At 58.9% G+C, this 62,470-nt stretch overlaps 8 protein-coding genes across 18 annotated transcripts; 2 read left to right on the top strand and 6 right to left on the bottom strand.

Moving 5' to 3' along the window:
- Positions 1 to 3,676: 3,676 nt before the first annotated feature.
- Positions 3,677 to 7,500, bottom strand: ALYREF (Aly/REF export factor). The gene is made up of 6 exons (XM_063081070.1): positions 7,200 to 7,500; positions 6,591 to 6,722; positions 4,980 to 5,127; positions 4,371 to 4,434; positions 4,102 to 4,279; positions 3,677 to 3,991 (listed from the first exon to the last, which is right to left on the bottom strand). Exons 1-6 carry the CDS (start codon positions 7,431 to 7,433, stop codon positions 3,977 to 3,979), a joined length of 771 nt encoding a protein of 256 aa, XP_062937140.1. The 5' UTR covers positions 7,434 to 7,500; the 3' UTR covers positions 3,677 to 3,976.
- A 62-nt stretch (positions 7,501 to 7,562) lies between these two features.
- Positions 7,563 to 12,289, top strand: ANAPC11 (anaphase promoting complex subunit 11). Its single transcript, XM_063081186.1, has 3 exons — positions 7,563 to 7,703; positions 8,485 to 8,611; positions 11,841 to 12,289. The coding sequence occupies exons 2-3, from the start codon at positions 8,503 to 8,505 to the stop codon at positions 11,984 to 11,986; spliced, it is 255 nt and encodes an 84-aa protein (XP_062937256.1). The 5' UTR covers positions 7,563 to 7,703; positions 8,485 to 8,502; the 3' UTR covers positions 11,987 to 12,289.
- A 2,724-nt stretch (positions 12,290 to 15,013) lies between these two features.
- On the top strand, positions 15,014 to 15,462 carry NPB (neuropeptide B). Its single transcript, XM_063080285.1, has 2 exons — positions 15,014 to 15,256; positions 15,334 to 15,462. Exons 1-2 carry the CDS (start codon positions 15,014 to 15,016, stop codon positions 15,460 to 15,462), a joined length of 372 nt encoding a protein of 123 aa, XP_062936355.1.
- A 1,805-nt stretch (positions 15,463 to 17,267) lies between these two features.
- PCYT2 (phosphate cytidylyltransferase 2, ethanolamine) lies at positions 17,268 to 24,668 on the bottom strand. Of its 4 annotated transcripts, XM_063080523.1 has the most exons (14): positions 24,534 to 24,668; positions 22,700 to 22,788; positions 21,963 to 22,124; positions 21,647 to 21,713; positions 20,813 to 20,897; positions 20,555 to 20,599; positions 20,196 to 20,249; positions 19,648 to 19,786; positions 19,390 to 19,472; positions 19,011 to 19,088; positions 18,578 to 18,643; positions 18,353 to 18,418; positions 18,087 to 18,175; positions 17,268 to 17,967 (listed from the first exon to the last, which is right to left on the bottom strand). In XM_063080523.1, the coding sequence occupies exons 1-14, from the start codon at positions 24,620 to 24,622 to the stop codon at positions 17,865 to 17,867; spliced, it is 1,215 nt and encodes a 404-aa protein (XP_062936593.1). In that variant the 5' UTR covers positions 24,623 to 24,668; the 3' UTR covers positions 17,268 to 17,864. The 4 variants fall into 4 exon arrangements, with proteins under 4 accessions (XP_062936593.1, XP_062936590.1, XP_062936592.1 ...); XM_063080520.1 differs by lacking the exon at positions 20,196 to 20,249; XM_063080522.1 differs by lacking the exons at positions 20,196 to 20,249; positions 24,534 to 24,668 and adding an exon at positions 23,399 to 23,817 and having other exon boundaries at positions 21,992 to 22,124.
- Positions 24,669 to 25,124: 456 nt separating this feature from the next.
- On the bottom strand, positions 25,125 to 30,797 carry SIRT7 (sirtuin 7). Its single transcript, XM_063080962.1, has 10 exons — positions 30,684 to 30,797; positions 30,451 to 30,588; positions 30,275 to 30,379; positions 28,769 to 28,839; positions 28,597 to 28,669; positions 27,864 to 27,962; positions 27,555 to 27,791; positions 27,326 to 27,406; positions 27,033 to 27,139; positions 25,125 to 25,818 (listed from the first exon to the last, which is right to left on the bottom strand). Exons 1-10 carry the CDS (start codon positions 30,774 to 30,776, stop codon positions 25,620 to 25,622), a joined length of 1,203 nt encoding a protein of 400 aa, XP_062937032.1. The 5' UTR covers positions 30,777 to 30,797; the 3' UTR covers positions 25,125 to 25,619.
- A 111-nt stretch (positions 30,798 to 30,908) lies between these two features.
- On the bottom strand, positions 30,909 to 40,167 carry MAFG (MAF bZIP transcription factor G). 8 transcript variants are annotated; one of them, XM_063080625.1, is made up of 3 exons: positions 39,987 to 40,167; positions 35,917 to 35,981; positions 30,909 to 35,823 (listed from the first exon to the last, which is right to left on the bottom strand). In XM_063080625.1, exons 2-3 carry the CDS (start codon positions 35,950 to 35,952, stop codon positions 35,371 to 35,373), a joined length of 489 nt encoding a protein of 162 aa, XP_062936695.1. In that variant the 5' UTR covers positions 35,953 to 35,981; positions 39,987 to 40,167; the 3' UTR covers positions 30,909 to 35,370. The 8 variants fall into 8 exon arrangements, with proteins under 8 accessions (XP_062936695.1, XP_062936692.1, XP_062936690.1 ...); XM_063080622.1 differs by adding an exon at positions 36,146 to 36,226 and having other exon boundaries at positions 30,909 to 35,981; XM_063080620.1 differs by adding an exon at positions 36,146 to 36,229 and having other exon boundaries at positions 30,909 to 35,981.
- A 5,164-nt stretch (positions 40,168 to 45,331) lies between these two features.
- Positions 45,332 to 49,693, bottom strand: PYCR1 (pyrroline-5-carboxylate reductase 1). Its single transcript, XM_063080873.1, has 8 exons — positions 49,662 to 49,693; positions 49,279 to 49,401; positions 48,983 to 49,053; positions 48,093 to 48,272; positions 47,687 to 47,908; positions 47,370 to 47,462; positions 47,067 to 47,230; positions 45,332 to 46,108 (listed from the first exon to the last, which is right to left on the bottom strand). The coding sequence occupies exons 2-8, from the start codon at positions 49,343 to 49,345 to the stop codon at positions 45,946 to 45,948; spliced, it is 960 nt and encodes a 319-aa protein (XP_062936943.1). The 5' UTR covers positions 49,346 to 49,401; positions 49,662 to 49,693; the 3' UTR covers positions 45,332 to 45,945.
- A 1,055-nt stretch (positions 49,694 to 50,748) lies between these two features.
- On the bottom strand, positions 50,749 to 54,858 carry MYADML2 (myeloid associated differentiation marker like 2). Its single transcript, XM_063081213.1, has one exon. The coding sequence runs from the start codon at positions 54,698 to 54,700 to the stop codon at positions 53,777 to 53,779; it is 924 nt and encodes a 307-aa protein (XP_062937283.1). The 5' UTR covers positions 54,701 to 54,858; the 3' UTR covers positions 50,749 to 53,776.
- Between the last annotated feature and the right edge of the window lie 7,612 nt (positions 54,859 to 62,470).

Genomic DNA, 62,470 nt, shown 5'->3' on the forward strand with positions numbered 1-62,470 from the left:
GCTTGACTTGGTGTTGTCAGCACCACGCTCTCCCAAGTGAGCCATGGGCTCCACGCTCTCCAAGTGAGCGAGGGACAGTCCTCTCGAGAGGACTGGGATGGAGATTTGGTTTGTACCACCTCCCTTTTGTGCTGACTGTTACTTTTCCAATTAAAAAACTAGTTTTTTAGGGCTGGCTGGTCAGCTCAGTTGGTTAGAGCGCAGTGTTATAATACCAAGGTCAAGGGTTCGGATCCCCATACCAGCCAGCTGCCAAAACCAAAAAGCAAAAACCACAAAACTAGTTTTTTAAAAAGCACTTCATTTTCAATAACAAAAGTCTCTTCCATGGTCTCTGCCTTTTTAGCCACTGTGTACAGATGTCGTCCACAGAGAATCCCTGCGTGCTGGGCCAGCTCCACCCTCCCCACTTGGCTGACTCCCCCAGGCCAGACTCTGATGCCCTGGGTCATCTGCCCTCCACCCAGCCACGCTGGGGCCCTGGCTTATTCCTGAACTTTCCATGTGCGTTCTCGCACTAGCACCTTTGTGCTTGCCATTCTCTCTGCAGGTAAAGCTTTCCCAAAAATATCCACACAGCTCACACTTCCACCAGGCAGACCTAGGCCAGCCAGGACCCCATTGCCCACCTCACCACTCCCTGGTTTATTTTATTCCATGACCTCATCACCATCTGACACCCCGTGTTTCACTATTTCCCATGTTTCCTCCGTTAGAATGTACAGCCCACAAGGACAGACCCTTCGCGATTTGCTCGCTGCTACTTTCCCTGACACCTGAAAACAGCCCCTGGCATGTGGGAGGCGCTCACTGTGTTGGGTAAGTAAATAAGCTTCATTTTCTTCAAACTCTAAAATGAAAAAATGACGTTTCTAGATTCTTGGGAGAATAAATGAGATCTATGGAGAACACCCAGTGGAGTACGAGGCAGAGGACCTTGAAAGACATCTGCTGGCTGCCTGTGCAGCCCCGACGTGGGTGAGAGTCCCAGCCGTAGCCCACGCTCTCATGCCGTCATTACACTGTCGCCGTTTCTAATTTTATGTTTCCTACACTCGATTATCCGCTTGCCAAAAGCAAGAACAAAAACTTTCTCATGTATGTGACCACCGTGTTGCCAGGTACAGACATGGCAGCCTAGTGGGACAAAGGATGTTTGAGGGCCACAACGCATCAGTAAACCCCGCACCTTTGCCCGTGTCCACAGGCTTCTACCTGCAAAAGGAAGAGGACTGCTCCTTCCAAGTCCAGCTGCTCCCAGCTCCTCTCCCATGCTTCCGGCTGAAGGCAGGGCCAGGCAGGCCACGAGCCAGCCCTGGGAGGAGCTGCAACTCCGGTGGGCTCTGCCTCGCCTCCCTCGAGCCGGCAGGTTCCTACTCTCGATCCAGCCCGGGCCAGAGGAGAGGACAAGAATGGGGTATCTTTCCTCAACACATCTGAAGGCCCAGCTTGAGTCATGTGTCCACTTCTGGCCAATTAATGTGCTTTCTCAGGGAACCACGGGCTACAGGAGGGAGTTAGTGTCCCTGTGCCTGGGGGGCTGGTGGCTGGTCCCATGGGCTTGGCTATGGAGAGATCAGCTGCCTACAGATCATGGTCTGAGCAAAGGATGTGAAGGAGAGAAATGTGCAAACCATTACATTTTACCTCACCCTGTCACTCAGTCAATCCCTATTGCATGAGAAGGCAGAGTGCTGGGCACAGGGTCCCTATTCCCTGGTCAGAAGCCCTGGCCTGCCCTTTGGAAGGTGACCAGACAGCCTGGCTTGCCCAAGGCGCCCTTGGTTTACAGGGTCCTCTGGCCCTTACAGTAAAATGAGGTTTCCCTTGTCTCACAAATAAGGAAGCGAAGGCTTAATACGATTAAGAGGCTTGGCCCAGCTCTGCTACTTACCGCCCCCAAGTCCAGGCGGCATCCAGACCCAAGCTCCCCCCACCCCGGGGGAGCAGTCACCACCGTCCTCCTTTGTGGGCAATGCCTGCATTGATAGCCCTCCATGGGTCCCCCAGCACCAGCCTGCACTCCCAGATGCCACTCTCCCCACTTCTCCTGCTACCTCCAGCCCTCCCTGAGCCACATTACCTACTTTCAGAGTGTCCAGGTGCCAACTGCCAGACTGGAGACGTTCAGCTCAAAGCAACGCTCTTGTGCAGGCCTACAGTCACGGCCCGTCCCCTCAGCCTGCTTCTCCCTGGGACTTTCTCTGCACTGACGTCCACCCACCCAGCCCCCCAGGGCCCTCCTTTCTGAGAATGCCAACAGGCCTCCAAATCTTGGTCATTCCTCCCTCCAAAAGCCTGTTAAGCCATCAACTTTCTGCCAAACCAGCAGTGCTGGTCAGTCCCGGCATTTAGTGCCTCTTGAGGTTCTCTCTCCCACTTTTTAGACTTGGCAAGGAAGTCCTACAACCTTCTGCAGAAAGCAGTGTCCCCAGACCGGCCCGTGGCTCACTTGGGAGAGTGTGGTGCTGATAACACCAAGGCCACAGGTTCAGATCTCTATGTAGGGATGTCCAGTTAGCTCACTGGGAGAGCGTGGTGCTGACGACACCAAACCAAGGGTTAAGATCCCCTTACCGGTAATCTTTTTTAAAAAAACAAAAAAAGCAAGCAAGCAATCTCTCTGCTGGGCATATGCCTGTCCAGGTCTTGCCCCAACACCTGAGGGCCAGCCCGAGGATACCTCCTCAGGGACAGCCTGCCTCCGACCAGATGAGCCAACTTTTCCTTCTCACACCCATTCCTCGCAGCCACGGCAATAGAACCGGGTACCTGATAATCCTGCCCCCTGACAGCCTGGGCTCCTTAGAGGGCAAAGATTAGTCATCCTGTGCATCTGTGTTGCCAGCCTATGACTCTGGCTGGCATGCAGCAGCCTGCTCAAGTGGCGGCCGCTGATGGGAAGTAGCGTCTCTGTCACTCACAGCTCAACGGCCTCCCTTAGTCACACTCCATCTGCGTGATGCAGGCAGGTTCGCCTCAAGCGTGGAAGAGCCCACCCTGCAGGGAGGCTCCCACAGCGTAACGACTCGCACCACAGTCACCCCACCTTTAGTCCTCTCCAAGACTCTGGAGCTCACCTCTCCTTGCCACCTCCATCCTCAAAATGCTGTCAGCAACCCAGCATCAGATGGCACAAGGCTTACCCTCCATGCCCTGCTCTTGAAAGGACAAGAGATTCTGCCACAGCCTCCACCAGCTATTTTACAAATGTACAATCAAGAAGACAGCACTACTTGGCGACGCAAGAACGAAGGAATTGTACTACAAAGTCAGACCTGCAGGATCCAGGTTTCTCTGAGAACCAGAATGTGAGAACAAGGAACAGCCCGGAGATCTTCCCATCGTGAGGCATCTTTGGACCCCAGCCAGGGTGGCCCAGCCCTCCCCATCCCCTCACCTTGTGGTGCAGGCACCAAGGGAACAGGCAGCTCCAAGCCAAGGGCCACTACTGCTCTGGTGTCCTCCCACCTATCGAGTCAGAGAGTAAGGAGTTGGGAGCGGTGGGAACGGAGACAGGAACAAGGGCAGCCGCGCTCCTCCAGGAGTAGCAACACTGACCCCGTGCCAGGTGCCACAGACGGGCTGCTCCCGACAGCCCCTCCTCTTCTGCCCAGGGCAGACTCCAGGGCTCTGGCCCAGGCAAGGGCTGCGACAGCAGGACGAATCACACAGCTCCAGGTCTACACACGTTTCTATTTTATTATGGAAGAGGTGGAAATGCCACCCCCTCCACAACAGCAACCAGTAAAATTTATCCCAAAAATAACTCAGTACAAAACAGGTCTGTTCCAGAATTAAAAAAAAAAAAAAAAAGAAAAAAAAAGAAAAAACTTTACATGAGTTTTTAAATCCTATTTTAAAACATAAAGAAACAAATCCATCATTGGCCACACAGCCCAGTCGCCCTTCCTCCCATTAGGGAGCACAGACGAGAAATCTGGGTCCTGTTCCATGCACGGATTTGCTGGTCTGTTTAACTGGTGTCCATCTGCAACAGAGGAAAAAGAGATTCTCACTAAAGGAGCTCCAGCTCCCCCACCCTGGCATTGGTGGGTCCCCAGCTGCGCCGCCCCACGACAGTGCCACTGTGGCACTCACTCTGGCATTGTAGGCATCCAGCTGGGCGTCCAACTCCTCTGCAGAAAGCTGCTGCTTTGAATTCCTGCCAGTGCCTCGGCCTCTACCCCGGCTGCCTCCACGGGTCCCTCTCCGGGTGCCGCCACCACCACCAAAACCTCCGGAGCCACGGTTTCTAGTCATGCCACCCCTGTTTACACTGGCAAGAAAGACAGAACTCATTCACACACATGTAAAGGCCAAGGATGAAGCACTAAACCATAGGCCAACCCCATGTCCCCGGGGCTCACCTCTGGACAGGTCTTCGCTGTGTATCAATCTGTGATGTAACGAGTTGAATGTTCATGGGGCGCCCTGTGGCAAAGAGCACAAGAGGGCATCTTCTGGTCAGAGGTTCTGAGACGACACAGGTGGCACCACACCCTGTCTCCATGCAAACACTGGAAAGGGCCGTGTGCGTCTTAAATGCCCCTGACAAGGGAAATGGCCTGGAGATACCGGTGGGAGAACAGAACGGCGAGGACAACCCCACCGAACACCTGCTCACTCCTTCTCGGCCAGGCTGGGCGGGCTGTTTGGTCAGATGTCAGGGGTGCTCATGGGTGGACAGGTGTAGGTGACCTGACGGAAGAAGAAGCGGTACCTTGTCTTTACGACTACAGCCCGCACTCAGAGGCGTGCTATGGCAGTTCTCAGAAGGCTTCACAGAAGTGAATCTTCCGGAAGGAGCTGAAGGAGGGGGGCTCACAAGAGGTTGGTCCGGATGTGCGGGGCAGCGTGAGGGGGGGCAGAACGGAAGAGAGAGACAAAGGGCCGAATGCAAGGTGTCCTCGGCCAGAGGAGCCGGTCATGCTCCTGCACGGACGCCAAGCCCCAGCCACCCAGCCCGCCCTGCTCACCGTCCAGAGGGACGCCGTTGTACTGCTTCATCGCCTTCAGGGCATCTGCCTTCCGCTCAAAATGCACATCTGCCGTACCTAAACTGCGGCCAGAGCGATCATAGTGCACAGCTGCCTTCTTCAGCGTTCCAAATTCAGCAAAGAGTTCCTGGGTGTTGAAAATACGACTTATCAGCAAAGCAACAAAGCTGTTTTCCTTCCGGTGGGCAGCCCAGAGACAGTCCCTGCAAGTGTGAGCTGCTGGGGGTGTTTCCCTGGAGGCAGACGTATATAAAGGGAGCAGGGCAGTGGTAATGGGAACTGAGGAAAGGGAAGGGACAGGAGGGATAGCAACTTCCAAGAGCACCTGGGTCTGAGGGCTCCTGCCAACCTGGGGACCTGACATCTGTACCAAGACACAGGTAAGGAAGTTGCAAAGCCCACTAATAAAGGGCATAAGACTAAGTCACTGTCTTCTTCAACAAAGGAAAATGTACAACACACCCAAGGCCTGTTCTAAGAAACAGCAAAGGCCAGGAACAAGAGCAAGGGAAGCCGTCCCATGCACCAGACCAGCTCAGAGGGCCCGCTGGTTCCGGAGAACTGACCCCAGCCCCACCCCCCCGGCAGATTCTGGCTCACCTTTCCCTCTCCTCCTACTCAAGCCTGCCGCAAAGTCTGAAGTCAAGCGCTGCCATGGAAACTGCCCTGACCTCAGGCAGGCTGGGAGTTGGAGAGGGAACCCAGAGTGCGGGGCTATTCCGGCCGCAGGCACAGCGGGAGGTGGAGTTCACCAAAAGCGGTTTCCAGGGGATGCCAGAAACCACCTTAAAAAAAGTGTTGAGACACTGTGAGTGCTCATCAGTATTGCTCTGTCCCCCAAGGCAAAGCCAAATGTCTGTGCTCTGGGACACTGAACCCAGGAAGAAGGCCCAGCACCCTGACCCAACCATCTCCAAGATGGATTCCCAAGAAGTCGTTTCTTAACCAGAAAACAAACTCGAATGCCTCTGGGGCTCAATTAAAAAACAAACAAACAAACAAACAAAAAAAGCTTCAACCAAAGACGTGTTTGACAATCACAACGCTGACAAAACGTGTGTGTAGGAAAAAGAGTGATAAGACTATAGGATACAAGATCCTTATAAGACACACGACTCCTGGTGAACAGAGCCAGAAAAATCCACAGGTACCACCTCTTTTGTCAGTTACAGAAGAGACTTTTTTTCACCCACTGATCCACTAAAACGAGCACAAAAATTAAAAAAGCAAGCGGCCTAGGTCTGTCAGTAACACACTGGGACCACTCACATCCAACCAATCTCTGTCCCTGTTAGGAACTGGAGGCCTGAGCAGAGGACTTTCCCTCACAGACACTTCCTAGTAAGGAAAAGCAGCAGCTCCTCAGGCCACGCTGGGGTCCAGTGTTCAGCAGACTCTTAACTAGCACACCTCTGGGGTACGCTGGGGCCGAGTCTGTCCTGCAGCCCTGCACAAGGGCACAGTGGCTGGCCCTGGGACGGCCGGGAGGGTTCACTCTCCTAGGGCGGGAAGAGGGTTCAGGACCACTTCCCAAACAACACGATCCCTTCTGTTCAGGGTGGTGAGCCCCCCGGGAGGGTCTCCTCTTACCTGAATATCGGCGTCTGACACTCCAAAGTCCAGATTTGACACCAGCAGCTTCCCACCGGTCTCCACGCCGGCACCACCGCCGAAGCCGCTGTCGAAAAGGTCGTGCTGCCACTTGTCGGGAAGCTGTTTCGGCTGAAGAAAGTAAGGCACGGGAACAGAAAGAGACCGTAAGGCTCTCCCCACGGCCTCCCTGCCCTCCCGGCCACCGCAGGCCTCCCTCAGCCGAGGCCTGGGAGGAACGCGCGAATAGGGGGCCTCCCGCCCTCACCGGCGCCGCGGCGGTCCCAGCCCGGGGCCCAGGATCCCGCCGCGGCGCCACTTCTCAGTCCCTGGCCACTAACTTCCCGCCGCCGCCGCGCCGCGCCCCGCGTCCCCTCCGCTCCCGCCGCCACGCGGCCCCGGCGCCCCGCCAAGACAAAGAGCCGGGGAGGGTCCCCGCCGCCGGGCCGGGCCGGCCGCGAGACCGCACCCCCGCCCGCCCCGGCGCCGGCACGCACCGCCGGCTCGGGCGGCTCGCTCCCCGGCCTCCGCCCGCGGCCGGGCTCCGCCGCGGGCCAACCCGACCCGCCCGCCGCTCCCGCCTGCCCGGCCCGCCAACCCCGCACTCACCCTGCTGTAGGGCGCCGGCCGGTTCCTGCCGCCGCCGGCCGCGCCGCGGGCGATGGCCGGCCGGTTCCGGATAGGCCCGCCGCCTCGGCTCACTCGCGCGGCGGCCTGCACCCCACCGCCGCGGCCGCCCTGGGAGCCGACCCGGCCGCGGCCCCGGCCCCCACCGCGGCCGCCTCGCTGGCTCCGGTTCAGCTTAATGATGTCGTCCAGGGACATGTCCATTTTGTCGGCCATGGCGGGCGCGGAATCGGGCCTCGGCCTGGAGCCCGCGCGTCAGCACGCCGGCGCGTCACTTCAGGCGCCGCGCGGAGCCTTCCGGCGCGCGGCCTGGGGGCTGCCGCTGATTGGGCAGCGGCGGACGTGGGGCGGGAGCGCGTGCGCGCGGCGGCACGGGGCTCGACGAGCGCTGCTGTGGGGGCGCCGGCAGCCGCGGTCGTTTTTATACCTTCCCGCGCGGAGGCCGGCACCGCCAACGGAAGGGCGGGCGGGGCTGCGCGTGCTGAGGTAGGCGGAGGGGCCCGCGAGTTGGGCGGAGGCCCGGGGGGCGGGGCCTGCGCACCCCTCCCTGCCTGGTCGGGTGGGCAGCCCTGGCGGCTGGGCGGGCGGCTCTGCGGCGGGGCGGGGGCGCAGGCCGGTTTGCTTCCGCGGCGCGGCTCGCAGCCGTGGTCTCCGCCGCCCGAGGCCGTGCGCTCGGCTGCCGCGGGGTCGCTGGCCCTGAGCGCGGGCTGAACTCCGGGGCGCGCGACCCCGGCGGGCGGCGGGCGGGTGCGCACGGGCCGTCGGCCTGTTCTCGTTTGCTTTTTCCGCTGAAGGTGGAGACACAGTGAGCGGGATTCCTGGTCTCCACGTGCGCCTCCCCCCCAGTGAGCTGTCATCTTTTTTGCTAACCATATCCTTTAAAAGTGTAGGATGACACGCTTTTGCAATTTATCAGTGGAAACCAGCGCGCTGTTTCATAGATCTCAAGGTGGAACTTGAGCTCTTTGAAGATGCCCTGAATGTGTGGCTAAACCAAACTTGTGAAAGCGCCCTGTGTTCCCAAAAGTGATCTCCCTACCACCGAGGAGCCGAGTCCCCCGCTTGGAGAGAAGTGTGTACCTGCCTGGCCCCTTCTCCCCCTCTCTCCCTTTCCCCTTCCTTCCTTCCCCCTCGCCCTGGCTAAAGGGACTTCTCGCAGACAGTTCTTGACAAGTGGATTCTCCAGTAGCTCCCCCGCAGCGCTGACCCTCTGGGCCGGTTCTGGTTCCGCACACTAAATTTAGCTTGATAATCCTCGTCCCCTCAGTCCCCAGGCTCCGCTGCCATGAAGGTGAAGATTAAGTGCTGGAACGGCGTGGCCACTTGGCTGTGGGTGGCCAACGACGAAAACTGCGGCATCTGCAGGATGGCATTTAATGGCTGCTGTCCTGACTGTAAGTGTCTCTCTCTGAGTTCTGCCTTCTCCCAGCCTCGGAGGCTCCTGGTAAATACCTGCACAAAATCCCTGGGTTTTAGTTTCTCTTTCCTGAGGAAGAGTTGACAGAAAAAAAACGCCAGACAGGGGCCGGCCCTTGGCTCACTTGGGAGAGCGTGGTGCTGACAACACCAAGTCAAGGGTTAAGATCCCCTTACCAGTCATCTTTAAAAAAAAAAAAAAAAAGCCAGGCAGTTTGGGCCCGTGTTGCCTATGAGAAGTTTGTTGCCTATTATTGTGATCAGACTCAGCAGTTAAACACATGGGACAAAAAGAGATTTGTTAACATTTTCAATTTGAACATTCTCGAACAAACAATGGAATGGTATAAGGACACCCCCTGCCCAGCACACTGAAGAACAGTGAAGTACATCCCTTGTGGGCCTAAGTATTTTAAGGTAAATCACAAACATGATATATCACACCACATTTCATTTGTTTGTCTTTTTACCCCCCGCTGTTGTAACATCTGACAACATGACTATCATTCCACCAGCTTCCGCAAATGTCTTTTTATGATTGGGTAGTTTGAGCTGGGATTCAACATTTCTACATTGCTCTGTCTCTCAGCTCTTTAATCTAGAACAGCTCCTCCTCTACCCTTCTTTTAGGGTTTTCTGAGACATTTGTCTCTTAAAAACATGGTGTGTTGTCTTGCAGAGTGACCGGCCTTCAGGTTTTATCAGAGTTTTTTCTTTGTGGTATCTTTTGCAGTATTCCTCTGTCCCCAGTACCTTCTGTGAAGTGGAAATGCTTGATTACGTTTTAGTTAAAAGCAGGTTTTTGCACCAGGGAATTTGGTTTTAAGTCTGAGTCAAATGAATGTAAAACAGAAGCAAGAGTCAGGGCTCTGCGCAGGGAGAACAAGAGGGACTCCCAAGAGGACAGTGGCTTTGCTTCTGAAAGTGAAAATAAAATTACTGATTTTTAGTACTAATACTTTTTATTCTGGGCTCAATTTTTACATCTACGCTGGCTGAAAAGAAATCTCATCTCGCAGAGTTAATCCATTCTGATTTAATCCAAAGTGTAGGATGTAAACAGGAAATCATTGATTGACTCTACTTGATTAGGTTTTACTGAACACAGGAGATCTGGTTCTATTTAATCTTATCACTTTTTTTTTTCTTTTGGTGGCTGGTCAGTACAAGGATGGAACCCTGGACTTTGGTGTTATCAGCACCAAACTCTGACCATTAATTTCTTTTTAAATTGCTCTTAAGGGCACAACAAAGACTATGGGAGCCTGAGGGCGAGCACTTCCAAATTCCAGAGCAACAGGTTATTAACTTCTTGAAAGTCCTCAAAGGCATGGTTAGCAGCGGCCAGCCCAGCCGCCTCTTCTGGCCTCACCAGTGTGGGCGGTTGAACCTGTGTATTAAAGATGGCACTGCTACTGCAGGCCCAGAGCTGCTTGCCCTGCTGACCACATGGGGGACCCACACCCAGCCTATGGAGCTCAGCCAGGACCGGGCCAGCTGGGCCTGTGACGGGCATCCAGACAGGATCTTACACTGAAGAGCAGTCAGCATCTCCACGCTTGTATGGTGTGCACAGGTTTTGTTAAGATGGGGCCTATTGACTGTGGAGAGTAGGGCATTTAGAGTCTAATTTTTGGGCTTGCTGGCTCTTAAGTTAATAGTGAGCCAATTTTAATGTACGAAATATTTGACAAGTCTAATGTGCTTTCTATACAGGTTAAGTAGCACTGGATTTCTCTTGCTAAAATTGAGCTCCTATGAGAAATCCAAAGTGACTAAATGCAACAGAGACTCTGGGAGCTTGAGGGCTTGAGGGCAATAGAGAACACACTCCATGACCTAGACCAGTCCTGTCAAGAGGTGTTTGAGTGAAAAAGATAGTGTCCTAAAGACACCAGCAAGCTCTTGCTGAATCCTCTCAGAGTATCCACCTGACCTGCAGATACCCCAGGCAGGCTGCGTGTGGGGAACGTCACTACAGCAGAGTATCACCTTCATCCAAGGGAGCCCTCCCATGAGTGGACAGAATGGCCCAGAAACTTCTCATCAGTGGGCTAGCAGGGTGCCCCATCTACGGGCTTGCAGGCAGGTGATTTCAAGCAGAGTTCTGCCAAGGCTGGAAATGCCAGGGTTGGGGGGTCTTAGTGGGGGCCAGGAGCGGCATTACTAGGAATGGCACCCACAGGGCAGGGTGGGGGCAATGCGCTTTAGCTCCTTGATGCCAGGCAGACCCTGATGTGGGGCCAGGACTGGAGGAGTCGGTGTGCTCTGCTAGCTCCAGCTGTTCCATGGACTGTTCTATGTTCTTGGAAATTAGGGACACTTGTTTCTCTTGATCATGAGTGATATGGAGGGGCCCTCTCTGCACCAAGCCCTCTCTGCAGAGGAAGCATTTCCAGGTGCATGAGGCAGGTACCTGCAGTCTGTGCCCCTAGCTTTTTTTTTTTTTTTTTTTTTTTTTTAAAAGATGACCGGTAAGGGGATCTTAACCCTTGACTTGGTGTTGTCAGCACCACGCTCAGCCAGTGAGCGAACCGGCCATCCGTATATGGGATCCGAACCCGGGGCCTTGGTGTTATCAGCACCGCACTCTCCCGAGTGAGCCACGGGCCGGCCCTATGCCCCTAGCTTTAAAGGTGGGATCCTTCCAGGCTGCAGACAGGAAAGAGACGGAAGATAGCACCCTGCTGCTCACGGGCCCTGTTGTCTAGGGAAGGAATCTTCTGGGTCCCACAGCCTCACCCTCCTCCCCTGGATCAGGAAGAATAGTTCACTACTCTGATGTGAGTCTTCTTGGTGCCTTAACAATTAACGTTGTTGCCTTCTTAGCATCACAGATCAGGTGTCTGCAGAGGGACAGGGCCAGTGAGGTCAGACAAGGCCCTTTCTCCCTGCCTGTCAGGCATGGGAGGCTTGGTGGGCCAGCCTCAAGGATGCTGCTGAGCTCCCCTCTGAGCTGCTCTTGCCCAGCTGAGGGCAGAGGGACTGCTGCAGCCCTACGTCATTGCAAATCTTTGTGGGAGGTGGGCGGGCTGTGCATGGGAATGAGCAGGTAACACTCCTGGTTTCTGTCTTCTCTGAAGCATGAGACACGAGAGGCTCTGGCCCCCCGGCCTGTGCTGGAGCTGTGGCCTGGGTCCCTGCCTGGCTGTCACTTGCCATTGGCTGGGCCTTCCCTAACACTGTCCCCTCCCGCCCTCTCCTCAGGTAAGGTGCCTGGCGATGACTGCCCCCTGGTGTGGGGCCAGTGCTCGCACTGCTTCCACATGCACTGTATCCTCAAGTGGCTCAACGCGCAGCAGGTGCAGCAGCACTGCCCCATGTGCCGCCAAGAGTGGAAGTTCAAGGAGTGAGGTGGCCCCAGCACCCACTGCGCCCACCCAGACAGCTTCCCGCGACCTGACACCGCCTCGCATTGGGACTGGGTGGCCATGGTGTCTGCTGGGAACGGTCCCCGGGGCTGTTGTGAAGTTGAAATGAGGACTGGAGCTGCCCTTGTTTTCCATCACATTGACACTTTTATCTAATAAGCAAAGTTCATTAAGTTCCCCAAGCCTTGCTGGAGGCCTCTGGTTGCTGGCTTGCTTGGAATATCGATGCAGCCTCGGTGTGTTTTGACACAAAACGCTCATGAATAAACATGTTGATGAAGCGCTGCGGAGGCCCTCATCAAACCCTGAGTCACACCTCCGGGAAGAGAGGCAGGAGAGGAGAGTGGGAGCAGACAGCAGAGCCAGGGCCTGGGCCATGTTTGTGCAGATGGGAGACACAGGAGGTCCTCTAGCCTGATGCAAGCCTGGCCAGGGCCCAGGGACCCTACTGGTGGGAGGATGACATCCCTGAGCAGGCCGTAGTGGTGCCGAGGAGATGGGCTGTGCTGGGAATCCCGTGACAGCCTGTCTTCTCCGTCCCTCCCCTAGCTCTCACTGAAGTCATCTTCTAGTTGGTGCTGCGACTCCCCTGCGTAGGGTCGGGTGTCCCAGATGTCTGAGGGCCTCCCCTACCTAGGGAACGACACCCTTTGGGAGACTCCTTTGGCCACCTCTGTTCCCCACAACTCCTGTGGGGTGGCAGCCACTGGGGTAGCAGCAGTCCCTGCCCTGGGAGTTGCAGGCGGCTTCTGAACAGAGACCACTGCAGGCAGCATGTCTCAAGACACCCTGGGGAGTCCTTGGCACCGTTTCCCCTGCCGCGTTCTCGATAACCCCCACCCCTGTGGGGTCCATGCTCCATGGCCAGTATGAGCCACCTAGACACTTGCTCTACCTGTGTTGGTGAGCTTCGTCTTCTCCTCTGTTGGAGAGGAGGCCCTGGGAACCAAACCCTCACCAGACTGAAAGGTCACCAGCCCCTTGCCCAGAAACACAGCTGCCAGGGCCCCCGGTGCCGGTGTCTTTCCTGGGGAGGAAATACTTAAAAAACACACACTGTGACAAGGACATTTGGGGAGCATAAGGTGAGAGGAAGGGGTGCCCCTGAGTGAGCTCGCTGGCCAATGTCACCTGTCATAGGCGGACTGGTGGTCCTGCCTGGTGCTCCCCTGGAGTACTCCTGTCAGCTCTGCAAACACATCTGGCAGGTTCTGGGCAGGCTGCTCTGCTCCATAACGTCTTGTCTGTATAATATCTCTGTGTCTGGCACTGGTGCCAGCCCTGGGGAGTCGGGAGGAGCCCACAGCTCAGGAGGAAAGGCAGACCCTCACAGCAGATGGGGTGTGACTGATGGGGTGCACCGCAGGCCTGCAGAATGTGATCTGTGGATTTGAACTTTCTGGGCACAATGGGGTCAGGCCCCCCCCCGGGTCCCAGGCTTCCTATTCACGCTGGCCTGTGCCCACCTGCCTCCCTGCCCTGAATGCCCTCCCCTCTCCTGGCAGCTACCCTAGCGAGTTTGCTCTGCTGCGGCTGCATTCTCTTCCTCTGTGACAGGAGGTGCCCGTGAGGACTGTGAGCCTTCCCCGGCTCACCTCTTAACCCTGAAAGCCTCAAAGCCTCCGCCCTGGCTTCCCTGCACTTGGGTCTCCTCTTCTGTTATCCCCAGGCTCTAGCCAGGTCCTGTCCTCAGTGCCCTCTGTCCCCTGTGGAGCTGACTTACAGCTGCCTGCCTGCCCACCCCCACCTTGAAGTCTCTGCTCTCCCGGGGAGGTCACAAACCCAACCGGGGACTCTGGGCTTGTGCCCCCTCCTCCTTCATATGTGGTCCCTGATTCAGGCTTATTCTTCCTCATTGTTTTGCCATCTGCCTCCTCCCAGGAAGCTCAGGGCCCCTGTGAGCTCCTCATAATATAACCTCCGCCTGCTGCCCTCCCCAAGCAGGCACAGAAGCCCCTGGAGGAGAGGTCAGCACCTGGAAGCACCCCCTTGTTGTCACCCCTGGTCTGTCCTGCCACCAGCTCCATGCGCCCCTCCCCACTTGGCTGGCCGCAGCCTCCTGAAGGCAAAGACAAGTATCCTATGTATCTCCTGGGTCCTGGCACATAGTAGGTGTTAGACCAGCCAGGCGCCAACAACAAAAAAATAAGAATAAGAAAAATACATGTCTGCCTGCCCTTCTGCTGGGCAGCGATGTGTTTCCTTCTCTTTGTGACTAGAGTATTTGGGCCACTGAATGAACGGAGAAAAGGCTTGAGGTGCACAGACAGATGGAAGTTGCTCCCAGGCCACCCACCCCAGGGGCAGAACTGGGCAGGGAGAGGCCTTGGGATCCCGGGCCAGGGGCCTGACCTTGCCGCCCTCCTCCTGGAGGGCCTCGCCAGTAGCAGCCCTGTGGGTGGACCTTCCCCCACGGACATGGAACGGTGATGGCCCCCATGCCCACCTGTGGACTTTTATGCCTCTGGTCAAGAAGCCCTGGGCCACGGGGTCAGTTCCCCTTTCGGGTGGGAGAAATAGCCCCCTTTGCCCTCTAGGCGCTGTGCAGTGAGCGGCTCTCTGTCCAGACTCAGGAGCACTGGGGACTCTGGGGAGGTGACTCCCAAGGCTGGGGTACTCTTGCCGTTGAGGGCTCAATGCAGCCAAGCCCTCCCCTCCTCCCGTTGAGGTCCCACCGGTGCAGTTCTGGGTCGGTGGGAGCAGCCTGGGAGGGTCCGGGCGCCCTCCCAGCCCGGGTATGGCCTGAAACCGGAGGTTGGCAGGGGTGGGGTGCGAGGGGGCGATGGACCCGTGGAAGCCTCCAGGGCTCCCCTGCGCCTGCGAGGCGCTGACTCAGCGCCGCTTCTTCCTCCAGGATGGGGGGGCTCAACGTGTCCTCCGCGTCCCCAGCCCTCCCGCCCGGCGCGCGACGGCGGCTCGGACCCCCACCCCCCGGCGCAGATATAAGGTGCGGACGAGGCTGCGGCTGCTCGGAGCCCCGACGCTGCGCCGCCTGCCGCCCGTGTACCCATGGCCCGGCCCGCGACACTGGTGGCCGCCGCCCTGGCGCTGTGCCTGCTGCTACCGCCGCCCGGCCTCGCGTGGTACAAGCCGACGGCCGGGTCCAGCCGCTACTCGGTGGGGCGCGCCGCGGGGCTGCTGTCTGGCTTCCGCGGGTCCCCGAACGCGCAGCGCTCCGAGTCCCCCGTCGGGGCGGGACCCCAGGGCCGGGCCGGCGCATCCCCGGAGCTGCGCACCGGCCTACGGAGCCTCGTGAGTGCGGGCGCGGGCGGCGGGGGAGAGCGGCGGGCGGCGCGGGCGGCCCCTCACCCTCACCCCGCTCCTCCCAGGCTGTGTGTGTCGAGGACGTCGCCCCAAACCTGCAGAGCTGCCAGCGGCTCCCCGACGGCCGCGGGACCTTCCAGTGCACGGCTCACGTCTTCCTGTCGCTGCGCGCGGCCGACTGCCGCGGCGCCTGAGCCCGAACCCGGACCTTGCCGCACCCCTACGCCCACTGCCCCCCTCAGGGACCGCCAGAGCCCACCATCGGGCACGGGAGGTTGCCCCAGGAGCCCCCAGCCCCGCCCCCGAAGTAAATGGCTAAACGAGTATACGACAAGTCCAGCGGGTGTCTGAGTGCGGGTCGCTGGAGGGCAGGCCCGGGGGGCCTCGAGGGGAAAGGGGCCCGGAAGTCCCTAGACCCCGCCAAGGGCAGCCCACGAGAGGAGAGCCTGCCTGGCCCGGCGAGCTCCCCGCGGAGCGCCCGCTCCTCTGGCCAGGCCGGCCTGCCCTTCCCTGGCCTCCCTCCTCCACAAAGCAGGGGACCAGGGTGTGCCACTGAGGGAGTCAGCACAGGGGATCTCCCACATGGGTGAGGGGTTCAGCCCAAGACTCCCCACCAGGCCCTGGGCACAGGCAATTCCCAGGTCCTTCAGACCACCAAGCTGTCCTAAAACCCTCCCCCTAGGACCCCCGGACCCCACTACACGGAAAACATTGCTGTGACCCCATCACTCTGCCCTGTGAGACCTTCTGTAGGCCCCTGCCCTGCCTGGCTCTCAGAGCCTTCCAGAGTCTTCTCTGAACCCACCAGAGGCTGTTCTCCCTGATGTTTGCAGCCCCAACTCCACACATCTGGGTTCCGTAGAAAGTTCCTGGATCCCTTCAGGAGGCACCACCTGTGTTCCCACCAGCTGTGAGGTCTCACACATCTGCCTTAGAGAAGCCTCCCCTAACCACAACCCCCCAGGTGACCTTCCTGCCTGGAATCCTGACTTTCACCCTCTCTAGAGCCCCTCCCGAAACATCTTGAAGGACTGAGCACAGAGTAACTATGTGTTCAATGAATTAAAGAACAAAAGGGCCTTCCAGGCTGGGCCAGGGAGGAGGGGGCAGCCAGGTGAACAGGTCCGGGGGAGGATGAGACTGTACCCCTATGGCCGGGGCTGCCTAGAGGCCCTCAGACTCACCAACACAGCTGGGCACAATGGTGGCTGAGCCTTCCCAAGGCTCTGGGCCCACCCCTCCCCCAACCCATGGGGAAGCAGCCCCTCTATGGCCTTGAGGGCTCTAGGAGGGACTCTGTGGGGCCATGGCCGGCCCAGGCTCCAGGGGCCTCCCTGGCCTACACTCGTCTAACTTAGCAGGCTGATTCCCACCCCCACCGTCTAGAGCTCTTAGGTCTCAGAGCCAAATCTTCCTAAGCTGACTTTTGAGTTTTTTAGAGCATGAGCAGGGGCCCCTGCCTGCCTCCCTCTTCCCCACCCCTTCTGGCCCTGTGGAGTCTGAGGGAGCAGGGGGCAGGAAGCTCAAGAATTCCAGGGCCTGGGCCTGCCTCCTAGGGTGTCCCCCATCCCACAGTGTGCCTTGCTGGCTGGGCCTGCCACGGTGGGTGAGTTCTCACCCTGCATGGGTGGACATTTCTCTGGGGCGCTGACCTGGGCCCTGGGCTCCACTTGCTGTGGCTGAGGGGACAGTCCCCAGTCCCATCTCCTGGGTCCTGGCAGCAGCATACTCAGGGCTGGCCCTGCCCTCTCCGCAGCCAGGCAGCCCCTGTGCCCTCTCTGATGAGTCTACGGGTGACTTGCAGCTCAGGGGGACTCAGATCCTGTGGCCCTGGGGAGAAGCACAGGGCTGAGCTCCTCATCTTCCTTGAGACAGACCATGGAGCAAAGGGGACGCTTGACTCACTCCCTTCTCTCTTCTATATCCCTGCTAGGTGGACAGTGGGAGTAGGGCCCAGGGTTCTCCACAGGGGGTTCCGACACAGTACTGCTCACCAGGCTTTATTTGGTCGCACCAAAGAGATTTACATCAGCCGGTGAGGCACAGAACAGAACAGAATCCGTCTGAAGAGCAGCAGAGCTGGCTGGGGAGGGACAAGCGCATTTTGCTAGAGCCAGGCCCGGGTGCTGGGGCGCCAGAGGGCAGAGCGTGTGTGGTCTGCACCCAGAGAAGGAAGGGGCAGTCCTGGGGTCCCTCTGTGCCTCCCACCAAAGAAGGGGGGAGGCAGCGTGGCCTCCAGCCCAGGCAGCAGGAGGCGTCCAGGGTCAGAGGGAGCTTCTGGGACAGGATGGAGCACGGCAGCTGGAACCCAACGCAGAGCCTCTGCTCATCCTGCTTGCTGGGCCGCCCCTCTGTGCTAGGCACCCTCTCTGAGTAGCTTAACAGAGAGGGCTGCGTGCCTGCCGCAAAATGGACACCTTGCAGGCAGGCGGGAGGCAGCGTCCCCCCACACCACCCTCCCAGAGCCAGGCCAGCAAGAGGTGGCACTGTGGCTTCCTTAAGGATCATAACAGCCAAACTCTAGGACACAGGAGAGCAAGGTGAGGACCACCTGGCACCGAGGGCTCTCCAGAACCATGCTCCTCCGCGTCAGAAGTCACAGCTGTTCTCCCGAGGGCTGCACCTCTTGCCGCCTCATGGCCTCCAGGAAGGCCAGCTCCTTAGCTTCTTTCTTCTGGTTTCGTGCCTCGTACTCTAATCTGGAGGGCCGGGCTGGGGTAAGCTGGGTGAGAGGGTGACTGTGCGCCTAGGTCTGGGGCCTGCCGCCACTAGCTGCTCCACGCGGCCCCCGCACCAGGCCTACCAGGGCTAACCTCACCTGTTCTTGATGATCCTCTGGACAATGAGGTCTGTGGTGAGATCGCTGCCGCTGTCAACCTGACGGAAGATGCCCCTTCTCTTGGGCTCCTGGAGGCCCAGGGAGGAGGGATGAGATTAGGGTCTCTCCTGCCCACGCGGAGACCTGCCCAACTGCTCTGCCCCAGAGGGATACAAGCACCATGCCCACTTCCCAGATAGGCATGGTGAGGCCACAGGTGGCTGGGAAGCAGCCTTCCAAGCCCAGTGAGGGCCACCATGACCCACCTGGTAGGGATCAGACCCATCCCTGTCAGGCATAATCTCTGTCTTCCCGTGACACACCAGGTCCACCTGGGGACAGAGGGAGAGTCAGGAGACCTCGCCAGGGAGGCAGCTGCTGGCACAGTCAATGGCCCAGTGCAGGCCCTGGACTGGGAGAGCTGACCCTGCCCCTTCCTTAGCCCAAGTGCCATCCCCAGCTCCATGCTCCCAGCCCAGCAGGATCCTCACCTTGAAGTGACCCAGAAGCTCTGCTGTGACTGCATATGGGGCCCCAATCACCACTTCTGACACATACTGTGGGGACAGTGTACAGAGCAGCTCACTCAGTCCTTGCTCCAAAGCCAGGGCCGGAGAGTGATGGGAGATGGCCCAGACCCAGACTGAGGATGCCGCTGAGCAAGCAGGGATGGGGACAGCGTGGCTGGGGGAGCCTAAGGCTGCTGTGTCCCCAGGAGCCCTCAAGGGTGGAAAAGAACATTGCCAATGGCACCCACCCCACCCCCTACGTTACTAATCAGAGGTGGGCGGGTGCCCCAGAATCGGGGGTGCTGGGGTGGGGCACTGCCAGAGACCCGAGAGGCCCTGCCCTGGCTCAGGGAGGCCCGGGGAGGGAAATGTCGGGGACATCTCCCGCTCCTGTGCTGGCTCCCGCCACACTCACCCGGCAGGCCAGCACGCTCAGGGTCCGCTCGTGCAGATTCATGATGGGGTAGTTCTTCCCCTTGTAGTGGTTGACCTCCTAGGGCCAGAGCGAGGTTGGCTCAGCATGGAGACCTCAGGGGGACAGGTGTGCCCCCTTCCAGCTGTCCCTTGTGGGAAGGCGGGAAAGGTGCCTGCCCCCATGGACAAAATGGCCCTGGACCTCAGAAGAGGCCAAAGCTCACCCCCCAGGGGTGCTCCTTTGCCTTCACCAGGCACCTGGAGCCTTGTTCCTCCAAAGGCCACCTATGCCCAACACTGACCCAGGAGCCCACTGAGGGCCTCCAGGGCCCATCAGCTGCCCAGGGTGCTGGGGGAATGAATGGGTGCTGGGCAGCGACCTGATCAAAGTGCAATCCGGCGATGATATAGGGCCTGTCCGTCAACCCGTGCACCTTTTCCAGGAAGTCCACGTGCCCAATGTCTGCACTCATGTTAAGAAGTGAAAGAGGAAGGAAGCTTGAAGCCCCCGATGTCCTGTACCCACTGGCCTCACCACCATTCTCCTGCACCCTGGCCCTGTCCAGGAGTCAGCAAGGCCCCCCAGACCCACCGCCACATGGTTGGATGTGGAGCAGCAGAGGCCCAGAAGAGGATACGGAACAGATCAAAGGCGCCGGCCACATAGATGACCGTCTCTCCTGGCTGGGGCTCCTTCCCAGAAGCAAACTGGATGATCTTCTGGGAGGTCTGCAGAAACTGAGACACTCCTGTCCAGGGGTTCCGTCCGCCAGGGCACTGTAAGCCGAGAGAGGAAGCTGGTCAGCGGCAGAGGCCCCCCCCAGGGCTACTTTGCTGAGACTGGGGCTGACCCTGGGAAGCACAGGCGTGGGACTGCAGGAGCAGATGCAGGGAGCATGGCAGGCCAGGACTGCAAGCGCCTAGCTGCAGCCTGCCAGCGACCCAGTGACCTTCACTCAGACTGTTCCTAGGCAGGGGAAGGAGCAGGGGAATGGGTAGGGGACACACCACCACCAGGCTATGTGGGGCCACTGCAGCTGGCACGACTGTGTCTCCATCCAGTGGCCACTGCAGCCAACACCACTTCAGCCCAGCGACCAACCACAGGGAGGAGGTGCAGAGCTCAGTGGCTGGAGGACACAGCCCTCTGGGGGAGCCGGCACCCATGAGGCCACCATCTGGTCACCTGGGAGAAGCCTTCTGAGGAAAGTATGTCCCCAGCAGGTGTCGGGTGAGGGGGCTACAATGGGAGAAAGGGCCAGGCCACTTGGTTAGAGGCCACCTGTACACAGGCAGTCCTTGCTCCTCCTCCAAGCAGTGGCTGCTGTGGCCGGCCAGCTAGTGCCACTTCCTGCCTGTCCTCCCTCCTGGCGTCCGCCAGCTGGCTGAGCCTGGCAGTCAGTACCTGGTCAGTGCTGGGAAGGGAGTGGGGGGGGATACTCTGGGCCAGTTTTCCCCAAGGAATGGCTTGGGACAGGGGGCAGAGGAGGCCCTAGTGGCAGCCCAGCATCCACATTCCTAGGTGGCCCCACGGGTCACACTCACCTTCCCGAAGCTATCTGCATACTCCCGGTACTCGGAGGACAGCTCCTGCACAGAAGGGTAGAGTGGGCCTCAGGAGCTTCCCCCTTTAGACGTGACCAGCCCCAAGACCGGGCAGGTCGCTGTCCTGGAGCCACGAAGGGGAGAGGGTCGTGGGGGGTCAGGATGACCCTGAGAGTGGCACGGAGGTGCGCCCTCCCTCCTTGCAATGTCCTCAACCGTGAGACCTCGGGGATTCCACCCAGCAGCCCCCATACTCACCTGGCTGCTGTGATGGGCCTTGGTCACCAGCAGCATGCGGCCGACAAGGTCTGTGGTAGACACACCCTGGGTGCGCTTGCACTCTCTAGGGACAGAGGAGGCGGGGTTCTCACCCTGGGGTACACTGTGAGGCTCTGCCTCCAGCTAACACCACCTAAGGGGCACCAGCAGCCCTGATTGGGGCAAAGCCCACAGCTGTCCCACAGACGGGGCCGCCCCACAGACGGGGCCTCCCCACTGCTCTCGGCCACCACAAGAAATGTAAACCAGAACAGGAGGGCCACTGTGCTCTCATTAGCCGAAGACGACGACAGGAGCAGAAGAAATATGAAGAATCACTGCACCCCAAGTTTCCAATATGGAGGAGTGACAGGCCAGGGACAGTGGCAGCAGCTCAGTGTCCATCCTGCCGTTGGCCTCGGGCCTCCCTCACACCCAGGCCCCGCCCTGCCGCATACTCTGCCAAGGGAGCTCTGGGCTGCACCACCCCAGCAGGATCCACGGGCTGCACTTGGAACTTTAAAGTTAGTTAAAAATAAAAAGCCAGCTCCTCAGTGGCACCAGCCACAGTCCTACTGTTTGACAGCGCCATGCCAACGAATGTCACCATCCTTGCAAAGCTCTGCCTTGCAGTGCTGCCCTGCGGCCATGGGTTGGGGTCTGCCACACAGCAAGGGTCCTGAGGCCACACCACAATAACTCCCTGCCTCCAGTTCCCAGTCCTGGCCATGAGAAGACAGGCCCAGACATGGCCATCACAGGCTATGGGAAACAGCAAAGAAAGATCTAGGAGGGACCCTCATGCCCACTCCCTGAACAGCTGCAGGCACTCACCTGTACCTCCCAGCCTGCTTCACTTCCTCATAGGTGTCGTGACCATCTACAGTTAGTGTGATATCATCTAAGGGGAAACACACAAGCAAGAACAAGGATTCTTACCCCAAAGCCATAAAGACCTTGAGGGCCAGGACCCTCTCAGGCCCGGCATACATGTGCTCATTTCTGCAGAGGGGCCCAAAGCTTTCTCAGATCCTCAAAGGGCTCCATGTGCTCCAAAGGGTGAGGAGCCCTACCACCTGCAGACACCCCACCAGGAGGTCTGATCCTGAGTGCCCTCGCTGCCCCAGGCCCCCAGCCCCTGCCTACTCACTGCCGTGGACACAGAAGTCGCAGTCATACTTGTCCAGCGTCTCCAGCGTGGTGACATAGGGGGCTGCGGGCACCACCTCGTCCACCCACTTGATGGCCTGCACCATTTTATATCTCTCCTCCTGAGTGAACACCGGGGGCCCCTTGTGCTTGGAGATCTCCTCTAGGGCCAGAGGAAAGGAGAGAACAGGACAGGTGACCCTGGCTTGCCAGCCGCTTCCGCAGGAGGCCCCCTCCTCAACACTGAGCAGGGTCTGTAACTACACGAGGCCTCACGGTGGACAAGCTGTCTCTCCCACCAGGCCGTCAGCCCACAGGACAGGACCACATCCGAGTGGCCACCGCTCTGTCCTCTGTGGCCACACAGGGTGCACGGGATGTGTCTGCTGCCTGTATGGCTCCCTCGCCCAACAAGAGGCTCAGGCAGTAAGGGGTCCCCTCATGACTTAGAGCTCAGCCCCTGAATGTCTCTGGAGCCAGTTGGGGGCCGTGGGCTTCCACTGCACTGGTCGTGGTTTCCAGCAGCCCCTGTCTCTTAGCTCAAGACAGAAGATGCAAGATGGGAATGGCTTTAGGACACTCTCGGCTGGGGCTGGGCCGAGCTTGCTAAGCTCTCTCACAACCATGCTTTGGGTAAGGAAACCCTGGCTGGGCCTGGCATTCCCAGGACCCTGCAGGCTTTCAGTCAACAGGGGCAGCCCCTGGAAGGTTGTGGGGCACGGCGGACCTATACCCTACCGTCAGTGTGCACACCCACGATGAGGTAGTCACCCATGGCCCGCGCCTGGCGCAGCTGGTTGGAGTGGCCGTAATGCACCATATCATAGCTGTGGAGACAAAGAATGGTCAGCCCCTGTGCTGAGGATAGGGACCAGGTGGACCCCGTGGGGGGCTGGGGTACAGCTTTACTCCTCCAAGGACTCCTTAGGAAGCCCTCTGAGAAGCCACTCCCCACAGGAACTTCTCCCCCAGGATCCGGCTGGGCCCGGGCTTTCTGCGAGTAGGTGTATGCTCAGCTCCAGCAAGGGTGGGGGACCCAGGGACGGACAAGGCCCAGCTGGTCCAGCAGTCTGCCAAGTGCACAGAAGACTCTAACTGGCTGGAAGCGGCACAGCCCTATATCCCACCTCAGGGTAGGCTCTGGCCACATCCTCTCCCCTCACCAAATACAAACTGCTGTGGGCAGTCATTCTAAATATTAAACAAATCATGTTGGGCCGACCCTGTGGCTCACTCGGGAGAGTGCGGCGCTGGGAGCGCAGCGGCGCTACCGCCGCGGGTTCGGATCCTATATTGGGATGGCCGGTGTGCTCACTGACTGAGCGCGGTGCGGGCGCCACCAAGCCAAGGGTTGTGATCCCCTTACCGGTCACACACACACACACACACAAAAATCATGTTAATCTTGGGGGCGGAGAAGAATTCTGTGCTACCTACCCTGAGACAAGTAAACAGTTCCTGGGGCCAGCACAAAACCACAAATCCAACCAAAGAGCAAGGCCCTGGGAATCACTGGCCTGGGAAAATCCTGTTTCCTAAACCACGGCCTCCAGAAATGCAGCAAGGCGTAGCTGTCTGGGTGAATAGCCACTTCTCTGTCACCCAGTTCTAGAGCTTTTATACTCAAATCCGGGTCTGGTGACAAGGGAACTCTTAAGCTTGGGGCTACATGGCATCCTGCCACAGGCTGGGCCACAGGTGCCTCCCACGGCACTGGAACAGCTGCGGGGTTCTCCACAGGCCTGGGGGCCCTGGTGTTCACCTGCTTCCTTCCAGGACTCCCGTATCCCTCATGAGTAGGCAAAGTTGTCCCTGCTTCTCCAGGGACAGCCCCACACCATGTACAGAGCTACTCCACCCAGTGCCCCCTACCTCCTCCCAGCAGGGCCACCCACCACCCCCCGCCCCAGCGTATGGGTCTCCAGCAGACAAGTGGGGTGGGGCCGTAGGGTTCTGGTCCTGGGGTAAAGTCTGGAAGACCCATGTGCCTAAGGACAGGCTGGGCAGGACGGGCCAGAAGGTGGGCCAGGGGCAGCAGAGCACGGGTTGGGGGTGGCTCTGGGTGCAGCTTCTGTAGCCTGTGGCTGTCCAGGGGCGGGGGCCGGCTGGTGCCAAGGTCAGAGTCCATTGACAGGAAGCCACATTCCTTCCCCCTGGCGAGAGGCGCAGGCGCTGCTTGCCCTCCCAGCGAGCCCCAGGCTGGCCAGACGGGGCCCCTCTTCGAGCGCGTCAGGGAGCGCACGCTCGGGAGGGGCAGTTTTCCTCTCGCTTGCTGGCGGCCCCGGACTTGACAACCCATCCGTCCGACTCGCGGAGAAGACGCATCGCGTTCTCGCCCGCAGGAGGGCCCGTGCTGCCGGGTGACTCTGCCGCCCACCGCGGAGCAGCGCGCCCGTTCGCGAGAACGACGCTGGGCTCTCCGGGCTCGCCGCAGCGACGCCTCCGGCCGCCCAGCAGCAACGCCGCACGCCGAGGGCGGACGCGAGCCTGCGCGGGCCCGGGTCCCGCAACGGCCGGCGCCGCGACCCGCAGGGAGACCGGCCAGCCCGCGGCGCCTGCCCGCCCCGCTCACCAGCCGTCGCACCACACCCGCACGGCGCGCCTGCCCGCCGGGCCCGGCCGCTCGGAGCCGCCCACCGCCCCGCGCCCGTCCCGGATCATGGCCTCAGCGGCGGCCTCCGGCCACCTCCGGCGACTGCGAGCGCCCACAGCCGCCCGCGCACGCGCCGCACCCTCACGCGGGCCTCACCCGCCGCGCGGGGCCAATGGCGTGCGCCTTCGCCCCGCACGCCCCGCCCCGTCCCCCCCGCCCGCCGCGCGGGGCCAATGGCGTGCGCCTTCGCCCCGCACGCCCCGCCCCGTCCCCCCCGCCCGCCGCGCGTGGCCAATAGCGAGCACCTCCCCGCCTCCTCCACCCGCCGTGCGCGGCCAATAGTGAGCGCCTCCCCGCCAGGTCCCGCCCCCCCGCCCGCCGCACGGCCAATAGCGAGCGCCTCCCCGCCCGGCCCCGCCTCCCACACACCCGGCGGAGGACAGCGGCGCGGCGAAGCTTCACCTGGCGCCTCCCACCCAAGGGAATTTTAAACAAGGACCGCGCCGCGCGCCGACACCTGAGCGGTGAACAGAACAGCAGCTACTCAAGGACATCGGAAGACCGGCCAGAGATGTTTAATAATAATAATAAAAAGGTCTGCTCAGAGCCGCGGCTCAGAACCACCCCTTTGATGCATACACAACACAGAAGAAGGCTTCTGTAAAGTTAACACTTTTTAGTAACAAGTAGTAGAAATAGGGTGAGGCCCTGAGACTAGCCTGGTAAACGAGGTAAGGCAGCGTGGACTTCCTCTGCGCTGGCCAGGTCTGAAATAACCCGAGCTCTGACCTCACAGTAAGGTCTGCTGCCACCTCCTCGGGTAGAGGCTGGAAGGGTGGGGAGGGGTCCTCGATGGTCAAGCCCATATCAGGGGACAATCACAGCAGTGCAAGGGGGCTTCCCACGAGGATAAATGGCTAAAAATGTCATGGTGAAAATGTCATCCCGAAAGAGTTCTTCTCACCAGACCCCATGGGGGCAACCCAGCCACCACGGGGGACAATGGCCCTGAATGTGCATTCGGGCCATCTGCAAAGTGCCCACAGTTCTTCATCAAGCATCAGGTTACGTCACTTTCTTCCTTTTTGTGCGTTTGGGGCAGCCCCTGCCAAACCAGCCCCCTAGAATGGGGGCTGAGCTTAGCGGGGCACCCCGGTCCCCACGTGGGGCCTCCTCTCTGCTTCTGCACAGGGACTTCCGACTGTGGCTGCCTTCCTCACCAGCACGTAGCGGGGTCGCCAGGGAGAAGATGGGGTCCTGCCACCTACCAAAAAGGGAAAACTGCATCAGGCATGCCTGGGAGCCTCTCACGGTCACAACCCACCCAGCACGGGAAGCTTTCTGAGGAGGTCACCTGCCTTCCCACCCCCTTCCTTTCCCTATGTCCTAACTGTGGCTGGGCTTTGGTAAGTCGTAGCTCCATTGTTACCAAGCTACAGCACAGCTGCAGGAGAGGTCATCTCCTTGAGCAGTGACTCAAAAGGTCACCACCCACACTAGCTCAGCCTCCTCAGAACTGTGTCCTCGTCTGTGACTGCACGGCTGTGCACACACAGGGTGGGATGGCAGTAGCTCCAGGGGTGCTCTGGTGAGCAACTCCGGGCCCAACCTTTCACTTGTGTGGCTGAGTAGATGGACCAGACCCTCTTTCCCCCTGCCCAGACTGCACGAAGGTGACGGGAGGGGAGGCCAGCTGACTAGGGAGGCATGGCCTACAGACTACACCGTGAAGAAATCATGTGTCTGACTGAGATGTAGAACCACATATTATAAACTTAAGATACAGATAAGCACTGATAAAGAAAATGAGCTAAGTTAATGTAAAAAAAAAAAAAAAAAAAAAAAAAACGCGGAACACAATAGGCCCACATTACAGAACACCACAAACATAACATACAAGAATTGCCAGGCCCAGAAGGTGAAGGGATCCTTAATTTCTTGAACCCTTTGATTAAAAGAAGTTATTGATTTCCCCTATAAGACCCTGAAAATTCACAGAGAAAGAAAGTGTAAACTTTTTACTCAATACATACACCAAGTCTAAATCATCACAAATTCTGTATTAAGTCACAGTTTGTTTAAGCTTCCCCCAAATACACCAACTCCCAAAACCAAGTACACTGAGACTCTGTCTGACCAAAGCTGCCGAGCTCGCTTCCCCTCTAGGCGCCATCCCGTCCAGGATTATCTGAGCGGTCAGCAGGGCAGCACCTTGTGGAACGCGCTGGAGGAGCATTTCTCCCCACAGGGCCCTCTGTGCACCGCGCCATGCCAGCCGGGCCAGCAGTGTGTGCGCCAAGTCTTGCCTCGGCCAGCAGCCAAGGCCAGTCCCTCTGGAGGCCAGCACGCTTCAGTCGCACCTCAGACACAGTGTGCACTGCCTCAGAGCTCCCACCACACTCAGCTCACAGGAGAAGACAGACACGGCCCGCCACATGGAGGGGCAGGGAAGTGGGGTGACGGGCTGCGCCCACTCACCTGTTGTAGATGGGGATCTCCAGGCCCAGCTCGTCCATGAGGAGCTGCATGACATCATCACACTTCCCATGAAGCTTCAGGGCAGCCCAGTCGTCCTTCGGGGTCCACTGAGGAGGGAAAGGCAACTGAGGATAACACCCCACTTGGCCACTGTGGGCTCGGTCAGTGCTCCCTGAGTATCTGCTTGGGGCAGTCAGTATCACACCTCTATGGTGCAAGAGCCTGGGATGTCTTTCTGGCTGTTCTGTTCCAGAGCCCAAGTCTAAGGACACAGCTCCGAGCACCCAAGTTACCTGCAAGTTCACAATGTAGAGCCTGGGCCGCCGGCTAGGGGGCTTGGTCATGCACCAGAGGCGTGGATACTTCTTCAGAACCTGCAGAGGTGAACAGACAGACAGATACAGAACACACATGTGGGAATGAGGCTACAGAAGACTCAGCATAATGCTATGCTGAACAGCTTGGGACAGGCAGGGCAAGTATGTGCTCATTCCGCTCCTTCACAGTGGTGGCAGCACTTACCTTCAAGCTCGACCCTAAACACAGGATCGTGTCTGCTTTACTGGCAGCTTCGGTTGCTGCCTCCCAGTTCAGAGGCTGGCCCAATGTCCCCCTCTCCCCAAAGTGCACAATGGTGTCCCGTAGCTGGGTCCCGCATTTGTGGCAGGTCCGGCCCGTCTGGTGTCGGTGGAGGGCGGTGCGCTCCGTCACGTCGAACACCCGCACATACTCCCTGTTGGGAGTGCAGGAGGTGCAGACCTGAGGACGAGAGAGCACAGTGAGTGGGACCCACCTGCCTCCTGGGCCCCAGGCCCCCAAGAGACTGCTCACTTCAATGTACATGTTCCCGTGGAGCTCTGAGATGGCAGTGCGTGGCAGCCCACTCCTCAGATGGAGCCCGTCACAGTTCTGAGACACCACATGCTGCACCTGGAAGGCAGAACTCGACGGCAGTCAGCAGGAGGGATGGGGGAAGTACCCCACTGCAGCAAGACCCTCCAACCCCCAAAAGCCTCAGAAGGTAAACTGGACAGCAGCAGTGACCCACTAGGACCCCCAGCTGGGGCACACTTGGAGCAGCTGGGAGGACAAGCATCTGCACTGTCCCTGCAAGGCTGGGAAGTGGCTTAGGGCTTTTGTGAGGGCAGTGGTGGCCACTTTGACCTGGATAGGTGCCCTTTTGGGTCATTACATTTCAGGTCCCTGAGGGCCCAAGCAGATCTAACCTTTCTCCACTTGATTGGAGGTGCTCAGCAGAGGTCTCCTACAAGCCTCTCCTGTGAGTAGGGTGGTTTCTGAGACCCACAGGACCATGCAGAAGAAGTGCGAGGGGAAAGTGCCTGCGCTGGCCCTGGATGTCAGAATTCAGAGGAGGGGCTGCCCTTTGTTTTTGGAGAGCAGGCACGGGTAGAGCAAACCAGGAGTCTGAGTTACTCAGTGGGTGCCTGTCACAGGGGTCAGCTGGCAGACAGAGGCAGGATGCAGTTGCCCACGTGGACACGAAGGCAGTGCTGAGTCCCGTGGCTGGACCCAGGCAAGTGTGCTAGCCATACCAGGCTCTTACCAGCTTCCGCTCGTGCAATCGGGTGATGCTCATGTGGGTGAGGGTCGGATCAGCCTCACTCAGGTCGGCAGTGCTGCTGGGTGGAAGGGAGACCAAGGGTGATGGAGCTGCCACTGAGGCCCACACTGTCCCTACTCAATCTGTGTGGGGATGCTGCGCTTGGCCTGCTCACCTCACACTTCTGCCTTTCTGAAGCAGCGTCCACACTCCATTAGGGCCCCGGTAATCTGGGATAGAGGCTGCCTGTGAGTTTGGGAAAAAGATAAGCCTGGTGGAAAGGCATCACTATAGGTACTGGCAGGATTCCTAAGCATGTGGTGGGGGCCAATATTTCTCCTGCCACATTCCAGGATGTCTCACAGGCTGACCTGCCTGACCCCAGATGCAGCATACTCCAATAAGGCCATGTCTGTCTCTCACACAGAGGGGAGAACCAGTCAGTTCATCTGCATCTCCAGGACCCAGCCTAGTACTCAAGAAACGTTAGCAAATGGTAAACTGCTAGGTGCTCTGCCCAAATTCTTACATCCTGATGCTCAACCTTAACAAAAAGAGGACCACCTTTCTTAAACATTATCTAATTTTCCAAGTTTCTGATCCAGTGAAACAAACTGATCATGAGAAGAAAACAGGAGACCTGCTAGGATCAGGCATCTTGTGTTCCCTTCCAGGGAAGCCCTGTCTCCTCACTGCTGCCTAAGCTCACAAAAGTGCCCACCCTGACCAGAGGTTCTGACATTCAAGAGGGGAACCTCAAACAGAAACACTCAGATCAAACTGATGAGCCACGGGAGGCCTTTAGTTGCCAAAGTTCTTTAAGAGGTCACATTACTAGTAAATAATCACGTGACTAGATGTTTATATGTGGCTGTGGAGGGGGAGACCCAAAGGCTAGGGCTCCAGGTATTAGGGCAGTGAACACACCGCACACATTCCTGCTGCTAGGCCTCTGCTGTTACCTGTACAGAGTGCCTCACTCCCACCATCTCCGGTAAATCTTACACGGCCTTAAAGGCCCCGACTCAGCACCACTTCTGCCCCAAGCCTCCCGAGCGGCTTCCCAGCTCTCTGAGGCCACAGAGTGGGTGTATGTTTGTTACAGCGACCCAGCACAGCCTAACATTACAGTTGCTCACGTGCCTGGTTACTGTCACCTAATGGCTTCCTGAGGAAGAAATCACAAGTGCCGCCCAACAGGTTAGACGATTTCCAGTCACACTTTCAAAGCTAGTCACGTCCCACAGCCCAGGACGGTTTCTCAGTGAAACTTCTCAGAGCCCAATGCGTTTCTCTTCTTTAACCAGCCTATTCTGATTCTCACTGTCTTGCCTCCCACTGATCTCCCTTCACCGTGTGGAGAGCACCATGAATGAGGATCCAGGACACAGCTTCGGGCTAAGCTCTGCCCACGTAACCTGTGGTCGATCAACCAGTCTAGCTAGAACCAAGGAGGCGCCCCAAGCAGTGGGCTACTTTGCCCGTCTATGTACCCCATCCCTGTGTCTTTAACCGGCTGTGACACAAAGCTCAAGCCTTTCAACAGCGCCCATCCGGCCAAGTTTTGCACGCCTCGGCTCGCGTCTGCCGCGGTCCCGCGGTGCCGCAGCTCGGCGGCGCGTCTGTGCCCGGGACCAGCTCCGGGAGAAGGCGCCCCACCCGCCCGGGCCGACGCCCCTACCGTGCTGATGCCCGCGCCTGTGTAGACGACCAGGTACTTGGCGCTCCGCACGGCCCCGGCCAGCTCCCGGACCTTCCTCCGCAGCTCGTCGGGGTCGTCGCACACCTGCGGGACGCCAGCCGTCACCGCCCGCCCAGCCCCGCCCCGGCCCGCGGCCGCCGCCCGCGCGGACTCGCCTCCTCCTGCCGCCGCTTCAGGCCCTCGCGCCGCCGGGTCCGGCCCTGCAACTCGGTCACCAGGTCCTCGCTCTCGGCCAGCAGCCGACCCTCCTCGGCGCTGCGCTCGGCCGCCGCCTTCCTCAGGATGCGCGACACCTGCGGGCGGGGAGCGGTGAGCGGCGCGGCGCGGCCGGGCAGGGCGGCGGCGCGGCGCGGCCGGGCAGGGCGGCGGCGCACCTCCGGCGGCCTACCTGGCGGAGGCGCTCCCGCTGCTGCTCCTCCCGCAGCCTCCGGACCCGCTCCGCCGCCTTACGCTCCGACCGGCTCGGACCCCCGGCTGCCATCGCTCCCCGGGGACACCCGCGCTTCCGCTTCCGCCTTGCCCGGCGAGCCGCGCGGCGCATGCGCGCGCCGGGCCGGCCCCGCGCCTTCCGGCGGCCCCGCCCGCCCCGTCGCCCCAAAGAAGCACCTGCCAGTCTGTTTAAAAGGTGTTTATTGGTCATATACAAAATAAAGAAAACCTCATATATCACAAACATACACTATGTACAGCAATAAATACCCGGGGGGCCAGGTCCAGTGCCGCCCCTCCTGGACAATAATTTAGCAATAAATACTGCGCAGGGCGGGGTGGGGCCCCAAGGCCGCTGCCCCGCCCGCGGCCAGGCTTCCGACTACACCCTACCCAGGGCCGGGGCGCCCGAACCCCAGCCCCCCTCACTCAGATCTTTAACAACGCCCACTGCCCCCACCCGATCCCAGGGGACAAGCACACACCCACCTCCCTTGGCTCCAGCCCGAGGCAGGGCAGGCAGAAGCGGATCAATTCTGCTCGGACCCACCTCTCAGTGCCCGGAGCGCAACAGAGCTGGACACACTGGCAGCCCTTGTCCTGTTGCCCTAAGTTGCCAGGAGAAGGCATTCTGTACCCACTCCCGTTCAGTTAAAGGCTTCAGGGACTAGAGATGGAGGGGATGGGAAGAGGAGCAAGGCTGGGACACCAGGTTGCTGGAGGGGCCAAAGCCCAACCAGGGTCACTGAGAACAGGGAGGTCTCACAGTTAACCGAGGACCACTTTCTTACACTCCAGCTCAGACTCGAGGGACACCCATGGTATCAAAGCTGCTGCTGCAGTGGTGGGGTGGAAATGTGTGCGACTGGTCCAGCAGGTACAGCACACGCCCAGGAGACACAGGCCAGAAACAGGACAGGCTGTCAGACTCGTGGGCACACCCTTGCTTCTGTGTGGCACTGATTATGCCCTCCGCTTTCCCCACCTGCTCTAAAACCAGACAGCCAGCAGGAAGGCGAAAACACACCAGAAAGAACTGTTCAGTGGCTTCTGGGGAAAAAAGTCGTTAATGTGTTGGTTCCCTTCACCAAACCACAGCCCAAAAAAGTAACGCACAAGATCCCAGAGCGGAAATGGTGCAGCAGGCTGTGGCTCAGCCTTCCCAGTTGTGGATGGGAGCTTTGGCCAAGCAGCCACTCCAAAGAGGGAGGCAGCAGGGACATGATGTCGCCTGACCATCATCCCAGAGCAGGCTGTAGCCACCCAGAGCTGTGGCTCAGCACTGACCACAAAGGCTGCTGCTGATGGTCAAGGTGTACAAACAGACCTGAAGCATGGGCCAAGTGCAGAAGCCTGCAGGGAGGGCTGGTGTCTGGCAGAAACCCCAGCACGTGACACAGAGCAGCCACGGAGCAGTGCCATACTGCAGCAGCAGCCAAGGGACAGGGGGGAGTCTCCCTGGGGCCATACTCTTTGGGCAAGAGCTGACCTGCTGGGTTTTTCTCTGAAATCTCAGTGCCCGTGTTGGGATAAGGGAGTAGTTGGGCAAAATCAAGGAGGGGAGTAAGACGCACATTATGGTTTACTTAGCGGACAAGTTTGGGAGACCTGGCTGTAGCCAAAGCTCTCGATTCGCTGTGTCAGAAAAGTTGAGGAGAGAAGAACACAACACCCTCACGGCAGGAAAACCAAATTAACAGAGCAGAAAGACAGCAAACAGCCACATGTGGACACAAGCTCTACTGTCAAGAAATAAAGGTGAAGGGGAAAAGGAGTGGAGTGGCCTGCAGGGCTGGCTTGGCGGGGAACTGGAGCGTTCCCCCAGGCTGAAGGAACAGCTGCTCTGAACCCAAAAATCGTGAAAGGGAGCATGGCCTCGCCAACTCCGGAAGCTTCTTCCATAGACTGAACCAAGGACCTGCCACTTCTGTTCAGCACGTGCCCATCCTCAAGCCCTCCTGCTCTTCCCCACCCACTTCCTCCCTCTGCTCTCTACCTCTGCAGCCTGGCAGGAGGGCTCAGAGACAGACAACTACCCCCCAGCCAGGAAGAAAGTGGGGGCCATACAAAGACATGGAAGTCCTGTCCCTCCTGCCTCAAAGCAGGCCATGACATTTCTTAAGGGGTGCGTGATATACGATCCCACCTCCCTGCTGGTACAACCAACATCAGCGACTCACGTCTGGATTCTAGACTACACCAGCCTGTGAGGAAAAGGATGAAGTCGCTAAGTGACTTAGTCAACAGTCAAAATTTCCATTTATAGACCGACCCAGGGACACACAGGAATATCTCTGAGCACCTAGAGACAAGAGAAGCCCATCCAGACAAGGACTGACAGCAAGTCTCCGTTCCCACCTCATGGGCACACCAAGTCAACTCAGATGAGAATCCTGTTGCTCATGTGGTTAAACCTGTCAGGTCAGTTTTTCTTTTTCTTTCCACCAACCCACAATTCTGTGCTTTTCAGGCGTCCAGGGCCCCCAGAGAAGACACTAGTAACCCTGGTGAGAGGCCAAGACCCATGTGGCCAGAGACAAGGCTGTAGCTTCTTGGGGGTGGGCACCCCAGCACTCCTGTCACATGCCTATGAGGAGCTTCTGGAGCCAAGACTGAAAGGTCGGCAGCCTCTGCCGAGTAGCTAGGACAGGGTGGCAGACTTGGCTCCTGGGGCAGGCACCACCAAAAGCTGAGCAGCTGACCCCTGGAAGACACACAGACCCCAAATGGAGGCAGAAGAAGGGCCAAAGCCAAGAGCTGCCTAAACAAATTGGCGGAGCAGAGGTACAGGACCTGGCCCTGGAGATCACAGCCCTTGTCTGGCACTGGTGGAGACCGCCGCCCCTGGCCCTCAGGGAGAGGCAAGGATAAAGGAAAAATGGTCACCCCAGGGGGGCTCTAACCATTCTGCCTGGGGAGCACCACTCCGCAGCATGGAAATGTTCAGGGGTAAGTGGGTGGTGGACTGGCAACCCACAGTCGGACTGGGGGTGCCAGCTACGGCCCCATATAAAGCCAAGGCCAGGGCCCAAGTGTGTGGGCTGGAGGCCAGGAGGAGGACAGCCAGGACAGCCTGGCCATAGCCCCTTGGACACCCACAGTGACTCCTTGGTCCCTGCAACACCTCCACCTGGGGCCAGAGGTGGTGGGTGTAGAAGCAGTGTGTGGGGCCCCTGGATGGCCCCCCAGTTTCACCTACCCTGCCAATGGATCAGCCAGAGTCTTAGACACACATACATAACCAAGGCTCAGAAGAGTTGGGAGAGGCAGAACCACGCGTCTAACCGCTAGGGGACCCAGGGCAGGCGCAGAGACCAGAGGAGGCTGGGGCGGTGGGCACAGACCCCTGAGTTCCACGGAGCCTGCACTGCTTAGCACCCCAACACAGCCCAGGTCCGGCAAGCCAGCAGAAGCAATACACAACCAAATCCAAAACAAACACGGGAAAACAAACACAAGAAGTGACACCCACAGGTCAAAGGTCACCAGAAGCACCAGCACTTTACGGCTGCACAAAACCTCACCAGGCACGGACGACACACGGCACCGGCAAGAGACGGAAGCAGGAAGGGCAGAGTAAGTCACTTTCGGTACAGCTGCAAGAGATATCAAAGAGAACGGCCTTCCAGTTGGCTCGTGGCTCGACTTTTTTTTTTGTCTTTTTTTAAACTAAGTTTTATAAATAATGTCTGATAACTCTGTGTATATAAAAACTAAACTCCAACACCCACAAAGAGTTGTCTGTAAGTTTACAAGAAAGGGATTTTTTTGTGTTTTTTCTTTTTTTAAACTATCAAAGTTTCTATCACTTTCTTCCCTTTTCCACTTATATGGTCAAATGTTGTTCTTGTTTGACTTTTCCTTTTAAAAGACAGTCTTATAAATATTCTGTAGCTTTTTTTTCTTTAGCCTTTAAACATATAATTTAATAACTTCGTAAAAGGAACTTCTCTCTTTTAAATAAAGGGCTATATAACCACACAAATAGGTCATGTAAACAGTGACACGGGACCCACTGCAGGACACTCTGGACACACCCTCACGTAAGCTCACAACCAGCGATTTGGTCTTGTTCGGTGCAATGCGTCAGACTCAAGCGCCACAGCCTGGTCCCGTGCCCGCAGCACCCAGGCTGGCGGCCCACCTATCCAGGGCCCTCAAGGACATGCTACTCTTCTGAGCAGATCCCATCTCTTCCTGCTGGGCTGAGTGAGCTGCCTGCCCAGTCTAAAGAGAGTAGAACCCTCTAGCTCCCTTCCAACCCGGCAGCCTACCCAGGAGAGCACGGCAGACAGAAGCCTCCCTGCCAAGAGACACAGGAGGCCCAGCACACTTTCTTGCTCTCTCTCGTCCACTCCCACAGCGCCAATCCTGGACTCCAAGCCTGCGTGGCCTCGGTGTAAAGGGGGTTAGGGGCGACCACACATCACCGCCGAACTGACCAATCCCAACGTACAAAACACATGACGACAACGAGGAGATCAAAGGGGCTCAGCCCAGCGCCCCTGGGAGCAGGTTGTGCTTTGCAGGGAAGGGAAGAGGGAGGGAGAGGGGAGAGGAGAGGAGGAAGAAGAGGGACAGGGCTGCCAAATTCGCCATGTGCCGAGTGGCCCCTCAAAGACCCGCTTGGGCAAATGCTCGCATCCCTACGACCGGGCGTCCGTCTTGGACTTTACTATTGTGATGACGCTGGTGGCAGCCACCTTGCCGGGAACGAGTGGACCCAGGCTGGCGGCAAGGGGGCCCCGAGCGGGTGCCACGGGGCTGCGGGCCACGGTCCTGGCGAAGTTCTGCAGCGCCTCGTACTTGGAGCGCAGGGCGTCGAGCTCCAGCTTCATGCTGGCGTTCTCAGAGGCCAGCTTCTCCACCTCCTGCTGCAGCTCCGCCTTCTGCTTCTCCAGCTCCTCCTTCTGGGTCACCCGCTTCACGCGGCAGCTGGCGGCATAGCCGCGGTTCTTGAGCGTGCGCCGGCGCTGCTTCAGCTGGATGATCTCCTCTTTGGACAGGCCCCGCAGGTGCTGGTTCAGCTCCCGCACAGACATGGTCACCAGCTCCTCGTCGGTCAGGCTGGTGCCATTCTCACCTGGCTCCCGCTTCACCTGGGGGCAGCACAGCACAGGGTCACAGGCTGAGCAGGGGTGCCCATCCCCATGCCACCCCAGCCCCAAGAGTCCCCATCCTTGCTTGCTCACCTTCAAGGCCTTGTTTCCTTTATTGGGGGTCGTCATAACCCGGGGGCACAGCAAGCAGGTACTATCTGCAAGACATGGAGCAGAGGTCAGGACCCTGGAGACCACCCCTACCCCCTTCCCTCCCTAGTTCACACAGAGCTCTGCCAACTCCCTCACACCCCACCCAGGGGGCCTGCTGACCAGGCACCCACCCCCGCACTCGCCCCTCACCTGCCCGTTCCCCTGATACCTGAAAGCCCTTCTGTCTCTCTCTCCTGAGAGGGGATCCTCCCTGTCTGCCCTAGGGAACCAGGTGGGAGGTCAGGAAGACCTGCTGGGGGAAGGGGAATGAAGGCTGCTGGGAAGACAGAGGCAGGACAAGGGGCAGGAGGAGATTAGAAAGAATAAGACAGGAGGGGCAAGCCTAGAAGGAAACCAGGAGCTTTATAAATAACCCCAGGGCTCGCCCCAGAGAGCGGCTGTTCTGGCGAGTCATGCTGACTCAGCACAGTGCCTCCCCGAGGCCCGCCAGCCAGCAGCGCCCCAGGAGACCCATAGCCCGAGCTGCTGGAGGTGGTGTAGAAAGGCTAGCCTGGCTGACTACAGGTGAGGGCCAGCCAGTGACCCCCGTGTGTGTGAATCCCAGGGTCCTACCTCCTACAGCCGCCTCGCCTAAGCTGGCCTGGGACAAAGCCCCTGGTCCCTCGAAGGCTTAGGGGGCTGTCCTCACTAGGGATTCAGGCAGAGAGAGGGACGCTGGTGAGTCCTAATTCTCCCAGAGATTTCTAACTTTGAAGAGCTGGGAGTGGGTTGTCCAGCTAGCTCTGGCTCCGTTTACTGGATGGGCTGGGGACTTCCCCTAACTTTGAGGTGGCAGGCAGTCCAGTTGGGAGGAGCCTGGCCCTGGGCCCCTCCAGCGTTCAGTCCGCCCCCTCCGCTGATGGAGTAACCGTCCTGTGGCTTTGGGTTGCGGCATCTTGCGCCCGTGCCCCACCCCATCCAGGCTGTTTCACAAGGGCCCCCACAATTAGCCACTCGGGGGCCTGCTCAGCTGGAGGCAGGCAGGAATCAGCCCCTCTGGGTCACTGACTGCTCTCTGGCCCCCTGCCCAGAGTCAGTGCCCACAGGGTCAGGAAACAAAAACAAAAGCACTGGGGGGCTGGACCAAAGAACCACTTCCCACCCACTCAGTTGTCCCTCCAGCACCCCAACCTCACTTTCTGCTTCCTGAAGCCCTGCCAAGGACATTTTTGTGCACCAAGTCCCAGAACCCATCTGGGATTCCCAGCTCAGCCCAGCCCCCACCAGAACCTTGGGCAAGGACCCCCCTCCATGCTCTATCCCCTCCTTTCCATGTTAGATGAAGGGAGGTAAGTGGCTGGAAGGCCAGACTGCAGTCTTCTGCTGGAGAGCACTTCAGACGCCTGGCTGGGAGCAGAGGCTTCTTACCCTTATCAGGGGAGCTAAAGTGTGGATTGGTGAGGTAGAGGCACATGTTCCCACTAGGGTGGAGACCCCCCCCCCCCCAGCCTTGCACCAGGAGGAGAGGCTGCAGGCAAAAAGTAGGGAGGTGGGGAGCCAGAGTGACCTCCCCACAGCATCCCGGGCTAGGCCACCAACAGTATCTCAGAGGTAAGACCCCGAGGCTTGGCTTCAAGATCAAAGGATGGGGAAGACTGGAGCTGGAGGTCAGAAGGTCCTTGAGGGATCTGTCTTTCCTACAAGCTGGCCCCATGCCTGCCCCAGGAAGAGTCTGGAGGGGCTCCCCCAGCTTTGAGCACAAGTCAGGGTACAGGGACATGGCCCTGTTTTTCCCACCCTCACCTTCCTCCCCCCAACTCTGACTGCTGAGCACAATGACAACGGTGACTTCCTGAAGAGATCACATAGAAAAGTGCCGAGTGCGGCGGGTGGGAGCCAAAAAGTGCCTCCTCAACAGATTTCACCCTCCGCAGAAGGCCTGAACTCAGCACAAGTGCAGCCAATCGCCTTCGAATCAAAGGTGCAGGATGCCTGTGCTTGGGGGGGGGGGAGGGGGGCGGGCCTCTGCAAAGCGGGTGCTTCTAGCCCCCTGGCTTGGCCTCTGACAAGTGGGAGACAGCCTCTGGGGACAGGCTGAGAGGGATGCTTAGAGCATCTTTGGGAGCCAGAAGAAGGGGATCTTGGAGGCTGGATCAAGGAGAAGCTGCCCCTACCACAGCCCTCCTCCCAGTCCTGAAGGATGCTCGGAGCTGGGGCCCAGCCAGCCTTCGCCCTCCTCTTCCCTAGAGGCAGGGATGGTCACAAGGGCTCCAATCCACCAAGGTACCCTGGGTCACCCACTCAGGCTACGAGCCAGGAAAGGGAAGGCAGTTCAGACAGCTCCCTGCCTTCCCCTGGTCGCTCCTTCACCCCGGCCTGCATACCCTAGGGGCCAAAACAATCTCCCGGCAGGCGTGGCCCTGATTCACCCACCCTTCAGACCACCTCCTTCAGAACCACACTTAGTTTCCCCTGAAGCACGGGTGACTGAGGAGTCTTAAAGAGACACACTCCAGGACACTGCATATCCCTAGGGCATAAATTCCAGCCCAAGGATGAGCTGAAGTGTAAAGGCATCTGGCATCTGTAAGCTCCAGCATGACTGTGAAGGTGTGTGTGGAGAGGGGACCATCCCTGGGGACAAACCACAAGGTCAGCCTAACTAGCCATGAACTCCAGGGCAAGGGAAGCAGTAGGGACGGGTGAGCTCCCATCTACCTCCGACCCCCAGGCAACACCACCCTCAGGCTGTCACTTCCCAGTCCCAGGCTGGCTGGGCACCTCCAGGCCACAGTCTCCTGACTAACTTCGTGCCACACTGAGACCCCAACCACCTCAGGTGGGAACGACTTTGGGGGTGACTGGAGATTACGTTCCCCCCCCATGCTGTCCACACCAGTCCATCTGCTGCACCCCAAAGGCTAGGCATTCTCACAGCTCCCACCTCCCGCAGCCTCAACGCAGACTCCAAGGCCGGCCTCACAGGGGAGCAGGACGCCTGGCTCCCCTGCAGTCAGGTCCTGCCTCCCATTCGCAATTTCCTGGTGGAGCTGCTCCTGCTTCCTCCCGGCCCTGCGCACCGTCACCCAGGACCCGGTACACACACACCCCTCTCCCACTGCCGCCCTCCCGGGCCAGGGTGTATCCTTCGCTTCTCCGCCCTGGGGCTGCCCAGCCTGGACAGCCAGACCAGTCACAGGGAGGGCCTGCTTCCGAGCCCGGCCGGCCCGGCCCACCGAGGCTCCTCCCCTCCCGTCTCTCAGAGAACTATTTCCCGGTTGGGGGAACTGCCCCAGACGTGGGACGGGGACCAGCTGCCCGAGAAGGGCTGCCTGGGAGGGAATGGGCAGGCCGGGGCTCCACCTTCCAGCGCGGGAGCAAACTTGCAATGAGCCCCTACACTTCCTCCGCACGCACCCCTGCCTTCAACTCACACGTTCGGCCCAAACTTAAACCGGCGCCCCCAAGCCCCAGGGCCGGCCCCTTCGCCTCCGCCCCGCGGTCTCCCTGCCCCCCCACCCCGCTTCCCGGCCTTCCAGCCCCAGGCCCCGCTGCAGTCCCCCGGGCGTCGGCGTGAGCAGCGGGTGACCTCATGCTGATGACTCAGCAAGTCTCCCTCCGGGCTCTGGCACGCGAGTGACGGAGCCGGAGCCGGCGCCGGCGCGCGCGGGGTCTTCCCTGCCGCCCCCCGCGCGCCGGAGCCGCCGGCACGGACACCTGATGAATCAGCAGCTCCGGGCCGGGCCGCCGGGCGCCCCGCTCGACCCCACCCTCTCCTCCCGCCAACCCGGCCGCCCCTCCCGCCGGCCCCCGCCTCCACGCGTCAGCTCCACGCGCGCCCCGCGCCGGGCCTCCGCCGTCGCCCGCGGCCCACCCTGGCACCCCCGGCGGCAGAGGCCGGGAGTCGGTTCCCGGTCAGTGGGGAAACCGAGGCACAGGCCGTCCGTAGGGCGCGCGGCGGCCTCCAGGCCGGGCCCCGCCGCGCGCCCCCGGAGCGCCGGCCCCAGCCCCGGCTCCCGGCGCGCTCCGCCGCCGCCCGGGCCCGCTCGACCGGCCGCCACCGCACTCACCACACTGCGGGCCCGGCGGGCTGAGGCCGGGACGGGGCGTGTGCTCCGAGGCCGCCGGGGCTGGAGCCGGCGCGAGGGGTCCGGGCCCGGGACTCGGGGGTGTTGGCCGCCTGCGCGGGCCGGGCCGAGCGCGCTGGGAAGGCCGGGCCGGACCAGGCTCGGGATCCGCCGCCGCCGCCGCCGCTCCACAGACGTCACATGATGTTTGGTCACGTGGGCTCCATTCATGAAGCGGCGCCGCGGCCGGCCGAGCTTAAAGGGGAAGGCGCGGCGGCGGCGACCGTGCGGGGGGGGGGGAATACGCTGCATCGCGCCTGCGCGCTCGGCGCCGTCGCTCCTGGCAACGCGCGCCGCGCCCTGCGTCCGGCGGGGTCTCGCGGGACTGGCCAGGGCGCGCGCCCCGGGTCGGGCCGGCCCCGCCCCGCTCCCCCCCGCCCCCCCCCCGGGTCTGCAGGCGGGCGGCTGGGTTTCCCGTCTCGGCCGCCTCTCCGGACCCTGGGTGCACACGCTCCCGGAGGCCCTGTTCCCACTCTCCGGGACCGGTGTGGAATGGGACGGTCCTACGGTGCCTACTAGGGGCAGCTCTTTGCGCGCAGCCCCGCAAGGTGCACCCGGGTGATGCCACGGGCTCCGAGAGGGTGCAGAGCCACGATTCCAGCTCAGGTGTACCGTAGTCCTCGCAGGACACCTCGACTGTTGCGCCTGTATTCCCCCGATGGCCCAAACCGAGAGATCAGCTCGGGGACGAGAACTCGGGAGGCTCCTGCAGCGGCGTGTGTCGCGCCCTAGGCGCGCGGTTGGATGGAGAGCTGTCGGTCCAGCTGCGCCTCTGCTTTTCTGTTTCATCGGCAGCTGTGTCGATCGTTCTGGGTCCCTTTCTGCTTCTGCCCTTTCTGTGAGGAGACCTCGCTGCTGTCGAAAATTCCCAGAGAAAGAGGCGATGGAGGGAAGAATGGATGTCAGAGAGATACAACTTCTACTTCCAATTTCTGTCCTTTCTACTCAGCCCTCGTCCGTTCTCATGTGTGAAGCCAGGAAGGGTGACCCACCCTGCCAGGCAGGTGAGAGGGCATGGAAGGAGAAGGAGGGACAGGCTGTGGGGTCCTCGTGGGGTTCAGCGACACTGAATGATGAAGTGTGACAGAGGCCACCCAGGAACCCCCAGAGCCCTGGGCTGAAAACGCGTCAGAAGCGTCACTCGGCCGGTGCCTGGCAGACACCAGGAACTTCCCTGAGTCCCACAGCACACTGGCACCGTCTGCTCTGCAGGGCTGTGCGTGGTTCCTTGTGGTAGTGGATAGGGACCTTTGTCTTTGTCCCCCTGCATTGGGTGGAGCCCGGGTCCCCCAGAATATGGGCCTTAATGTGCTCTTTGCATCCTGCTCACCACTGGGTACTGGCTGTAGGAGCGTGCCTGAGCCATTCTCCTCGTTCTGCTCAGCAGGACGTCAAGTCAGGGCGTCCTAGGCTGTGAGGGCTGAGTCCATGCAACAGGGACCTGGCGGGTCACACAGTCACATCAGGACCCGTCTGTTGACTGACTTCTCCCTGTCCTCGGTGCTGTGCAACTTAGGCTGAAACACGGGTGATTGCTTCCGGAGCTGGGGTGGACGTCCATCAGACTAATCCCCACTCACGTTCCCACACCCCTGACTCCATGCTCCCCCTGGGATCAAGTCTGGCTCTCACTTACGCATTGGAGGAGACTGAGAAGATAACGTATGGGTCATCTTTGCTGCCATGCTCCCTTCCACTCTTGAGAAGGAGTCTCCTCTTCCTCCTTGCTGGGCACAGTGGTGGGGTGCTGTCCCTCTGTCCCCTGGGACCCGTGTGGAGGACACTCCAGGGGCAACCCAGGCTCCTTTGCTGCCCCTGTACCCCAGAATCTTTTGGGGGTGGATAGGGTCCTGAGCACCCTAGAGTAGCAGAAGGTGTTCTGTTTGCTTGCTGAGGGAGAGGAGGTGCCACATTGAAACAGTCCAAACAGCTAAAACCCAGGACCGGTCTCTGAGTCCAGGTAGAAGGCCCAAGAGGTGGGGTGCTGAGTCCAGCTAGAGGGCCCTGCAGCTGTTGAGGGGCAGAGCTGGTCCTGGCATGCAGGAAATGAAGTTTAGGAGGTGCAGAGAAGGCTGGACCAGTGATCCAGGACTGCTTATCTATCCCTGAGAGGCAGCTCTCAAAGCTGGTCATGGAGTTGCCTGCGAGGACTGAAGGGATGCCCCAAAATGTATAGGACTCTCTGGCAGTACTGTTTTTGACCGAATAGCCCCTTAGCCACTCTGGTGGCCTTGTCTGCTTTGGATCAAGCCAGGGTGCACCACTAGTTCCAGGGGAAAATGTCGCAGGCCCTGTATGGTAGCCAGCCAGGAGACTCTAGGACAGGTGAGGAGATCTATATGCCAGGACTAGCCCGCCACAGTCCCTTTCCAGGCTGGGCTGCACCTTGCCCTCCATGGAGCTGACCTAGGACCCTGTTGGCTCCTCCTGAAGAGCAGCAGGTCCCAACCAGGAGGCTGAGGGTGCATGGGACATGGCTGGTGTCCACACCCAGGCAGGCAACCGGCCCTGCTCTCCCAGGTCTCCAGTCCAGGACCCTCCCAGGGTGGACATCTCCCTTCTCTGCCTGGCCGACTAGAGCCTCAGCCGGGCCTGCACAAGGACCATGGAGAGGGATCAGCCTGGCATGGAAAGGACTGGCAGAGGCGGGCAGGGCAAGGGCCCCCACCAGGCAGGCTGATTCCAGCCAGGTCAATTCCAATCAGGAAACCGAGGCAGGAGTTGCACCAAACAGAGGAGCAGTGAGACTCACTCCAAGCTCTGCCCCGTTTTGGCAGGTGGTTTCCAGGACTGTGAGGTGTCAGAGCTGTCAGTGACAGGGGCTGGGAAAGCACCGTCCAGCTGACCCTTGGCCAGTGGGGCCCCTGGGATGCCTCCTTTGTGTGGCAGCTTTTTGACACTTCCTCGCTGGCATTTGTGGCCTCTGGCCCCCAGAGCCATCTCCCTCCTCAGCCTGCTCTGGACCAACTGAAACATGTCCCTGTGTGGCTCAGGTCTGTCCTTGCCATCAGTGGCTGCCTGAGGCCCATCTCCCTGCAGTCATTCCCCCCCCCCCCCCGAGCCTCCTCCCTCACTGCATCTGGCTCGACCCCAACCCCCACCTCTGGCCTTTTGCTTAATCAGGAGCCACAGAGGAAAGACTCATGGGACCTGCCTGCTGAAATAGGCACATTCTTCATGAGTTGGCATAAATGCCTCCCTGCAAAGCTTGTCTGGAGCCTCGGGCCCCTCCAGGGCCCATGGCATGTCTCTGCCTCACCTTAAACACCTGACTGGCCTGCTGGCTTCTCTCACAGTCCTGGACTGGGAGCACCTTCGGGAGCATCATGCCCCTCGTCTTTTTATTGGTCAGCGCCTGACAGTGCAGGTACTCAAACAGTGAACCTGGCCTTGACTTGATGGGGACAGTTAGGAGACATTTTTGGTCCAGGGCAGGCAAGGGGCCTGTGGGACAGTCTCTTCCAGGGGCATCTTTGCCCCAGGGCAGGGTGCCAGGGTCTCCCTGAAGTGCCAAACACCTCCAGGGGAGGGGTTGATTCCAGATACCAACAGACCTGATACCGGAGAATTCACTGGCCACCTGGTGCCCACTTCTACCCACACAGATGGGGGCCTGTGCTGGGGCCCATGGCTTGGGAGGGGCCTGCAGGTGTTCTGGGCCCAGCACTGGCTGTCTGTGTCCACAGCTTACCTCCTGGGCCACCAAATCCCAGACTGACAGCAGGGTCTCACCAACCTGCCTTCACTCCTGTGCCTGGGCAGGGTGGGCACTGGGTGCACCGGGAGCGTCAGGACTCTCACAGCCAGCGTGGAGAGACCAGAAGTGCAGTCTCGCCCCTCTTTGCTCAGCTGCAGTTTCTCCTGCTTTTCCTCTGCTTCCCTTCTCTCCCCTTAGATTCGAAGGGCTGGATTCTTTTTTTTTTTTTTTTTTTAAAGATGACCGGTAAGGGGATCTTAACCCTTGTCTTGGTGTTGTCAGCACCACGCTCAGCCAGCGAGCTAACCGGCCATCCCTATATGGGATCCGAACCCGGGGCCTTGGTGTTCTCAACACCGCACTCTCCCGAGTGAGCCACGGGCCGGCCCCGAGGGGCTGGATTCTTGTCCTCGAAGTGCTCCCTCCACCCGATCTCATACATACCAGGCCTGGGTTCTGAAGTGCGCCCAGGAGTAGGGGGAGAACTGGAGATGAGAGCCCGTGATGAAGTTCCTCAGAAACCTCTTCTCAGGAGCTCTGTGCAGAACCTGCTGCTTTACCTGCTGCTTCCGCTGCAGCCCCACAGTCCCCAGTCCTGCTCCCGTTATGCACGTGTGTGCACGTGCAGCGCTGAGGCAAGGTGCCTCTTCCTCCTGCCCTGAGGAAATGAGCACTCCTGGTCCTTGTGAAGCGCCTGCTGCTGATCCACCTCAGCAGCTCCTCCCATCTGTGGGCCTCCCATTATGGCTACTTTTATGTGTCAACGTGACTGGGCCACAGGGTGCCCAGATATTTGGTCAGACATTATTCTGGGTGTTTCTGTGAGGGTGCTTTTGCATGAGACTAGCATTAAAATCAGCAGCCTAACATGGGATTTGATTAACATTTTAATCAGTAAAGCAGATTGCCCCTCCTGATGTGGGTGGGCCTCACCTAATCAATTGAAGCCTGAACAGAACAAAAAAATGGGCCCTCCCAATGTAAGGGAAAATCCTCTAGCCTTTGGAATTCACCTGTAACATGGGTTTTCCTGCCAGTCAGCCTCCAAACTGAAACATCAGCTCTTCCTGTCTGCTGGGTCATGGTCTCCAGCCTGCTGGCCCACCTGCAGATTGGGTTTGCCAGCCTCTACAGTCATGAGCCAACTCTGTCATCTCTATATATGTATACATGTGTGTGTGTCCTGTTGGTTCCGACTCTGGAGAACCCTAATACACCTCCCGAGAAGGTTTCTTCCTCACTGGGAGCTTGGCCCTTTCTGGCCTCGATAAGCTGGGAGGGGTGGAGGATGCAGAGGTGGTTCCCCTCTCCACTGCAGAGCTTCCCAAGCCCAGCCTATGGTGCCAGCTTCTAGGCAGGTCTTCAATGACTGAGGCCCGGCTGCATCCCTCCCAGAGGCTCCCCACCCCTCTGCTCACTGGGAAGGTCTCCACCCAGCCAGCCAGCCTGGCGGCCATGGCACAAATCTCAGAGGCCATGGGTTGCTGCCCTGGCCTCCAGTGGTACACTGACAGCTGTAACCTCTCCAGCACAGGAACAGACCTCTCTCCACATATGGCAATGTCAGAAATCAGGCCACTAAGGGCCGGAAACCAATTTATTTAAAGGGTTGAGAGAAATAACAGCACCCATGAATCAGGTCAATAATGCAAGATGGTGGCTTGAGTGTGCTGGTGGCCACAGGAAGCTCATCGGTTATCTGAGGATCCTTTTCTCAAATGTCCAGTGGGGTCATGGGTGCTTGGCAGCTGGCCAAGCTCAGGATGCCTGGGGCCCTCTAGTCCTCACAGAGAGGAGAGGAATCTCCCTGTAAGTGGAGGGGCAGGAGAGGGGCTGGGCTCCAACCTGGCTGAGCGTTCATGGAGGAGGACCTTGAGAGTAGGTGTGGCTGGAGACTCTCCAGGCCTCAGAGTCCAGAGGAAGGTGGTTTTAACTTGGTTGTGGGGGCAGAAGAGGAGGGAGGTTGAGGTTAGAGAACCCATCCCTGTTCTGGGCAGGGAAGCTCTTGGGGACCATGGAGATTCCCAGTGTGAAGGGATGTGCCCCCTCCCTAGCTACAACCCTGGCTGACTCCTGAGTTGACCAGGGCCATGGGTAGCTGGCCACTGTGGAGATGGTCTGCGTGGCCTGGCTAGAGAACCTAGTGCAGGAGCTTTGAGCCAGGAGCAAAGACAGTGGAGAGCAGAGTTGGGTGGGCAGGACATGTCAGTCCTTGCCTGCCGGGGCCAGGCTGCGGGGGAGCAGCTTGGTATGTCCAGAAGGGGATAGAGGTGCCCCAGCAGGGGGGTCCAGCTTCATCTTGTCCAGGACAGTTTTCTTGATGGCAGCTGGTGAGACCTTCTCCTGGTCAGCCATGGACTGCAGCTCCCTGAAAAGGCAGTGAGGAGTCAGGTCTGGGGCTCAGCCTCCTTCCAGAACCTAAGGGTTCATGGGGGATGAAGGAGCAAAGCCCACAGCTCCCAGCACCTGCTAGCCCCAGGCAGTGCCATCACCCCTACCTCAGGGCCTTTGCACCTGCAGTGCCCCCTGCCAGCTACGCCTCCCATACATACACTCAGCTGCACGGCTCCCTCTTGCCACCCAAGCCGGCTCAGAGGTCACCGCATCTACTGCAGTGCCCCCAGATCCCAAGCCCTCACTGCCTGACTGACTACAGGACGAATGTTTACGCCTTCCCCATCTCCCTGGCAGGCCCTACATCCTAGCCTTTTGTCATGTAGTAGCACTCAGAGAAGTCTGTGGGCACCGTGGTGAGAAAGACGCCATCTGTCCATCCCACAGACCTGACCTTGCGGGACAGCAACTCCAGCCCTGGCTATGCTTTTGCCCAGCTGCGGGATCCCAGGCAAAACATCAAACTCTGCACCCATCTCCTGCTCTTTGGTTTTCTTTCAACTCTCATCCAGCATTCCTCTTGCCAGAATGCTGCTACGTGCCTTGTTAGTCTAACCCCCCAGCGAGGCCAGGAGGCAGACCTAACCTGGCCCATAGAGGTTCCCCAGAGTGCTGCCACCCCACGGGCCTGGCTCCCTGGCTGGATGATGATCCTGGCTATGATAATGATGAAACCACATAGGCACACATGAGAGCACAGGGGAGGCCTCCAGCTGCATATGTGTATGTCCCTTCCTCACAGGACGATGGAGGGTGGTGAGGGGCACCGCAAACTGTGACCCTGGAGAAGTGTTGGACCCCCAGTGTCCCGCCCAGCGCCAGGCCAGAGCTCATATACTATCTCAGTGAATGACAGCACTGATGCGTGCCAGGCCAAGGGCTCTGGTGTGCTGGGTGGGCAGCCAGGGGAGGGGGCAGCAGCGGGGGCCCACCGTGTGCGGATGCAGGAGGCCTCCACGGCATTGATGAGCAGGGAACGGAAGCCACCACTCTCCAGCACATGCAAGGCATGGATGGTGGCCCCACCAGGAGAGCAGACATTATCTTTGAGCTGGCCTGGGTGCTGTTCTGAGTCCAGTAGCATCTTGGCGGCTCCCTGTAGCCAGAGACGGGGGCTGATGGCTGTGAGGCACCCACCTGCCTCTGCGGGGTGCTACCCAAGCCACTGTAGCACCCACTGACTCCCCACCCATCCACTCCCAGGACACCAGCAGAGGGCCAGGAAACACACTGACCAGGAGGGCCTGCGCCCCGAGACGTACTGCCAGGCGCCTTGGAAGTCCCATCTTCACACCCCCATCAGCCAGAGCATCTAGAGCTGTGAACGCCTGCGGGGAGAGGGCACCCTAAGCCGCTGTCCCGGCCTCTCTTCCTCTACCTCTGGGCAATGCCCTCGGGAGCCTGGAGCAGGAAGGTCATCAGGGAAGGGCAAAGGGCCAATTCTCGCAGCCTTGGAGCCCCACCTGGCCTTCCGAGGGGAGCAGGAGCAGACGTGCCCTGACGTGCTAGGAACCACCGCCGCCCACCCACTCTCCTTCCCTCCAGTCCTCACGTAGGCAGGGCCGCTTCCGCTAAGCCCTGTGACCGCATCAATCAGGTCCTCCTCCACCTCTGTGCAGAAGCCCACGCTGCCGAGGAGCTGCTCCAGGAGCCTGCCGTCCTCCACCTGGGCGTGTGTGCCCGTGGCGTACACAGTGGCCCCCTCTCGCACCACGACTGGGGTGTTGGTCATGCAGCGGATGACCTTGGGGGCTGGCTGAAATGCCATCAGCTTCTGCAGGAGAAACCGTCTGTATCCACCCTAGCCTCAGCCATCCTGCCCTCACCCCAGCTGAGCATTTCCTGAGTTCTCACCGTGGACCGGGCCGCTGCACCCCTTCCCAGATGGAACTCCCGACCGCTCTGCAGACAATCCACCCTCTCTTCAAACCCTGCTGGGCCCAGCCGGCAGTGCCCACCTTCTCAATGGAGCTGATGGTGACACCAGCTGCACAGGACACCACGATGTGCCTGTCCTCGATGTCGGCGCCAATCTCATCCAAGATGAAGGGGATGATGTGAGGCTTCACAGCCAGGAAGAGCACGTCACTGTGCTGCACCGTCTCCTTGTTGTGGGGTGTCAGGTTCACCCCCATTTTCTGCGGGGAGTGCCGACGTGGGCTCGGCCTGACCCTGTGGCTGTCTGGCCCCACCTAGCCTTGCCCTCTCTTCCCCCCCAGGCCCCACACATAGAACAGCACGGAGGCTGCTGGGGTGTGGGTGTGGGTGGGCAGGCTGCGGGCTCAGGACATGGAGCTCCGACCCCCTCAACCACCCTACACTCCCAGAAGGGGAGAGGCATTCTGCTCTGGAATGTGTCCCGTTTACAGACAGAAAACGGACACTCTATCCATGCCATAGCCCTGGCCCATTCTTACTTGGGCCCCTGCCCTCCAGGTGTGAGTGGTGGTGTGGGCTGTGGTCGCAAGCTGCCCCACTCTTGGATCTGAAACTCTAATGAAGCCATGGCGAACTGAAGCTGGGTTCAGCCCCTGCGGGTGTCCGGATTGGCCTCCACACTGTGGGCCCCCCCCATGGTAGCCCTTACTCAAACGTTAATGTGGGGAACCCCATTCCAGACCAACCAACAGCCCTGCCATCAGCTGTACACGGGCGCAGCAGCCAGGTCCTGAGAGCCTTGCGGGGTGAGAAAGCAGGGTCTCTCCCTCACTGGGGTAGGGGGCCGGGACACAGCACCTCCCCAGCCCCCCAATGTCAGCACTGCCACAGATCCACCCCCAACACACTGGACACACTGACGGGCCCTGCAGGGACGTAGTCTTCCATCTACCCCCGACCCTGCACCTACCCTGAGAGCAGAGACCGTGGCTAGGTCCATGTCAGGGGAGCTGGCCACGATCTTGTGGGCAGCCAGGACACCTGCAGGGACAGGGTTCCTCCCTTAAGGCCAGATCTAGCAGCCCTGCCTCACATGCCCAGGAAGGTGAATGAAAAGAAGCCCCGACCCCAAACGCTGGACAGCAACATCTGCCGACCCCAAACATATGGAAGCTGCCCTTTCCACGGGACTCGGGCCCGTAACCCCGCGCCCCACCCTCTGCCCAGCCCCTCCCACTGGGCCCCCTCCCTTGCCCCGGGGCCTACCTGCTGCCGTGAAGCCCCTGGCCAGGGCAAAGGCCAGCTGGCCAGCCCCGATGAAGCCCACGCTCATGCCGGCCGCGGCCTCGCCCGCAGCGCTCACAGCTGGCGCCGGCTGTGCAGGAGCAGCTGCGGGACCAGCCCGGCCGGAGGGAGAGCGAGGAGTCAGGTGGGGGTGCCAGGCCCGGCCACCCTCCCCTCCGCTGCGGGACAGCCACGCCTCGGCCCCCGCCCCGAGCTGCGGTCCCGGCTTGCTGCCGCGGCTCCCGAACCCTCCTCTGGAAGGGGTCCGGGAGTCGCAGGGGGAAGAGACCGGGGATGCGGAGGGGCCCGGCGAGGACCCGGCGCCGCCGCCCACCAGCCCCCGAGCGCGACCCCAGTCCAGTCACCCCGGCGCAGGTCTCCCTCAGCCAGCAGCGCCGCGCCCGCCACGCGGCACCCGCGCCCCGCCGGGCCCGCCCCGCCGCCCCAGCCAATCCGGGCACCGCCGCCGGGCCCCGGCCAACCGGGAGGAGGGGGGCGGGCGGTTGCATCATCCGCGGCTCAAGCCACGCCCCCCGCGCCCGCGCCTCGGTCCTGCTGGACCCCCTCCCCCCGCGCCCCGGACCTGCTGGACCCGGTCCCCCCGCGCCCCAGACCTGCTGGACCCCTCCCCACGCGCCCCCCGCGCCCCGGACCTGTTGGACCCCGCCCCTCGCGCCCCGGTCCTGCTGGACCCCCGCCCCCGCGCCCCAGACCTGCTGGACCCCGTCCCCCCGCGCCCCAGACCTGCTGGACCCCGTCCCCCCGCGCCCCGGACCTGCTGGACCCCGTCCCCCCGCGCCCCCCTCACCCCGGACCTGCTGGACACCGTCCCCCCGCGCCCCGGTCCTGCTGGACCCCCCTCCCCCGCGCCCGACCTGCTGGACCTCCTTCCCCCGGTCCTGCTGGACCCCCTCCCCCCGCGCCCCAGACCTGCTGGACCCCGTCCCCCCGCGCCCCGGTCCTGCTGGACCCCCGCCCCCCGCGCCCCAGACCTGCTGGACCCCCTCCCCCCGGTCCTGCTGGACCCCCTTCCCCCGGTCCTGCTGGACCCCCTCCCCCCGCGCCCCGACCTTCTGGATCCCGGCCCCCCCGCGCCCCGAACCTGCTGTACCCTGTCCCCTCGCGCCCCCTACGCCCCGACCCACGCATGGGAGCTAAGGGCGCCGGGGTAGGGGCAGCCCGAGGGATGCCTGCGAGGGACCCCCTATGCGGGGCCTCCCCCACACGATGCGACATCCCCAGAAGTCTTTCTTCCATTTTCTTTCTCTTTTTTTCTGGGGGGGAGGATTGAAAACAATATACCAACTGAAAACGCTTTATATATGTCACTATTTTGATCCTGCATTTTTTATTCCCTTTGAATTTATTTACTGTTTAGAGCGTGGAACTGATGACACCAGGGTCGGGTTGGATCCCTGTACCCGCCAGCCAGAAAAAAAAAAACCCAAAAAACAGAGAGAAACAAAAGTTTATTTACTGCACAGGAGGCTGGAAGACTGGAGATGGCCCAGGCCTATCTGGGCCTCAGAAGGCCCGGGCAGGACTCTCATTTAGAATCTCGAAATCGGGAGGCCCCTGCAAAGTCTAGGTGAGTTCACACACCCCCTCTCCTCCCAGATCTGGACCCCCTTCCTCCCCGCCTCGTGGTTTTCTTCTCCCTTTGAGAGCTGCGTGCCTCTGCCCCACAGGCCCGTTACCGGCTGAAACCCCCCTGAGCAGGTGCATAGTGGCCGTCCTCTAGTCAATAGAGGAGGATCCCATAGGGACCTCCCAGCTCCCATGGGGCCCAGAATACCCCCGAATTCCCTGACATCTCCTCTGCAGAGTCTGTGGGATTTTTTGGTCCTGGGTTTTAGTCATTTCCCCCTGAGGACATGCTCAGGGCTGCACTTGGCTGCGCGTGGTCCAGAGTCCCCATCAGCTGCCAGATTAAGGACAAAGTAAGAAGTGCTCACCATTGGGCTGGCCGGTTGGCTCACTGGGTCAGAACACGGTGCTGGCAACACCAAGGGCAGGGCTTCCGAGCCCTGGAACCAGCAACGACCCTTGCCCCCACCAAGGGGAGAGGATGAGCTGCTTTACTTCTGTCCTGCGTCTTAGATGATGACAAGCTGTTTGGGGACGTAATTTCAGGATGCCTAGGACGTTTGTGCCTAAAGTCAGGGCTGTGAGTTCTGGTCTCCTGTATACTTGGTTCCCCTCTTGTTGACACATAATGACCACCACGGATACTAGTGACCGCCTGGATGGTCACTCACCCTCCAAGGAATGGGCCGTAGTACGTGCTTGTCCGAAATAGACAGGTCAAACCCACAGACACAAAGCCTAGGAGTTCCACTGCAGTTTGAGACCAAAACTCCCTACTTTAAAAATTACTTATTTCCAAGTAATAACAGCAAATAACATTCCCCCTTAAAAAAAAAAAAGCACAGTCTTGTGGTCCAGGGACAGGACAAAGGACAGACCTGGAGGTGAGCTTCCTATGTACCTTCTGCCACGCCCATCTTCAGCCCTGGTCCCCTCCTCTGTCTCTCCCTCAGGACCTGTGAAATTTAGGTTGGGTGGAGCACTGGGGGCAGAAGGCCACTGGATGGTGCGAAGTAGGGGAGTTGGTGACAGATTACTTGTTGCAGAATTTTGGCAGCAAAGGATGGAGAAAAAAGGGTGGGCCCCTCCCAAGACTGGTGTCCAGGCCTCCCTGTGAGCCCATATGCTCCTTTGTCACCTGGTAACCTGGTCCTCAGGCTCCCACCCCCTCTCAGCCACCAGGGGCCATCAGGACCCTCAGGCCCAGCAGCTGCCTGCTCCCCTCAGGGATTTGTCACTGAGCCCCAAACATCCACCCGTCCAAGTAAAGGACCTCGGGCTGGATTGTTTGTCTGTGCCCTCCCCAGTGGGTCTGCAGAGGCGATTTGTCTCACATTCTGCCTGGCGCCAGCACAGGGCCAGGCTGGGGAGCCCTCGAAGCCTGTGCCTAAAAGCTGCTCTGTTTCACAGGCCAGAATGTTCAGCAGCCCCTCTGCCCACCACCATGGCTAGGACCCCTGGAAATACCCAGGCAGGGGTGTGGGGGTGGTGGTGAGTGTTGAGTGCCTCTGGGAGGGAAGAGGACCAGCTCAACATCAACTCCCTTTTCCCCATAGGACTCTCTGAGCCACCCTGGCCCATCCTCCACCTGAGAGGTGAGGTCTCCACACCCCAGTGGCATGCCCTGGGCCACTTGCTCCCCCAGCCAGGATCTAGGCCCCTCTCCCAGAGCATGCTGGCAGGTGTGGCCCAGGGGGCACAGCTGGCTGCAGCCCCTCAGCAGAGACTGCTCAACCAGAGCCAAGGTGCCAGTCAGCACCGATATCTATTGTCTGCTCGAGGACCTTGGGGGCCGGTCTGTGGGCTGAGGGGCTGTGCCACTGGCCCCCGGCTTGGTCCAGGCCTGTCCAGTCTGGGCTCTTGTGTGGGAGAAGCTGGCTGGAGCATGGAGAATGAGGGTCTGGTGGTCAGGAGTGGCTGGGCAAGTGGACACTTGGACAGAGGTGTCCAGTGCTCAGTGGCTGCCCTGGGCCGGGCCCTCCTCCTGTGTCACAGCTGATGGTGGGATTCGAGGTGGGGGCTCCGTGACTGGGTCAGAGCCCAGCTCCTCCCTGGCACACTGTGCTCTTGGTGATGCCGCAGACTCTTGGGCCCTTCCAGGCCACCTGCACCATCCCCAGCCTGCTGAGCTGGGGGGCAGCCCTGCATGATCTCGGTCCAGTCCTTGCTCTGCTTCCAGGGGCTAAGGCCACTCAGAGACTCCCCGGAGACTCTCCAGAGGCAGGAGAAGCTGGTTCCAATTTTGCGGTTCCTTGTCTGGGAGTTGGCACAGGTCCCTGCAGGGCTCTCCGTTCCAGGGGTCCAGGAACTTCCCCTGTGAGGCAAGAGGAGGTTCTGGCCCCCATCTTCCTCCGCTGACCCAGCTCTGGCACTTTCCTGGGTTTGTTTCCAACTTTTCCCACATTTTCAGCATATTTTATCCAGCCTGAGCGTGGTCTCCAGACACTGGTGGACATACCGGCCACTTCTTATATCCTCCTGGGCTCAGTATCCTTGTCTGCAAAATGGCTCACACCAGCACCTGCTTGGAAGGTTTCTCATGTGTTGCAGTGACCAGCACTGAGCCTAGGGAGGGCTGGGAAATGGAGACAGGCAGGCAGGCAGGTAGGCAGGCAGGTAGGTAGATGAGGGCCTGGGAGCTGCCTGAGGGGAGGCTCCCCCCTGCCTCCCTGCTTGGGGCCTCCTGTCCTTCTGTCCTTCTGTGTCCCTCCCTGAGCCCAGCTGTGGAGCTCTGCCAGAATTCCAAGCGCAGCTCTCCCTGTTGCACTTTGTCTGCCCTGAGCCCTTGGCTTCCCTCCTGCTTGCTCCCTGAGGTCTTGGTTCACCTGGGTCACCCTCAGGGTGCCTTGAACCCCGGCCAGAGCACGGAGGTGAGCGGCTGCTGCCTGCTAGGCTACAGGGTGGGCACGAAGTGGATCTTCTGGGAGTAGGCAAGATCGATGACATAGAGAAGCAGGTTGACGTAGGTGAAGATGGCCACCACCAGCTGGCTGTCCCACGGGCAGCTGCCCTGAGGGCAGTCAGGGGGCCGTCCAGGCTCGCCGTACTTGGGGTCAAAACAGAAGATGGGCCAGATCACAGCAGCGCTGAGGTACAGCAGCACAGCCAGGAAGGTGTACACGACCACCACGCGGTCGAAGGGGCAGCCCAGGCCCCCTGTGATACCCATCACACTCAGGGCTATCACGGCCACCGTGGCCAGGAAGCACAGGCTGTAGATAGCCACGCACCACTGGGTGGCCACGTAGCGCCCGTAGCGGCTGTCGTGGACCAGCGCCCCAAAGATGATGCAGGCGACAAAAGCCTGAACAATCTTCAGGAGCCCCGACACAGTGGCCATGTAGCTGGTCACCTGGCCAGGCCGAGCCCGTGTCAGGACCACCTCGGTGGCGTAGACCAGGAAGAGGAGCCCGGCAAAGACGCTGGCCACCAGGCGGAAGTTCCTGACAGCGCAGCCTGCGGGCCCGGGCGGGCACTCCAGCCGGGTAAAGTACAGCGGGTAGATGACAGCAGCCGTGGCGCATAGCAGAGTGGCCAGCATCGCGAAGGCCGCCGTGAAGTTGCCCCAGGAGAGGCGCAGGCAGCCATGGAGCCGCGTGAACTCGCAGGCCACCACCAGGACAGAGAGAGCGAAGCAGAAGCCCCAGGCAGCCATGCAGAAGGTGCCCTGGACGCCTGCAAAGCCTCCCCGGTGGGCCACCAGGCTGAGGGTGGTGCAGCCAAAGGCCAGCTGCAGCATGCGGGCTGTGCCCACCGGGGACGTCACGGCGCCCAAGTGCAGATACGCACCCCCAGGGGGCTCCATGGTGCTGCCCATCTGGCTGGCCACGTCCCCCGTCACGTAGTGCTCAGTGGCCCTGGGGTCTTTGCCGGGCTGAAGCCCCTGTGTCCCCTGTGGCGGTAGCAGGTGCCGGCAGCCTGCTGCGGCGGTGACTATGGTGACATTGCAGCAGGGCAGCCTGTCTACTGCCTGTGTGAGGAGGCCCCCCCAGCACTATAAATAGACAGCTGCGATCAGAGCCCTGGAATAGCAGCCTGTGTGCCAGTCCCCATCTCAAGGGACATCTGACCCTTGCGTCCCATGCGGAGCCCCCCGCCAGTACCATTAACTCATTGGCTGCTGTCACGGCCCCCGCCTCCATCAGCTGAAGCACCTGCAACTGTCAGTTTGGTCAGTTGGCTCCGTGGCCCATGGGGGAGGGGGACGGAGGAGAGCAGAAAGCATGGGGGTTCCACAAGGTCACCGCGGCTCGAGCAGCCTCCAGGGCTAGCCGGCTGGGGGAGGGGGTGCAGAGAGGTGGGAGGCAGCAGCCCAGGGCTCCAGGAGGTGGGAGTGGGAGCTAGGGGAGTTTCCCTTCTAGTCATTTATCCTTGGTCTCTGGTTCAGAGCTAGGATGGGTTCCAGGACCCTGCTGTCATTGTCCTGGGGGCTCACACAGCTCTTGCCCCAGGATACTCTGGGCCCCACCTCCTCTTCTGCTCACGGTCTCCAGCCTGACTCTGGGGGTGGGGTTTTAGCCATTGTTTGGAGGGATCTTTATGGAGTTCTTGCCCTTTATGGGCATGTAAACACCTAGAAAAACTCAACTCCATTTTTATTTTTAAGCTAAAAATTTTTTTTTTTTTTTTTTTTGGCTGGCAAGGGGATCGCAGCCCTCGGCACAGTGTCGTCCACACCATGCTCAGCCAGCGAGCGCACCGGCCGTCCTATATAGGATCCGAACCTGTGGCCTTGGCACTACCAGCGCCGCACTCTCCTGAGTGAGCCACAGGGCTGGCCCTTAAGCTAAAATATTAATAAAATATGAAATGTTTTGAAAATTTAAAAAAAGTTTTCGTTTTTTTTTTTTTTTTTTGCTGGCCAGTATAGGGATCGAACCCTGGACCTTGGTGTTATCAGCACCACGCTCTAAGCAACTGAGCTAACCGGACAGCCCACACTGACTTTTTGAAGAGTCCAGGCTGGCGGCTTTACAGACTGTCTTTCCACGTGTATTGTCTGTCTCTTCATGGTAGGCTTCCAAGTGACATGCTCCTGGCGGGAAAACCAGGTAGGGAATGTCAGGATGACGGTACATTTAGAGCATGTGAAGTTTGACCGTCTGGTTGGGGTTGTGTCCCCTTTTTATGTGTCTACTTGTTCCCCAACAGTCTTCCCTTGGGGGTCTGAGCGTCCTCTGATGCCTTTCACGGGCAACGTTCTCTGTGAACACACACACTCCTTTAAAGGTAGATGCTCTAAAGTGTGTGTTTATGATGTTTCCATAACAGTTAGTCTAATATTAAAATAAAGCATTCACACTGGTTTTCAGGTCTTTAATCCTCTGAGATGATGTCTGGACACCATGGGTGGGAGGGAAGGTCTTGCGAGATCCACCTCCATGGTGTCTGTCGTTCCCGTTTCCTGGGGAGCCAACAGGTCCCCCTCAAACATGGGAGGAAGGCTCTGCCCCTGGGCAGCCCTGTCTGCGCCCTTAGGAAGGATCCCCAGCTTTTTCCCTGCAGGCTTGGGCTGGGTGGGTGGAGGAAGCTGGTTCCGGCTCCCACGGCCTCCTGACCACAGAGGAACTGGAAGTAAATTCTCTTGCTTGGAGCGAACAGTATTCTGTGTTAGTCCGTTTCTGTTGCTTGTAATAGAACACCTGAAACTGGGTAATTTGTAAGGAAATGAAACTTATTTCTTATAGTTTTGGAGGTTGGGACGTCCAAGGTCCAGGTAATACATCTGGTAAGGGCCTTTTTCTGGTGGGGACTCTGTACAGAGTCCGTGGAGACACAGGGTGTCACATGGTGAGAAGGGCCTGAGCAAGAGAGAGCTGACCTTCTCACCTGCCCTCCTTATGCAGCCGTCAGAACCACATTCATGACAACCCATTAAACCAACCCATCGATTCATTCACGAGCACACAGTCCTTGTGATCCAATCACCTCTTAAATGCCCCACCTTCCACCACCATACTGGGAGTTAAGTGCCAACACGAGGTTGGAGGGACATGTAAACCCCAACATTCTGCCCATGGCCCCCCAAGTTTATGTCCTCACATACAAATGCATTCACTATCGTCCTTACAGCCCCAGAGTCCTAACTCGTTCAAGCACCAACTCAAAAAGGTCCAAAGTCCCATCTGTGGAATTAAAACGGTATCTGCTTCTGAGATACAGTGGTGGGACAGGCATAGGGTGTATATTAGAAACAGGCAGAAAAGGGCCGGCCCGCGGCTCACTTGGGAGAGTGCGGTGCTGATAACACCAAGGCCACAGTTCAGATCCCTATATAGGGATGGCTGGTTGGCTCACTTGGGAGAGTGTGGTGCTGACAACACCAAGTCCGGTTAAGATCCCCTTACCGGTCATCTTTTTTTTAAAAAAAAAAAAGAAAGAAAGAAACAGGCAGAAAGAAAGGGGTAATGGGCCAGAGCATGTCCGAAGCCTTCAGGACTGGCATCCGTAGTGGAGCTTGTCTCACACAGAGCCGTGAGACGCTTTGGCACAAGTTCACAGCTAAGCAAGTTGTACCAAAAGCCCAACCGTGTTTCTCAACCTCATGGACTATCGCTGAGCCTGTCCTTCGAGGCGCCCTTGGCCTCTGCTTCTGTGCTCCCCACACCTCTCCCCCACCTAAGGGGGGCAGCTTGCGGCATCTGAAGCTTTGGGCATTTTGGGGAAGCCTGGCCTCTGCACTGCCAGTTCTTCGGGGTGTCCCCAAGGGCTCAGGGACAGACGGCTCACCTGTGCAGGTAGGAGGTAGGCACCTGTCAATGGACTTCTACAGAAGTTGTGACCTGAGAGTGACCTGGGGGACTCTGGGTTCTGAAGGAGGGGGACCCTGGCAGCCCAAGTCCAGTAGTGTCCCAGGAACAGTGCCCATGACTGTTCAGCAGCCCCCGGGATGTGACAGGCCCTCTGTCCAGCGCCACTCTAAGTCCACTCGGCCCAGCAGAGGAAGGGGCCTTGAGTGGGGCCTGCCCGGGAGAGATCCGTGGCCAGTGTGGCCAGGCCTAGGGGCCAGGCAGGGTGGTGGGCGCTGTGGGGTGGGGGTCAGTGCACAGTGTAGAGTGGAAGATGTCCGTGAGGGCTTGTCCGAGGCCTGCCTTGGTGCCAGCTCTCCAGGACGGGAGGTGCCTGCCCCGTGGAGGTCTCCCTGTTCTCCTCCTCCACGTGAGGACATTGTAGGAGCTTGGCCTGAGCCACAGGCTTCCCACAACTGCCCATCTCCTGCTAGCACTGGCCACCCCTGCCTGCCCCCTCGCCCTGCAGCGCCCAGCTCTGCCTGCCTGGCCACCGTGCCCAGACTTGTGTGGGCACAGCCCCAGTGGCAAAGCAAGGGAAGTGGATTTTGCTGTGGTCTGTTGCTGATAATGGCTCAGGACAGGGGACAGCGAGCAGGGTAAATGGGAACACGTGCCTCCAAGAATCAGAGAGAGACGGGTGCCTGAAGTGTCCCTGCAGAGGGAGATGGGGCCAGCAGGAACTTCTCTTATTCTTTGAACTCTTCAGTGTTTTCCAAGTCTTCTAAAATGAGAGTCTATTACTTTCTAAACTAGAGAAAGAATAATTTTTAAAATACATTAAGTATGTTTTATCACACTTTAGAATAATCAAATTAAAAATAATAAATGGCTGGACTTATATTCTTATACAAGTAAAAATACTTGCTCTTAAAATTTTGATTTTACAAAATTTTTAGAGTTTATTTTTAGGACAGTTTTAGGTTTACAGAAAATTGAGCAGGTAATATGGAGAGTTCCCATGTACCCCACGCCCAGTCCCTGCTGTCAACGCCGTGCATCGGGATGGCACATTTGTGCACGAGCCAGCACTGCTGGGTTATTATTAACTGAAGTCCATACTTTATTCAGATTTCCTCGGTTTCACCTGTTGCTCTCCTTCTGTCCAGGATCCCATCCAGGATCCCATGTGACACTGAGTGCTCATGTCTCCTCAGGTCCTCTTGGCTGCCACAGTTTCTCAGACTTTCCTTGTTTTTGGTGACCCGGACAGTCTGAGGAGCGCTGGTCAGGCATTTTGAACACTGTCCCTCTGTTGGGGTTTGCCTGGTGTTTTGCTCATGATTAACCTGGGGTGATGGCTTTGGGTAGAAGACCACAGAGGTACAGAGCCCTTCTCATCACGTGATACCAAGGGCACGTGCTGCGGCATGGCGTATCACAGGTGACGTTGGCCTGGGTCACTGGTCGAGGTGGTGTTTGCAGGTTTCTCCGTGTGCAGTTGCTCTCGTGGTCCCCGTCCCATGCTGTGTCTGGAGGGAAGTCTCTGTGTACAGCGCGCTCGGGGCCAGGAGCGAGGCCCTCCTGGAGGCAGAGTCTCCGCATACAGCGTGCGGAGCTGCACACAGGGTTTGTCTGTCCTCCCCATCCATTTACTCAGTCATTTATTTATGGCGGTGCAGATCCTGGACGTCTGTTGCACACTCTGGGCTACAGTCCAAGGCTGTTTTTATCCTGTGGCTCAAAGTGTCCGGCTTTGGCCACTGGGAGCTCTGGGAGCTGGCTCCTTGCTCCTTCACATATGCCCATCGTGGAGTGTGTGTGTGTTTCACACTTTAAAAAAAAAACTTTTGCCTTTTAATTAATGAAGATGGAGACCACTCAGATGGCGTCCCCCCCTTTTCCTCCCCTGAAGGGAGACAAGAACGATGACCCAAAGCTTGGGGGACAGTGCTGCGCTCCACGTGGGCAGACACCCCCTGAGAAGGCTGCAGAAAGACCCCGAGTGCATAGTCCGGGCTGCGAGCTGCAGCCCCTGCCATGCCTGCCGTGGCCATGCGCTGTTAAATGATGGCGAGATCGTTTCCCCATTTCTGTCTCCACTTTCTCAGGAGTTTTCTTCACCTCCACGTACTCCCTCTGACTTACTCACAAAGCTGAGCTTCCTGGGAGTCATTTCTTAGAGCATCAGGCTGAGCGGGGCAGGGCCCTGGAGGATGGACAGCCCTAGGTGACTTTCCTGCTACCTTCTGAGCCAGGCAGGCTGCGAAGCCCTGATCAGCCTGAGACAGCACCAGGCCTCAGCCCTGCTCGTGGGAAGGCGGTTTTTAGCTCTCCCCTACTTTCTGACACTACAGGATGCTCCAGGCTCGTCCTGTGTATTTCTCAACTGTGATATTACGATATAAAAAGAAATACGTATTTGCTCCTGTTTCCTGAGACTCAGCTCCTAGAACTCTTGTGGGTTGGGGTACTAGGAGAATCTTCTGTTCTTTTTTTTTTTTTTTTTTTTTTTTTTGTCGTTTTTTCGTGACCGGCACTCAGCCAGTGAGTGCACCGGTCATTCCTATATAGGATCCGAACCCGCGGCGGGAGTGTCGCTGCGCTCCCAGCGCAGCACTCTACCGAGTGCGCCACAGGCTCGGCCCCTTCTGTTCTAATATTTGGTGTTTGACCCGGGTTCCTGATACAGAGCTCCTAAGCCCTTTGTAATTTCCTGGGTGATAGGAGCATGTTTTGTTATGACACAGCAACTCCTGGGCTCCCAGACAGCCTCAGGATGGTTGCCATGTGATTAGAAGGTTGGAACTTTCAGTCCCACCCAGCGGGGAGGGGAGAGGGGCTGATGGTTGAGTTGATCACCAGTGGCCAGCGATTTAATCAATCATGCCTACGTAATGAAGCCTCCATAAAAACTGAAAGGATCAGGTTCAGAGAGCTTCCTGGTTGCTGAACACATGGAGGTTCCTGGAGGGTGACGGGCCTGGAGAGGGCATGGGAGCTCCACGCACACCCCGTCCCACATGCCTAGCCCTGTGTGTCTTTTCCATCTGGTTGCTCATCCCTATCCTTTGTAACAACCTTTATAATAAATGGGTAAATCGGGCCGGCCCGTGGCTCACTTGGGAGAGTGTGGTGTTGATAACACCAACGCCATGGGTTCGGATCCCATATAGAGATGGCCGGTTTACTCACTGGCTGCATGTGGTGCTGACAACAACACCAAGCCAAGGGTTAAGATCCCCTTACTGGTCATCTTTAAAAAAAATAAAAATAAAAATAAATATAAATATAAATATAAATATAAATATAAATATAAATATAAATATAAATATAAATAAATAAACGGATAAATGTAAGTAAAGTGTTTTCCTGGGTTCTGTGAGCTGTCCTAGCAAATTGAACCTGAGGTGGAGTCACGAGAACCCCAGTTTATAGCTGGTGAGAAGTACAGGTCACAACCTGGGGCTTGCAATTGGCATCTGAAGTGGGGGCAGTCTTGGGGACTGAGGCCTCAACCCATGGGATCTGGTGTTATCTCCAGGTAGACAGGGTCGGAATTGAACTGAATTGTATGACACCCAGCTGGTGCCTGTTACAGAATTGCTTGGTGTGTGGGGAAACCCCCACACGCATTTTGGGAGCAGAAGAGAACATTCTGTGTTGAATGTTAAATGCTGAGTGTATGAGTGTAGAAAAAACACTTTTTTCCCCCCTATCTCAGACAGCAGCACAGCCCTGGAATCAGCTGTGTGTGTTGGGAGCCCGGTTCCTCGTACTGGGGAGTGATATTAGAGATCGAGATCTGGGAGCTGGGCGTGCTCACTGCTCCCAGGGTGCACTTTCACAGGTTTTAACAAATACTTTCATAAACAAACACTATTCTCCAAAATGTATCAAGAAAACTTTTTCTAAAATGGCCTCAAAGGTCACTAAACTAGACATTTTTAGGTTTTATGAAACCTCTGGGTTTTCTTGCCTTCACTTTCCCCCATGGCTTTAAAATTCCCAGCCATGTGTTATTTTTTCTCTTCCTTCTGATTAATGTTTTCATTCACTAGACAAATATTTCTCCAGTAGCCGCTGAGTGCCCAGCCTTGTTCCAGGCGCTGAGAACACAGGAGCGGGCCAGGGAGAAAAATATCCTTGTTTCCCTGGAGCTGACATCAGAAATATGCTCTATGGGGAAAGGAAGCAAGAAAAGAGAGAGGAAGTGGGGCCTCCTCCTCTGTGGGGGCCTTAGAGGGCCACTCTGAAGAGGTGACCGTTGGCTGTCAGCTCAGTCATGAGGACGCGTGGGCCCCGGCAGACACCAGTGATGAGCGTTGGGCAGAAGAGCTGGTGCCAGGGCCGGGCAGGTGGAAGGGTCTGGGGGGCTGGAGTCCAGGGGTGAGGGATGATGCTTCCACATGAGAGGGCAGCAGGAGCCGCTGTGCGGGGCCTGAGGGTGGCAGCTGCGATGTGCATCCTCTTCTGAATGCGTGTGTGCCTCAGGGACACTGAGGCTAGTGGCCGTGGGAGATCTTCTCCGGGCATTTCAGATCTTTTTTTTTTTTTTTTTTAGTACAGAGTTGAAATTTGGAATCAATGTTGACACTGAGTTAAAGTTCCACACTTCAGGTCCCTGGAAAACAAAGGTTGTGCTCTGGCTATTGCAGGTGGGGGTGGGGCACAGGTTTTGGGTGAATGTCCCGAGCATTTTGCTCCCACAGAAATCACGTGATGTGGAAAATGTAGGGCATCAGCATTTCTAGAAACATTGAGAAGTCAGCGGCTTCAGATGCTGGTGGCCTGGGCCGTGCCCACCGTGCCTGGGGCTCATTTTGTCACTGATCTGGCAGGAACGCACGGCACACGCT

Source organism: Cynocephalus volans, chromosome 16 (genome assembly GCF_027409185.1).
Source record: "Cynocephalus volans isolate mCynVol1 chromosome 16, mCynVol1.pri, whole genome shotgun sequence".
Taxonomy (NCBI): domain Eukaryota; kingdom Metazoa; phylum Chordata; class Mammalia; order Dermoptera; family Cynocephalidae; genus Cynocephalus; species Cynocephalus volans.

What these genes read in the sequence shown, in the direction of transcription:
- ALYREF (XM_063081070.1), bottom strand. Translation starts at nt 7,433, where the DNA reads ATGGCCGACAAAATGGACATGTCCCTGGACGACATCATTAAGCTGAAC. An exon ending in TGTCAGACGCCGATATTCAG is followed by an intron (nt 5,128 to 6,590) that starts GTAAGAGGAGAC and finishes TTCAACACCCAG; the next exon opens with GAACTCTTTGCTGAATTTGG. An exon ending in CAGCGAAGACCTGTCCAGAG is followed by an intron (nt 4,280 to 4,370) that starts GTGAGCCCCGGG and finishes CTTTCTTGCCAG; the next exon opens with TGTAAACAGGGGTGGCATGA.
- ANAPC11 (XM_063081186.1), top strand. Translation starts at nt 8,503, where the DNA reads ATGAAGGTGAAGATTAAGTGCTGGAACGGCGTGGCCACTTGGCTGTGG. An exon ending in TAATGGCTGCTGTCCTGACT is followed by an intron (nt 8,612 to 11,840) that starts GTAAGTGTCTCT and finishes CCCTCTCCTCAG; the next exon opens with GTAAGGTGCCTGGCGATGAC.
- NPB (XM_063080285.1), top strand. Translation starts at nt 15,014, where the DNA reads ATGGCCCGGCCCGCGACACTGGTGGCCGCCGCCCTGGCGCTGTGCCTG. An exon ending in GCACCGGCCTACGGAGCCTC is followed by an intron (nt 15,257 to 15,333) that starts GTGAGTGCGGGC and finishes CGCTCCTCCCAG; the next exon opens with GCTGTGTGTGTCGAGGACGT.
- PCYT2 (XM_063080523.1), bottom strand. Translation starts at nt 24,622, where the DNA reads ATGATCCGGGACGGGCGCGGGGCGGTGGGCGGCTCCGAGCGGCCGGGC. An exon ending in CCTCAGAAGGCTTCTCCCAG is followed by an intron (nt 19,787 to 20,195) that starts GTGACCAGATGG and finishes CTCGGCTTACAG; the next exon opens with TGCCCTGGCGGACGGAACCC. An exon ending in AGCTTCTGGGTCACTTCAAG is followed by an intron (nt 18,419 to 18,577) that starts GTGAGGATCCTG and finishes CTCTGTCCCCAG; the next exon opens with GTGGACCTGGTGTGTCACGG.
- SIRT7 (XM_063080962.1), bottom strand. Translation starts at nt 30,776, where the DNA reads ATGGCAGCCGGGGGTCCGAGCCGGTCGGAGCGTAAGGCGGCGGAGCGG. An exon ending in TGAAGCGGCGGCAGGAGGAG is followed by an intron (nt 30,380 to 30,450) that starts GCGAGTCCGCGC and finishes GGCGTCCCGCAG; the next exon opens with GTGTGCGACGACCCCGACGA. An exon ending in CAGGCGCGGGCATCAGCACG is followed by an intron (nt 28,840 to 30,274) that starts GTAGGGGCGTCG and finishes CCAAACTCACAG; the next exon opens with GCAGCCTCTATCCCAGATTA.
- MAFG (XM_063080621.1), bottom strand. Translation starts at nt 35,952, where the DNA reads ATGACGACCCCCAATAAAGGAAACAAGGCCTTGAAGGTGAGCAAGCAA.
- PYCR1 (XM_063080873.1), bottom strand. Translation starts at nt 49,345, where the DNA reads ATGAGCGTGGGCTTCATCGGGGCTGGCCAGCTGGCCTTTGCCCTGGCC. An exon ending in CCACGGTCTCTGCTCTCAGG is followed by an intron (nt 48,273 to 48,982) that starts GTAGGTGCAGGG and finishes CACTCCCCGCAG; the next exon opens with AAAATGGGGGTGAACCTGAC. An exon ending in TCGGGGCGCAGGCCCTCCTG is followed by an intron (nt 47,231 to 47,369) that starts GTCAGTGTGTTT and finishes CTCTGGCTACAG; the next exon opens with GGAGCCGCCAAGATGCTACT.
- MYADML2 (XM_063081213.1), bottom strand. Translation starts at nt 54,700, where the DNA reads ATGGGCAGCACCATGGAGCCCCCTGGGGGTGCGTATCTGCACTTGGGC.